A 60,523-nucleotide genomic window follows, 5' to 3' on the forward strand; every position below is an offset into this window, starting at 1 on the left:
AGACTCAAAACTCAATCCAAGAAGGAAAAGGACTCCAAATCCGTCCAGATTTGAGGTCTTTTATTGTGGGACACGTTTGGCATAGTAGACGTCCGAATTAAGAAAATCCTATTTCATTAGGATTTGTAGAAAATTGAGTTAGTTTTCCAAATCCACTTCATTCACCTTAATCGGATATTTGAGCTGAAAGTTATGGCCAAAATACTATGACATATGCTGAATTTAAAATTTAGTCCAATCCGATTTTGACTCCAATTAGAGAAATTCCGATTTAGTCCTCTCCTTGATTTGGTTGAACATAACCACATCATCTAGGTCTTCTCAAAGTGTGCTTTCTTTCACCATAAAGCTATTGTTTTATCTCAATGACCTGCAAAATACTAAAATAGCAAAACTAACCAAAAACATTAGAAAATAACAAAACTAAAGGTTTAGTAAATGCAGATTAAGGGGTCTACATATGCAATATTTGGCACTCATCACGTCCGGACCATTGGGAATGAGCGTCCGGATGGCTGAACTTCAACACGCAATTTCCATATCTGCTATGCGCGGGTCCGGACCATGAGAGGCAGTCGTCCGGACGCTTGAAGTCGAATCAGCAATTTCCATATTAGTTGCATGCGCGTCCAGACCAAGGCTGACTGACGTCCGGACGGTGATATTTGAATTGCGATTCTTGCCTTAAGAAGACGCACGTCCGGACGGTTGATCGATCTTTCCTTTATCGGAACTTGGAAAGAATCTGAGACTGGTCGAGTACCAAGAGGCGTCCGGACGTGCTGCTGAGATGTCCGGACGGATGTAAGCTGGATAGAAACTTCTCGACACAGTGGAGGGTCCGGACGGAAATGCATGTCGTCCACCCGGATGATGCTTGGTCTGACTGGCGTCCGAACGGTATGGCACGTCGTCCGGACGGATGGAACAGTGGTTAGATGGGCGTCCAGACGGGATGGCTCAATCGTCCGAACAACTGACAAGGAACCAAAATCTTCGATCTTTCAAGCAGTGCAAAGTCTTCTAAGAGTGCTCTGAATAGTGGAATCCCTGTTTACAGCATCTTTACACACACAAGTGATTTTGTCCAGAATGAGGCCAAAAATACTGACAGTTGACTTCCTTAGAGACCAACTCTATTACTTCTTGGGCTCAGATGCAACACGAGTTCCTTAAGAAGTACTTTACCATCAGGAAAACCAATCATATACGGAAATCCATAACTGGTTTTTCGCAAATAGAGGGAGAACCTTTTCATGAGACTTGGGAGAGGATGAAAGACCTTTTATGAAACTGTCCACATCATGCTGTTCCCAAGTGGCAGCTTGTACAGTGCTTCTATGATGGCTTGACTGAGCCTCATAGATAGATGGTAGATGCCTCATGTGGGGGTACTTTTATGTTGAAGAGTGAAGATGATGCATGGACACTTTTTGAAAATTTGTCAGAAAACTCTTTACACCATTCATCATCTGGTCGTAGGACAAATGCTGAGAGCCAAACTCTTTATGAGGTATCCCAACCTTTGGACTTGAATGCCAAAGTGGATGCCTTATCTAGAAAGTTAGATCAATTGTTAGCATCTGGTTTTGTTCCTGCGACTGCATCTCATATACACACACACCGCATGATGCATGTTCATTTTGTTCCGACCCATCACATCAGGCCAGAAATTGTCCTATTGTTGGACAGTATTCTGATCCTCCAGTTGAGCAGATGAACGCAGTTTACTCTAGACCAGTTAGTGATCATTTTAATAATTCTTATAACCCGGCCTTGAGAAACAATAGTAATATGTGGCAGCCGAATGTTCCATAATACAATGGACTGCAAAACCAAGCTTATCAGCAGTCCAACCATCAATTTTATCAGCCGCCACCTAATAGTCGTCCTCCCAACCCACAATAGCAATTAGCCCTTCCACCTCCTAGAAATTCTACATTTGAGGAAAAGGTGTTGACCAGTCTCAGTAAATTTGACTCTTAGACTCAAATTCTGAATTCCCATTCTCAGTCTATAGCAAAGTTAGAAGTCCAACTTGGACAACTAGCTAAGTCATTTAGCGAGAGAGAGATAGGGAAGTGTTCTAGTCCACATGTTACTAATCCTAGGAGTGGAGGGATAGTCATTAACCCAAAGGTGGGAGAGACGAAGACCGAACCAATAGGGCAATCAGAAAAGTTAAAACTTGCCAAGGGCAAGGGAGTGCAAATTGATGCACCACATTCAAACACTCCCTTCCTTGAGACCCATTATAAACCCGAAGTGCCATATCCCCTAAGTCTCAAGGATCCTAATGAGTACGAAATGATAAATTTTGCCCAACCACTGCCAGACACAAATCCATTCATTAGCAGTGAGTTTTGAAGGGTTTGGCTGAAGATGTTAAACTTAGCGCTCTTCGGAGGCACCCCAAGTAACTCTGTTCCGTTGTTTATATTTCATTCTGTTGTTATTTTTAATCTTTCACTTTCTTTTTAGTTTTCTTTTTTCAGGTTAGGTGTTCCTACCTCTAAGTTGGGGGGTATAGAAGTACACTTAATCTGAATTTTGTACAAAAATTTTCAAATTTCTTTGTGAATATCTATGTTGTTTTGTAGAAATTAGTTGATTTATAATTGTGATTTGCTTTTCATTGACAATTTTAAAATTTTGAACACATGATCACACAATTAGATTCTAAGTCTGCTTAATTACTTTTGGCTATGAGATTCACTTGTGAAATTTGAAAAATCATGACATACATTGGCATATTGTTTGTGGTGTATGTACTTAAGTAAATACCTTGCATGTGGTTTTTAGTGTCTCAGAAAACCAAGATTACTTATTAGATAGGTGACGCGAGCATATATAGCATAAAAAAAAAAAAAAAAAAAAAAAAAAAAAAAAAAAAAAACTTCATTGAGTAACCGGACCTCTTGCCTCATTAAGCAGTGAGTGTTCGCGTCAAAAGATGCAAGTAAAAAAAAATGGTTTGTTTGACTTCGTAGTTCTTTTTGACTTGAGTTATTAAGCCCTTAGGGATGTTTTACATCTAGTGCCCTAAAGCCATCTGGTTTGGGAGTCACTGGCCTAACACTTGGTATATAGGTCATTTAGAAGCTTAAAGGAGTTGAGCATTGCACAACCATAATAAATAATGTAAATAAATATTAAAGTATGCTTATGCCTTAGTTATTCCATCTAGCGAGAGATATAAAGAATTTTGAAACATTGGAGCATGTATGTAGGTTATATTCTTTGAAAGCTCCATAATTGTATGTTAATATCAAAGTGCATCATTTCTAACATGTGAGATCTTAGCCGGCCATTTGTAAGTGAGTAGACTATGATTTTTGAACTGTGTGAAGATGGAGTTTAGTAGTTTAAATTTGTTCATGAATTATGAACCATTGTTGTAATGATACTTCTTTTTATTAGGTAACATGTATATTTTGTAAAGATAATGGTTGTAGGTAGCATTTTTGCTAAACCTTCACGAGACTTCACTCGTCCACTAGGATAGCCTAGGGGTTTAAAAGGCTTGTTGCATGTGCTAAATGCAATCGCGTTTCCCACGAAAAAGGATATAGATTAGTTGTTTGTATTTTAATTCTTAGTTGTAATGCTAGGGACTAGAATTATGTAAGTTTGGGGGTGATGTGACCAAGATGTAGATGCCAAAGGTATGCTTCATTAGTAGAAGGAATCTTTCTTTTTAATGATAAAGCATTATGATCGAGTTAGTTCTAAAATAGAATTGTTAACAACAAATGAATTGGGAGTAATAATATACAAACCATCTATAATGATATCAGAACAGATAAATAAATTACCCTTCTTTATTATCACTCTATCCCTCAAAATAGAGGTATAACCACACTTACCCAAACGGGTTACAATAATCAAATTTTTGCGGACAGCTTGATAAATTAAAACTTTATATTCAAAATAAAGTTCAGCAATTCAATGGAGTGGACTGGAACCATCGTCCCATCTCCTAGCGTCAAGTGCATCTCTCCTTCAATGAATTGCAGACATGATTATTTGATCCTGAATCCACACACCATGAATTAGTGGGATTCCCAACTAAACATGTTTCAACTTTCAACTAACAAGGAAAATGTCTCACCTTGGCCTATGGTTGCAAGAAACTTAGTGCAATTCCTCTTCTAGTGCCCTGGCTTATCACAGTAGTAAAAATTACTACCCCGCTTGCCTTTTGTCCCATTTTCAACCTTTTTAAACCTTTTGACAAACACTTTGCCAACTTGTTTAACTTGCTTCCTTCTTCTTCTTACCTTTCGGTTTAGAAGATGAAGCTTGTGCCATGTTTATAGATACTTTAGTCTTCAAGATGCCTTCCGCTGTAATTAACTCATTCATCAATTCGGATAATGTGAAATCTTATTTCTTCATTGTCACATTCAATCTGAACTGATTATAGGAGTCAGGCAGGGAATGAAGTATTATGTCCACTTGCAATTCACTATCAATCTCAACACCTTGAACTTCCAATGAATTGAGAATAGCTATCATAGAAAGACAATGCTCCCTTACTGGAGTAATTTCAGTAATCTTTCTGTTCAACAAAGATCTCATTGTCACTGACTTAGCAGTACGATTTTGCTCTCCAAACATTTCCTTTAGAATTGTCATCATGCCAGAGGCATGATCTAAATCTTGAAGTTGATGTTGGAGTACATTGGACACAGAGGCCAAAACATAACATTTTGCCATTTCATCTGACCTTTTCCAGCGGTCAAATCGTTGTCTAACAGGCTCAGATGCATTATTAGCTGGTTCAGCAGGACTAGCATCGGTTAACACAAATTTGTGCCCATTAGCAGTAAGCACAATGTCCGAATTACATTTCTAATCCACATAATTTGGACTTGTCAAGTTATTTTGATTCAAGATAGTTAAGAAAGGACTAAACGAAGACATTATAGTTCTGAAAAATCCAATTGAGCATATATCTGGCATATAATTTAGCATCAAATATAATATGTAAAAACCCAATTGAAAAAACATAATATTTATAAATGCAACGACAACCTAATCATGTAATAAAGAAAACACCCTACGAAGGGAGCAAGGTTCACGACAGAGACGAGGTTTTTTTAATTACCTTGATTAGGCGAGATTCTTTCTCATTATTAAAATCGTACCTTTCGCGATTTTGTTTAAAATCGCACTTTTGACATACCGCTGGCCAAACAAACTCTTAATGTAAAAAGGGCTTTGTATTACTATGAACCGAAAAAATGCCAAATCTTTTTTGTCCCACAATACTGACATGATAGTCCCAATCAATTCTTAAAATATTTTAAAGTACATACATCCCCCTTAAACTACTACTCAATTGTCAATGTCCCACCCTCCCCCCCCCCCCCTCTTCCCCAAACTGTTGGGAATTAGATTGCAAAAATAATATTGCATAGTGGAAAATAAAATTCCCAAATGCAAGAACAAACTTTATGAAGAACATGCAAAAAAACAATACTATTTTAAAATAAACTACAAATCAGAAACATTTACTTGAACGTGCTTAATAATAAACTGCCACTCCTTTGCTATATGGGCAAGATAAGCTCTTTGCTCCTTGACGAAGAACATGTGACGAACCTTCAGATCTTCTCAACAATGACTAATGAAAACCAATAGTGTGGGCTCTCAATTTACTCTTCAAAATATGAAACTTATTCTTGAGAGTTAACTCAAGAATATTAGTTCTTAGTTTTAAAAAACTAGAGAACTGTAGCAAAATTGCTTACCTTTGAAGACGATTTATCTTAGCCTTCCACCACGTCATATGTGACGTATGAGTTAGGGATAAGTTCCTTGGCCAATGCGTCCTATACATACTACTGGGCTTGGGTTTTATCCCAAGGCCCAATCTCCCCTTGCATCTAACACATAGTATCTCTTTAGCCCATATTTTTAATTAAATAGAAACAACTAGCCCATTAAATAAAAAGCCTGATCTGGTTAAATTAAATCAGCTTGATGAGGGACCTCTAAAAGAAAAAATAAAAAACTAGTCAAAATAGTTCCGACTCTTCCAATCATTATTTAATTACAATTGATTCCACTAAACAATTGTAATTGCACTCTAGTTTCTATTTTTTATTAAAACAATTAATCCTTTAAATTTACTTAATTTTGACATTTGATTCCTCCATAAAATATTCTGTAGCAGAATTAAAGCCAAGATATTGCCATTAATTCGATCTCTACCTCTTTTTCCTTGAGTCCTCTGATTTTATATATCATTCTCGTACTCGTGAAAGTCTTATCACATGTACTTTGTATTTCAGTATCTCATACCCAAATGCTCCGGCCAAAGACTTAGAAAAATTCATACCATAAAATTAACCTCAAGGAGAAATTTCTTATCAATTTAATAAATGATTTAGATTCCTTCTTGAGAAAAGCTTTCTCACAATGTTAATTGCGATCACTCAACACACCGAGTATTTTGACCATCAATTGGATCTCACCCATAAATGCATCAAAGTAATCTACACTTCACATCTGAGTACACAATCATCTCAGGATTTAGAATCAATATCATAAGTAATATTGGGAGTATGAGTTTTTCCTTTTGACAATATTTTCATGGAAAAACAATTTCCAATGTCCGTTCAGTGCATAACATCTACACATCAACCTGAAGCCTCTAACTTCGCTTGATTAAGATAACTCACAAACATTCGATATGTAACAGTCTTTGCAAATGGAATGCCCAATTCCATTACCGACTGCGAACTATCCATAAGTTTAAGACTATAAGGTTTATAGACTAAAATCTTGTGTAATAGCTCTTTACTCACACCGTAAACCATATTCAATGTGATCTAAGGGTATTTCACATGCAAAATATACATTCAATAATATTAAGCATGTAAAATAATATATGTAATATATTCAAAAATAGATTAGTGAATAACAACTTTATTCATAATAAACTTATATGTCTATAGTACATTGGGATTTAGAGCATAAACCCCAACACAAACTATCAGTCAATTGTCAATGTCTCCTCAAACTACCAATTGTGTCAATGTTCTCCCTAAAACTATATATAAAAAATAAAAAAATAAAAAAAAAGGTCAATGTCCCCCCTAAGACCAACAATAAGACTAAAATAACAAAATAAATGAAAAAATAAAAAACTTTTTTTTAAAAAAAAAAACTATAAAGATAGAATTTTTTATTTTTTATTTTTTAAAAACGAATAAAAAAAATTGAAAATTATAAAAACAATTTTTACTTTTTTTTTTACAAAAAAAAAAACCAAACGAAAAAAATAAAGAAAATACATTTTTTTTTGTTTTTTATTTTTTTTTGTATAATTTTTTGTTATTTTGGATTGTTTTTAATAATTTTTTTTTTTGAAATTTTAATAATTTTTGAATGATATTTTTGTAATTAGAGAGGACATCAACATTTTTTGGTAGTTTCGGAGTGGACATTGACACAATTGGTAGTTCGAGGGGGACATTGATAGTGGTAGTTTGAGGAGGTTATGTGTACTTTTTTCCATATTTTTTTTCAACAAGGTTTAATCCAATGAGTGGTTGAGATTGCCACATCAGCATTGTGTGATACTTGTGAAATAAAAATCTAATTTCTAGCATTACTCTAAACGTTTTACATAAATCAATTGAGTTATGCAAGAATTTACATTTTTATTCAACAACTATCTCAAAATGCTAATGTGGCTGTCCACACCAATCCTTAGATCAGTGCTTGTTAAAAACAAAAAAATCCAAGGCTTAGTTTGTACTGGCGAGTAATGCTACAATATATCACCATTATGTCCCCCTTTTGTCCCTACAAAATTGATGTAGCTCTAAAATCACTATTGGATCAAAATCCAATAGTAGTCTATCATAAATTTTCAATGGTGATTTTAAGAGCCACATCAATTTTGGGGGGATACAAGGGTAATATGTAGCATTATTCTGTACTGGCACGTCAATATTGTGAGATAAAAACTTGGTATATAACATTACTCAAATAAATTTATGTAAAAAAAAAAAAAAAATCAAAATAAAGATATTGACCCACTAAAAGCTCCCTTTGTTAAAGTTTTTTTTTTTTTTTTTTCCTTAAAATCAAAATATTAACACACAATTCAAATACAGAATACTCTTAAAACACGACAATAGTTTCACCTTTATATGAGCTCAGAATATTTTTTTAAATAAAAAATAAAAAAAACACTCTTCAAAACACATTATCAAAAGAGTCATATTCCCGCTATTACTAATTTTCACATAACAATCAAGTAATTAATCTTTTGAAGTTCTTGGCACAACAATCATACCGAAACAAGTGCAGTATGTGTCTTTACTCTGGCCATAAGGGCTCGTGGAATGAATGAATGATCATATGCTGTTGGAGCATTCTAAAACATAAAGAGTTTACGCATAATTAAGCTTGTCGTGTCGGCATAGTCTACAATCTTATACGCTTGTTTTGGTCCCGTTAAAGCATCTTGCACTCTCTGTCAATTATATTCTTTAGATAAAAGGAGATTCGACAACACTTTTCTCTCTTGTAAAGGCAACAACATCAATCTATTTAGAAAAGGTGTATATATATATATATATAGCACGTTTCTACAGTACTGAAAAGAAATACCCCATACTTTTATGTACTCTTTATTTATATATGAATGAGGTCGTGTCTCTAACATGGGCGGCTTAAGCTTTAGGCGACTTAAGAGGTCATCTAAGACTCCAACTATATATATATATTAAAAAAAATTAATGCTCGAAAAAATATTTTAAGGCTTTAATATGGCAAAAAGTTAATAAAATAATACTCTTTAAGTAAGCCCCCACTTAATAATTGTACAATAAAGGTTATTTTCAAAACAAATATTAAGACTCTTAAATAGTAAAAATTTAATAAATAATTTTTAATTTAGGCCTTCAATCATGCAAAAGTAATTACAAATTGAAAGTTAAAAAAAAATTCATAAATTTTTGGAAAGTCCCAATTATTTATTCTTTTTAAAAGTTATATTTTTATATTCATGAAATTAGTCCAACATCCATAAATTCTCATTATTTGTATTGTCCATAATAGATAGAATTACAAATCAATTGTTATATAACTTATTTCTATTTTTCTTTTTATTTTTCTTTAAATCTTATTATTTTATGTTTTTGAATAAAATGATAAGCTATTCTATATCTAATAAGTTATTAAAAAAAAGTTTTAAAATATATTTTACAAATAAAAGAAAGTATTTTAATTGATATATTAATTAAAAAAAAATATAATATAAATATTAAAAATAAATTTAATTTAATTAATATTTAAAGATCAGAAAAACAGCCCCCACTTAAATTTGTCGCCTTATACATCAATATTTATTGAGCCCGCCCCCATTGGAGGTGATATGGTGATGACGGCTCGTCCTAATAGATCATGTTGAGGCATACTGAGAAGTGATGACATGCTGAGAAGTGGATCATGAAAGTGAGGACAGTGATGACAGCCGGAGAACAGCAGTGAAGTCTAAGAGTTCGTAGTGTCAAAGCCCAACGGTGGCCGATGAGCAGTGCTAGGGAGAAGCACTATTTCCGGAATTCGTCCGGAAATAGTGCTTGTCCATGGCACACTTGTATCTTCTGCCAAGTATTACCCGGTGGCCGATATACTGGGCTGTGGATGGGTGGTGATGGAGCCTGGTAGTGTTAGCTGTGGACGGCCTAAAACTGGACCATAATAAGCTGATGACTAGGCCAACTTGGGTCAACAACGACCTGGGCTGACATGGGATGATGAATGGGTGGTAGGATCAGCTCAAACAACCGGAAAACGATGAACCCGCGGGTAGCGCTTGTTGGTGAATGACACGCTTAATTGAAAGAGACTCGAAGAAGAGGTCTTCGGCGAGTGCGGTGTGTGAAGATAACGTTAGTGGCGATGAGCGGTGTGTGTAGGCACCTGCGGTGGCTGAGCCGAAGTAAATCTTCACAGTTCCATTAATCTACGATTAATTGGGAACCAATTTTGATGGTTGCTTTTGCCAGAAATAGATTTGGTGGCAGCGCATGAGGCACGTCAACGAACTTCTAGAAACGCGTGGAAAGTCGACCTCTTGAGGACATTAACAATGACACTGAAATATTAATTTAAAAGAAAGAGTAATGCTACACATCATCCTTTTGTCTTTTTTTTGTCCCCTCAAAATTGATGTGACTCTTAAAATCACCATTGAATTTTTGATATATGACTATTGAATTTTGATCCAATGGTGATTTTAAGAGCCACATCAATTTTGAGAGGACAAATGGATGATGTGTAGCATTACTCATCGATATTCAATACTCTTGCAAATCTCATTAAAAAATAAAAAAATAAAAAAATCCCTTTATCGTGCGTTTTTCAAGTGAGAAGTATATCACAAACATTACTACGTACTATTTCTAAATTCAAAGGCTTATAGGTTATAATATTCATGTATATAGTACAAAGCCATGGCAGTTATAACATGCATGAAAGCTACTTAGGAATTTTTGACTTAATTAAAGAAAGGATAAACTTTACTTACTTGGTCTTACAGTTGCCTTAATTAAAGAAAGGATACACTGATCGCCTCAGGAATTCTCGTGCCTTGACTGTGGCTTGTGACAGTAGAGGAGTACATGCACACAGAAAGGGAGCAAGGCAAGAATGGAGGAAAAGGTATAGGCCCGGTTTGAAACTACTTTTTCCTTCCATTCTCTTCTCTCAAAAAAAAAAAAAATTAATTTCAAAATATTCTTTTAACTTTTTTCACTTTTTATATCTCATAAACAATTTTTTATTATTATTTAAATAAAAAAATTCACTACAATACAATTTTTTTTCTTCACTTTTTCATATAAATTATTTTAACTTTATATCACATCAATTTTATTTTTCAATCGTTCGAAACAAAAACCCTAAGAAGAGGGGAAGGAGAAGTGGTTTTTGGAATGCACTTTAAAAAATGAAGGTCTATTTCATGAAAAAAAATCATCTTCATTTCATTTTATTTCAAATGAAAATTCTTTGAAACAGACTTGCCTTTTTCATAAAATACTATCTGAATCTTTTTTTCAATTCTTAAAATCTTTGATGTGGCTCTTAAAATCACCATTGGATCAAAATTTAATAGTCATATATCAAAAATTCAATGATGATTTTAAGAGTCACATCAATTTTGAGGGGACAAAAAGAAGACAAAAAGATGATGTGTAGTATTAATCTTACCTAATATATGAAGACTATACAGTGAATGAGGTGAAACAAAACACAACGTGCAATTATAAATGAAGTGGCACCCAGCTGTCTTCAACTGCCAGCTATCCATTTGAGAACAAATCATGTAGGGAAATGCTACAATTCCCACCACCATCCCACCCCAATCCCACCAACACTAAAGTGATTTTACTTTTTTATTTAATAAATCAATTTTCAACTTCTTACACTTAGGAGTGGTGGGATTGTGGTGAGAAGGAGTGGTGGGATTGGGGTGAGATAGTGGTGGGAATTGTAGCATTTCCCAATCATGTATATGACAGACGTCCTGCTTTGAACTCTCCGGAAGCCTCTAAACTAGATGATACACAGGTCATTGTCGTATCTACAAGAACCGTCGACAATGACCGTTGATTGATGGTAAAAACGTGAAAAATGTGAAAAAGTGAAAAAATGATGGAAATAGTGACGGAGTACTATCGTGTTCTGGCATGTTCTTCGCCAAACATCCCCATAAGTCCATAACCAAACATCCCCATAACTACTACTGAAAAAGTGGAGGTAAAACACAACCAAATAAAACAAAGGACGAGAAATATTTCTTGTCTTTTAATGTCCTTTATGAACATACGTCCATTAACGTGTTTTTTTAGTGCAAGCAAGAAGGGTTTGACGTGACAATGAGAACTCGGGAGTGGTAGGGGGCGCTGAGACTTTTCACAGCTTTTTCGTTTGGTGAAAAGACCCGTCATCACCTCTCTCTCTCTCTTTGCGTATACAGTGTAGATGATGGGACCCAACGAGTGACGAATGATGTGATGGGACCCAATGAATTGTGTGTCAGCTTTTGTTCTCTTTGTGTGGTTCAGACTGAGACCTTTCTTTCTTTCTTAACTACATTTATTCCACATGTTTCATCATCCTATCCGGGTGCCACACCTTCTTCTTTCATCATGAACTAACGAAGGTAAAACATTGAATGGGAAAAGCTTAACTGTGCATAATTGTCGTTTACCAAAAACTTCTCCATATTGAATAGATATTAATTTATCATTTTCTTAAAATTAAGTACTCTGTTAACATTAAAAACATTCTTAACACATATGGGATATTGAGAGATGTTATATACAGATTCTTTTATATCACTTTTTAAAATTAATCATTAAATTTATAAGATTGACATAAAAATTCTTGTGAATCCTATAAATTGAATAATGATTTAAAATAATAATGTAAAAAATATATATAAATAATGTGCAAAAATATTTTTATTTAGTATTATCGTGGGCAGGCAAATAAATATCTCTCTGGGGTTTCGAAAATAAGGATAAAATAATAATGACACTGAAATATTTAAAAGAATTAAAAAAAAGATAGAAATATTCTATAAAAAAGGCAAGTCTGTTTGAAAGAGCATTCCTAAGACTCTCTATCTTCAACATAGAGAATCACCTTTTCCTCCATTCTTGCCTTGCTCCCTTTCTGTGTGTGTATGTACTGATCTACTGTTGGAAGCCACAGTTAAGGTACGAGAATTCCTGAGGCGATCAGTGTAGTCTAAAAGGCAACTGTAAGACCAAGTAAGTAAAGTTTATCCTTTCTTTAATCAAGTTAGCTTTCATGTTATAGCTGCCATGGCTTTGTACTCTATGAATATTATCTATAAGCCTTAGAATTTAGAAATAGACGTAATGTTGTGATATACTACGTACTCACTAGTCATAGTGCGAAATTCCGCGTAAATATTTTGGTGTCACCGGTCACGGATAAAGCTCGAACTTTATCCGATCGTTTGGAGATAGTACTTTACACGGTATTACGAACATCTAGTCGGAGTAAAGAGCCCGGAATACTCCGGTAATAAAAAAAAAAAAGATTCCGCCCGAAACAACACGTAGTGGTGCTCCGAAGTAATTTCCTTTTGATTCTAATAAGGTCGAACAAGGTCAGAGCAACTGGTGATCACTCGAAGATGATACATTACGACACGGACGGAGTTGTTGTTGGTTTCTTATTCCTGAATATTATTTTTGTTCTCTTTCTGTTTCGGGACAAAACATACTCCTGTTCAATGCTTGTTTTTCTTTCTTTCATCTGAAGGAAACTAGTGGTTCAACAAGGTACACGAATGCTAGTTTGGAAACATATATAACCTATTTATAGAACCATGTTAATATTTGCATCAATATATAGCTAGCTTTTTATTTTTTATTAAAATACTTCAGTACCAAAACATGCATTAACACATTACGATATTTCTTTTATAACATGCCATAAATGTTGAATAAATATCTACCTATATTCCTAACTACTCCGCGCGCGCAAGAATGGAAGATATAACCTAACAGTGTGGTTGCATTGTTCTTGTGCAAGAACAAGTAAGCGGGCCGTTTCTTTATATTTAGAAGGTTTCAGCAAAATATATCGAATTGGAATTGGTGAACGGCAAGAGGGATCTGATCCAGACACGAATGTTACGAATGTATGCAGTTGAAAGCAAGCTCCAGCGAGATCGGTCGACAGAGAGTTTCCAGCCAGATCCGGCGAAAGAGAGCGTTTCGGGTGAGAAGAGAGAGACTTTCCGGCGGAGAGAGAATTTTTGTTTCAGAGGATTTTCTAAGCTTTTTTAGAGGACCCCATTTCTACCCTTTGTCGTTTATTTTTTTAACAAATAAAAGAATAACCCACGTGGGACCGGTGGTCCAGAAAGGAAAACTATAATGGTGTGTTTGGGAATAGAGAAGAATCTCTTCTCTATTTTTTTTTTAAAATAAATTATATTTTATTTAACATTTTTAAATTTTATTAAATTTTATTTCACAAAGTTAAATCTCGAAATTCGTACAGTAAATTAGAATTGATAATTCTAAAAATTCAATTCCCAAAAATTCAATTCACAACTAAACAAGAACAAAAGTAACAGCCATGTCGGAAAGAACAAAAAAGAATGCTTTCTAGGAAGACAAGTAAAAATAATATTTAAGTATTTTACGGTGTTTGATAGGGGTAAAAAGAATAATGATTCAATGCCACCTAAATATATAATTTTTCACCACCTTGCCAATGTGGCAAGGTGGTCCCCACTACTTTTTGAATTTTTTTTTTTTTTTTTAAAAATAAATTAAGGTGAGGGACCACCTTGCCACATAAACAAGGTGGTGAAAAGTTGTATATTTAGGTGGTAGTGAATCATTACTCGGGTAAAAATAATGGTCAACTGAGATCATTTTCAATTTGACCGTAAAAGTTTCTTTAATTTTTAAAAAACGATTTTCAATCGTAAATCATTTTTCGAAATTAAATTCTTCGTTCTTGAACACACGTTTGATATCTGATTGCCGGAATTTGGAATCATGTCGGCGCCAGAATCCGGCTACATCCGACAACCATCGCGGGATTCCGACGGACCAGAATTTGGCTGGAATCTGGGTGAATTCCGACTATGTTCAGAAATTGACCGCCATTGATCCGGCCGAATCTAGATGGATCTGACTAGATCCGGAGGAGTCTAGCCGGATTCAGCCAAACCTGATCGCTGGAATTCGGCAACGGCGACCGAACGTTGTTGGATTCTGACTGCAGTTGCCAAATTTTGATTTTCATATTTTGTAATTTTTTTCGTGTGAGTCAAACATCGTAAAATATTTTACGATAAAAATTATTTTATGTCAAAACAAGCATGGGATAAGAGTCATGCAGGCCGAATTTTGATTAGCTGGTCGAGCTTGTTATTTTCTTGTTCAAATTGGAGAACACTAGCTGACTTTCTCCTACGATTTAATTTTTTTTTTAATAGATAATTCAGTGAATAGTGATCACACAGTATTTTTTTTTTTTCAAAATCAACGGTGATGGTTGATGGGTCATTGTACAGAGAGTAATCGACCACTATTCACTCTGTGCAAAACAGTGATCGATCACTGTTTAGATTTTTTTAAATTTTTTTAATCCATCAAATCATGAAATAATATTTTTCTAATAGATTACTATTCATTGAAAAATGATATAGCATTGTTCACTGAATAGTGAACACGGTCCACACGAATTAAATTTTTATCCAAAGAAAAAGTATATATATATATAAAAGCATATAAAAACATTATAGAATATTCATAATATAAGAGTTCCTTTCACCGAGCTCAAAACATGTACAATTAGGTATATAACAATTCAATCTAAATGAAAAATAAATTTCTTCTTTTTTTTTTTTAGTAAAATGATATTTTGTTATAGTTTGTACACAAAAATAATAATTAATAAGTCATACTTTGGTTTGAAGAGGCGTTGAAATGGACGCTTAAACAATGTTAATTATTTTACTGTTATAAACAAATGTCCGTACTGGTAATTTGCTTATGAAATCGTACTTTTATATGAATGTTATCCAAACACTTAATTGACAAAAAGAAAACACTTTTAATCAATATTATCAAACGCTAAGTGCAATTTTAAAAATTGTTTTTTTATAAACTACATTTTGAAATCGCACTTATTAAAATCGCAATTTCAAACGGATACTTAGTGTATTAGGGTTTTTATTTTGAGTATTTTTTCTTTAATACTTGATGAGTACCAAATATTGTGTATTTGGACCCCTTAATTTACATTAGTTAAACCTTTAGCTTTGTTATTTTCTAATGCTTTGGTTAGTTTTAGTGTTTTTATATTTTGTAGGACAATAAGAGAGAAATGATACAATTCAAGCAAAATACAAGGAAATTCGGATGCAGCAGACCAGTACATTTAGACTGATCATAACAGGACCAAAAGATATCTGTTTTGGGAGTTTCTTAGGTCTAAATTGAAGTTCAAGATGTCAGCTTTCCAACGCAACAATTTTCAGCCAATTCGGAGATGCGTGGAAAAAGATATGGCTGTTTGAATTTCAGTCGTCGGATCATCCCGAAAATCCGGAACCATCTCTCTTATTATTTTTCTTTTGCTTCATCCCTTGTCTCCCCAAAGCTAGAGCCAATACTCGTTTTTCTCCACATTCTCAGCCACTTAATCACTTTTTTTTTCCACTCAACATCATTCCATAAAACACTCACCACTCATTCCATAAAACACTCACCACTCATTCCATAAAACACTCACCACCCATTCCATAAAACACTCACCACTCATCTCTCCACTCATACACCCACTCACCCATTCCACACAAACTTGGCTATAAAATGAGACCAAGGCTGAAAATGAAGAAGAAAGGAAGAAGAGGCATGAGCCTCTTTGTATATAACTTCTTGCTTATCTTCTTCTTGTAGCTTATTTCTTTCCTTTTGCAACTCTTTGATTTTTATGCTTTTAATGTTTTAAGTTGTAGTTATTTTATCATGTGTAGCTAATATTTTCGTTTGGGGTTGAGGATGAAACCTCACCATTGAAGAGAAACCGAGTTTTTGTGCTTGTTCATGCTATTTGAGTTTATGGATTTGATTTCTCATTGCTCTACTTCGGTTTTCTTGAAATGATGTTTTGATATCTCTTGTGGTTTCCGGATACAAGTGATGATGTGGAATAAGTTTCATTAAATCGGTTGCTTGGTTTTTCATCTATCAAAACATTGGACATTCATTGTGCGCCGTTTGACTAATACATTGTTTTATCGGTTAGAATGAAGATATCCATTGTGATTGAATGATACATTGGATGTTTGGATTTCAATTGGTACTCTTTGTGATTTGTGCTATGAACGGAATCATAGGATGATCTAAATGAATTTTGAAGCAATGTAGAGCATACCTAAGATTTATAAGTGACAACCTTGAATAAGTGTGATGAGCATGAGATTAGGTTGATATGATTTGGTGAGTGTGAATTCCAAAACCCTAAACCCCTTTATTTTCGTTATTTTCGTTTATACTTTCTTTTAACAAAAACCCTAAATTTGGAACTAGGTTAAAATAGGATTAGTTTGAATAGAGATTAATTTTTGCAACGCAATTCCCTGTGGGATCGACCTCGCACTTGCACATACACTATATTGCAAAAGATTCGTGCGCTTGCGAGTATTATAATTTGCACATCAAGTTTTTGGCGCCGTTGCCGGGGAATTGTTTTGTTTGTGGAAATTGATTTTTGTTTGAATTGATTTTATTTTTCTACTAGTTTAGGTAGATTTTTGTTTTCTTTTTCTTCTTCCAATTTTTGTTTCTTTTTATTTTTATTTGTTTTTGTTTTATTATCTAACCCAAAAAAAAAAAAAAAAAAAAAAAAAAGCAAGGTTTTCTGTTTTATTGTTATTTCAGGTTGTGCGGAATTTTGCGAAGTCGATCGATCGAACCAACACTGGAGGTGTTACCTGGAGTAGTTCAGTAGCAGAAATTCTTGCCAAAAAATTATTTTTTGGTCCAAATTTGTAAGTTTTAATTCTTGCCTTTCTGGTATCTTTGGTTGTTTTATGCATTCGTGTTAGTCTTCAATTTTATTTTATTTTTTATTTATTTTGTTTGTGCTATTTTTTTTTTTCTTTTAATCTTCAAAAAAAAAAGAAAAAAAAAAAAAAAGAAAAGTATATTTTGCTAGTGTGGTCTTACGGCGCTATCTAAGTGTCGAGGCAAGTTCTGGCTAGGAAAGTCTTGGGATTTAAGTGTGTCCGGTGTGACCCCCCTCACTTTCCTGGGAACGAACCTGGGTTCTTAGAGAATTCTGTCTGCCCCACTTGCAATTTCTTTAAAAAAAAAAAAAAAAGGGTTCATATTTTTGGTAGGAAGTGATTGTAAAACATGAATTATCACCCATATGAACCATGTTCACTTTGCTCTGATCCTCATCATTGTACCAATAATTGTCCCTCTTGGGGACAATTCTATAATTTTTCATATGAGCAAATGAACAGAAATTTCTCTAGCCCGGGGTTCAATTCAAATTCCAATTTTTACAACCCGGACTGGAGCAATCATCCTGATTTCTCGTGGCATGCTCAAGCCATGGGAAATCATGCTCCCCAATTTCAGGAACTGCACTATCCCGAATATTCGCAGTTCGATACCCAATCTTCCCATCCTTCATCCTTCAATCAACCGACACCACAGTCATCATTAGAAGACACTCTCAAGGCCTTCATGCAGTTTTCAAGCCAAACCATTAATGAAATGAAGAATGCCACATTGGTTAACACCCAATCTATTAATGAAGTGAAGCAGGCTATTAGTGACGTGAAGAATGCTACCATGGAAAACACTCAGGCGATTGCCAGGATAGAAGGACAGTTCGAATATCTGGTTGCTGAGTTTAACAGACTCGAGGAAGAAGAGCTTCAAATTCAGCAGATGGCTCAAGGGCACTACATGATTGATGAGGATGATGCTAGCCATTCTGATCATGAGCATGTCCCTGCCATCACTTTATTGGAGAATGAAGAAACTGTGGATAGCATCAGAGGGGAAGGAAGAGAGGAGCACCCGGAGCAAGCAGCGCCCCCGCCCAATCCAAATACATCCGAATACGGAATGAGTACTGAAGCTCATTCCTTCATCACCATCCCTCTTGAGACATTTCATGAGCCCCAAGCTTTAATTCTTACATGTCTCAAAGAGCCATCTTATGCCAAAACTGTCAAGGATCTATGCACACAACCGCGCAAATCTAGGAACCATCGTCCTACAAAGATCCTTCGAAGCAAGCAAGTTAGCTACATAAGATGGCGAAACATTTCTCTCGAGGGACATCAATTCTTTAAGAAGAAAGGGTGGAAGGGATTGGTTGGACATCCACATGATCGGGGAAGGCGCTGTAAATTTTCTTTTACCTTTTTGCACAATTGTTTTTTTTTTTATTATTTTTGTTAAATATTTTGTTTCTGTTTTACCTTATTTTGTTGTCTGTTTTTGTTTGTTAGTTTATTTTTAATTTTTTCAAAAAAATAAAAAAAAATAAAAAAAAAAATAAAAAAAATTTGGTTCATATCTTTGGTGGGATAACTTCTTGCTATAGGGTGTAAGTGAAGCATGGATTCTTATTTTGATAATTATTGTGATTCTTCTGTACAACATGTTTCACCTAGTGGTAGGACACTTGCTCCAACCAACTACCCTTACAGTTTCAACCCACTTGAACCATGGAAAGCTTGCTAAATGAAAACATGGAAGCCTCGAAGGAGAGGAAGGTGGGGAATGTGAAGAAAGCAAAGAAGGCGAGGCAAGCAATCCGGAAAGGATATGAGCGCGGTACTCATATCGTAGTGCTCTCTCTCTTCTGTCATAGATCGCCATCACCGGATTGAGGATAGATGTGAAGAGCGTCCAGGTTGACAAGACGGAAGAGAAGGTCTTGCATGATCAAGAATAATCTTGCTTCTGGATAGTATGATCAAGAATAGTCTTGCTTCGTTGTCTATGAATCTGGTTGTGATGCTGCATTTTTCCCAACTTTAAACTTTGAAATTGGTTATGAACTACATCTTCCCTTCCAAGAAGCGATGATGAGTTCAGATAAGAAGAGAGATTTGGCTCTCGAAGTGTGAAGGGTTGAGAGCTCATAGGTGTGCTTTGCCAGAGAGAAGACGAGTAAATTTATAGAGAAAATTTGAGAGGGGACGGTGCAAGTGGTGCCGACAGTGAATCGTAATATCTCCATCCCTTTCTCGGAACGCTCATCCAGCTCATTCTCGGGATGCCCCTCTACGACTGCTAGTTGCGGAAAGTGCGGCGATGAATCCGGAAAAGTCATTGGGTAAATTCGGAATTCGAGAAGGTGAAAAGGGTGAAAACTCAAAAAGAAGAGAACTCGTGATTCGAGGGCGGCTGTCTACTAGTGATAATGGAGGCTGCGCTCAAAAAGAAGAGAACTCGTGATTCGAGGGCGGCTGTCTACTAGTGATAATGGAGGCTGCACTCAAAAAGAAGAGAACTCGTGATTCGTGGGCGGCTGTCTACTAGTGATAGTGGAGGCTGTGCTCAGAATGACGTTGATTAAACCGCGTCTCGCCCAGTGATTAAGTTCTCTTTCCTTCCCTTCAAATATTTCGAATCACCGCTTCATTTCTATCTTTCTCTCCTTCAGATTCTTTGAGGAATATCATCGTTTCCTAAGTTTTCCAGAAAAATGGCTTCTTCCTCTTCCCAAAATAATCTTGATCTGAATGCTACGCCAGTAGTACAACCCGAGATTTGGCGTCCATTATTCTTAACGCAAAAAGGTCCTCTCATGACCAATGACTCTGTAATGCTGAATGATGCAGCAGCCGCATCCATGGCTCAGGGCATCATAACTCCTCGAGATAATAAGTTATTGGCGGATAGGACTGATGCTCAAGCCATCAATGACTCTTTGGCTTTCAGTATTCAGAGTGCTTCTTTAGTTACAAACATGGCTCGACGTCTGCAAGTTCGAGGGAATGAAGTTCAAGCGCTAAAAGCTCAAATTTTGGCTTTGCAGCGAATGTACATGGACTTTAGGCGTAGGAATCGGGTCCTACAGCAAGAAAATAAAAAGCTGAAGAAGGTGGTAGATTCATATGCGAAAGACTTGGAGAAGAGGTATGCTGAGTTGGAGCAAAATACCAATCGTCTCCAAGAGCAACACCAGGACCTCTTGCGTGTAGTCCAAAACCTCAGGGTTTTCCGCCCAGAAACTTAGTCAGGTATAAGCATACTCTGGGGATGTTGCAGGAAAGGTCCGATTCGCAAGTTTATGTTTTCTTAAAAGTACTTCGTTTTGTAAGACAATAATTATATTTTTATTTTCTTTATTTTTTATTTTTATTTATGTTTTCTTAGAAGTACTTCGTTTTGTAAGACAATAATTATATTTTTATTTTTTTATTTTTATTTTTATTTTCTTTATTTTTTATTTATTTATGGACTGTAATAATAATAAAAAAAAAAAAAATGGCGCTACGAAGATCCTGCGAAGCAAGCAAGTTGGCCACCTGAGAAGGCGCTGTAAATTTTCTTTTCCCTTTTACTTTTTTTTGTATAGTTGATTTCTTTCATTTTTATTTCTTTTCATTTTACTTTTATTTCTAACAGCAACTAACATTTTGATGCTTGTGTCTATGAGAAATGTTGCTGTTAGTTTTTGTTGACAGGTGTTTTGGTGTTTAAGTTTGGGGGACGCCTTGACCTTTCACACCTCGATGTTTCCTTACTTCTGGTAATGTATTTCTACACTACACATTGCGGACAATGTGTAATTCAAGTTTGGGGGTATGGAAAAGCACTTTGTCCATTTGTTTGTTTGTTTATTCCATTTGTTTGTTTGTTTATTTTTTCTGTTTGTTTAGTTATTTTTAGTTGTTCTAAAAAAAAAAAAAAAAAAAAAAAAATTATGTTGTCAAGTTTGAGTTAAGCCATAGCGGTGGTTTGCATTTCATCGGCTTGCTTAAGTTTTTGAACACATCATGTCTTTAGGAATCTGAGTCTTTTGACTTATTTTTGGGCTAGTAAGATTTCACTTGAGTTGAACTATCACGAGCACGTTAGCATGTAATTTGTGGGGTATGAATTTGTGCTAAATTGTGTATTTTGAGAGTTGTTGGATGACTTATTGATAAATAGCCTTGGCTTGCAAGATATATATATATATTTAAAAAAAGAAAAAAAAAAGATCATTTTGAGTTTTTCACTGAGTAACCGGGCCTCTTGCCTCACTAAGCATTGAGTGTTCGCGTCAAAAGGTGAGAATTTCAATTTGGTTAATTGTATGGCTAGTTTGGCTTCGTAGCCTTTTTGACTTGAGTAATTAAGCCCTTAGGGATGTTTCTACATCTAGTGCCCTAAGACCATTTGGTTTGGGAGCCACTGGCCCAACACTCGTTACATGGGTCAATTAGAAAGCTTAAGGGAGCCGAGCATTGCACAGCTAACATATTAAAAAAAAAAAAAAAAAACAAAAAACAAAAAACAAAAAAAAAAAAAAAAAAAAAACAAAACAAAATATATATATATATATATAAATAAAATAAAACAATTTGCATATCTTGCCTTGGTTGTTTCATTTGATAGGGATTCCAATGATTTTTGAAGTACTTATCTTGAGATTAAAATGAAACCTCATAATTGCATGTTGATTTCACTCTACACTTTTGAGGAAATGTGATGTCTTAACTGTCCATTTATGAGTGATTTGATGATTGGATCCCCTGTTGATGTTTATGATGGGGTTTGTCTTTTTAAGCATGCCAATGACGTATGAACCATGGTCTGGGTAAAACTTTTTCTCGTTGACAACGTAGTGTTTGAATGTTTGTGGGTATCATTTCTGGCAAACCCTCACGAGACTTCACTCGTCCACTAGGGAGTCCTAGGGGTTTAAAAGGCTTGTTGCATATGCTAAATGCAATCGTGTCTCCCACGAAAGAGGATTTATGTTTCATGCTTTGATTTTTTCATTTTGTTTTGCTAAGGGACTAGCAAAATGTAAGTTTGGGGGTATTTGATGAGTACCAAATATTGTGTATTTGGACCCCTTAATTTACATTAGTTAAACCTTTAGCTTTGTTATTTTCTAATGCTTTGGTTAGTTTTAGTGTTTTTATATTTTGTAGGACAATAAGAGAGAAATGATACAATTCAAGCAAAATACAAGGAAATTCGGATGCAGCAGACCAGTACATTTAGACTGATCATAACAGGACCAAAAGATATCTGTTTTGGGAGTTTCTTAGGTCTAAATTGAAGTTCAAGATGTCAGCTTTCCAACGCAACAATTTTCAGCCAATTCGGAGATGCGTGGAAAAAGATATGGCTGTTTGAATTTCAGTCGTCGGATCATCCCGAAAATCCGGAACCATCTCTCTTATTATTTTTCTTTTGCTTCATCCCTTGTCTCCCCAAAGCTAGAGCCAATACTCGTTTTTCTCCACATTCTCAGCCACTTAATCACTTTTTTTTTCCACTCAACATCATTCCATAAAACACTCACCACTCATTCCATAAAACACTCACCACTCATTCCATAAAACACTCACCACCCATTCCATAAAACACTCACCACTCATCTCTCCACTCATACACCCACTCACCCATTCCACACAAACTTGGCTATAAAATGAGACCAAGGCTGAAAATGAAGAAGAAAGGAAGAAGAGGCATGAGCCTCTTTGTATATAACTTCTTGCTTATCTTCTTCTTGTAGCTTATTTCTTTCCTTTTGCAACTCTTTGATTTTTATGCTTTTAATGTTTTAAGTTGTAGTTATTTTATCATGTGTAGCTAATATTTTCGTTTGGGGTTGAGGATGAAACCTCACCATTGAAGAGAAACCGAGTTTTTGTGCTTGTTCATGCTATTTGAGTTTATGGATTTGATTTCTCATTGCTCTACTTCGGTTTTCTTGAAATGATGTTTTGATATCTCTTGTGGTTTCCGGATACAAGTGATGATGTGGAATAAGTTTCATTAAATCGGTTGCTTGGTTTTTCATCTATCAAAACATTGGACATTCATTGTGCGCCGTTTGACTAATACATTGTTTTATCGGTTAGAATGAAGATATCCATTGTGATTGAATGATACATTGGATGTTTGGATTTCAATTGGTACTCTTTGTGATTTGTGCTATGAACGGAATCATAGGATGATCTAAATGAATTTTGAAGCAATGTAGAGCATACCTAAGATTTATAAGTGACAACCTTGAATAAGTGTGATGAGCATGAGATTAGGTTGATATGATTTGGTGAGTGTGAATTCCAAAACCCTAAACCCCTTTATTTTCGTTATTTTCGTTTATACTTTCTTTTAACAAAAACCCTAAATTTGGAACTAGGTTAAAATAGGATTAGTTTGAATAGAGATTAATTTTTGCAACGCAATTCCCTGTGGGATCGACCTCGCACTTGCACATACACTATATTGCAAAAGATTCGTGCGCTTGCGAGTATTATAATTTGCACATCAATACTCTTTGTACTTCCATCTTTTGATAATGAAATTTTATTCTAATCATCTCTACCTATATATGGATGTTGGATGTGGGCATGTAAATCTTGGTATTATGCGCGATTGACTTATTTTATTCACTTCTTTTTTTATTCCTTTGTGATCCGAAAATTAATTTGTTGCAAAAACATTAGCAACAGAGTTTGGGATTTTTTTTTTTTTTGCGGGATGACTACGGAAAAAAATGATGGTCATAATAGTTTTGGCCTTGGATGCATGAAAATGCATGCGTTGTTGTGACAACAAGGCTCAACAAAGATTGATTCTGGATGGTGATGCGCTATCAACATATATAATCAAAGGAAGAGATTGCAAAACTTGAAGAAAAAGCCCATGTTAGAATTTGTACTCTTTCTAAAGGAGTTTTGAGAGAAGCCGTCGATGAAAAACGACCGCTGATTGTTGGGGTAATTAAGCTTGAAAGTTTGTACATGAAGAAGTCCCTTGCTAAATGATTGTATCTAAAGCAACAAATATATTCCCTCAAGATGAAAGAATGTATGCCTCTTTGTGATCCTCTTGATAAATTTAACAAAACTATTATGGATATGAAAAATATTGATACTAAAGTTGATGATGAGGATAAAGCCCTGATTTTATTGTGTTCACTGTCGAATTTCTTTGATAAGTTCAGTAATTTAATGTTCTTCAGTTGAGGTATCATCTCCTTAGTAAATGTTAAGTATGTTTTAAATTCTATTGAGTTAAAGACAGAATTGAATGAAAAATGTAGTGATAATCAGCCTAAGGATTTATTTGTTAAGGGTCCTTCAAAAATTTCCTCTAATTCCAGAGTTCGATTCAATGAGAGGTACTCTAGAAAAGGTAAAAGAAAATGAAGACTGATCGCAATTTCCCCCCCCCCCCCCCCCCCCTTCCCATTTTTAATCATTAAGACCGGGTATTACCTATACAACATTGACTTCCAACGCCCTTTCCTACTCCACCCAAATAAATCACCATATGGAGAAATATCATTTATTATTCATATCAAGGCCGCACGCATCATGAAGTAACGTTTTGAGGTTACATCATAAGTTCGTACTTCGATATCTCATAATTCCTTTAGTTCGGATGATAGGGGCTCTTAGTAGATATCTATCTTCCTTTTAGTTGAACTTGGGCCTGGGATAATCACAGATAACATAATAGAAGATTGTCTTATGCTCATCCAAGGACGTATGTTGTACGATACCAACATTACCAGCCAAATACTGTGAGCATTGCTCATATTTCGGAAAGAATTAAATCCATCTAACGCTAAGCCAGGCCTGACATTGCATGGGTCAAAAGCAAAATTTTGAGTACCTCTCATCAAATATCTTCCAAGCTTCACCATCGGCCGGATGCCTTAGTACCCCATCATTTGTAGGCTTATTAACGTGACATTTTATGCGTGAAACGGTATTCTATGACATAAACAACCTTTGCAACCTTAGTATTAAAGGAAACCATTGCAATACATTTATCGGTTTTGTTTCTAATTTTTGTGATGAATCATCATCCACACTCATAGTTTGCTTCCACTTTCACGCATCGCATTTTGTACATTTTTCTAACTTTTTGTTGTCCTTCTAAAACAATATACATCCATTGTGACATGTCGGGATCTTCTTGTATCCCAACCCCAAGTCCCTTATAGCTCATGTACTTTTTTCGCCTCAAATGTGTCTTTGGGCAGCTTTGGATATGGTGGAACAATACCTTTAAGAAACCCATAAAAGCTTTAATAATTAAAATGCTTCTATATATGAGCACAGGCTAGTTTTAGTATATACTTCAATTCTAGAGCATAATGATTGGTATCTAGCTGGAGTTCACTAGGATTTGATACTTTTACTTTCTCGATTTTTTTTGGATGAATAATTTGATACTTTTTTTTACTTAGCCATTACCTTATGAGTAAGGTTAGAAGGAAGACTTGTCTTTTTTGTATCCTTTGAAATGTCATATGATGTTAAAATTATCATTGAATCAAAATCTAAAAATAATCATCTCAAATTCAGTGATATTTTAAAAGCCACATTGGCATAAGAAGGATAAGAGTCATCATTTTAATTAGACTTTATACATGCATGATTTATAAGAATGTCAGGGGCAGAACTAAAATTTTAGGCGTGGGGACAGAATTAAAAGGAAAATTTTTGAAGTGGTAAAATTTTGATTTTAAAAGAGTTACAAAGATATATTTTTTTTTAAAAAAAATTAATAAATAAAAAATTGAGAAACGCGTTGAGGCTTTGGGGGATCAGGCGGGTTGAAGCCCAAGCCTCAACGTAATTCTAATTTTCCTGAAGTATTAACATTAATTAGCTCTTACTTATACATTGTCTGAGTTATACAATGTAATCCAATCTATTTTCCGTCAACATTTTCTTGAAAAAGAACCGCATTAGATAAAAATGGTGCCGTGACTTGCTTTTGATGGATTAGGATTCATAGTAATTAGTTGTCTAAAAGTTAGTAATTTGGGTCCTTAATGGACAGAATCTATATAAAACCCACATTTCCGAATAATTGATCGGGTAGCCCAAAATTTATTTGAGCAGGTCGCAATTTAGGCAGCTAATATGGAAGAGTTCATATGAGATCCCCACCTGCTAGATCAAATAAACGATAGGGCAAACAAAAATTTATTTTAGCATGTAGGTCCCTAGCAATTTGAGCAAGTAATTGCTGTGAATCTCAATCCGCAGTCAAATGAGCAATAACTTTAATTCAACTCAAAGACCATAATCTAAATATATATTTTGGTATAATATATATATATTTTTTTACAGGATTAGTAGGATGGACGAGAGATTACTTGGATCAGCCCCAAAAGATATTAGTAGTCTGTCAAGGAGGATATGGGTGGAAATGAAAAAAAACATCCAAGGTAGCATTTCCTGCAATGGTAGCAAGGGTTACTCAATTTGGAATGTTTGTGGTGACACAGGCATTTATAGGACATATTGGTGAAGTGGAGCTTGCGGCTTATGCACTCATACAAATCATTACTGTCCGATTTGTTAATGGGATAATTGTAAGAATCTTTATCTTACTAATATAATTTATTATTTATTTATTTATTTTATGATATTTGGAAAGCTTATAAGTTTAATAAATTACTTTTTCTTTTCTAGTATCAGTGTAGTCTTTAATTGATAACCTTTTGAAAAGATCGACTACTGCACATATATTGATTTTTTTTAACAGTATTTAATTAGCCTTATCCTTTTTTTTCTTTTTCTTTTTTTTTTCTTTTTTAATAATTATTATACAATTTGTTGTCATAAATCAGCATATGATCGAAGTTAGGTCGGTTACCAAAAAACTTTAACACCCTTTAATCACATACTAACACGTGTCAATATATAAATAAAAGAATAGTGGGATCCTTTATTCTTAACTCATATACATATAGAATAAGTCATGGTAGGTTATATATTATAAATTGTATATCGTTCCATACTGGTTACTGGTGGGTGGTGTATTTGCATTATTCACCTATATATACATATATATAGGCTCTTTCTATACAGTATTATATGTGATTCAATATACAGTGATATTCTTTACATGTTGTGAGAGCCTAAGTCCTTAATTCAAACATCATCTCCATCATTATCTTCATATTTTAATTAAATATTTTAAGTACTGGACCTCATTTGTTGAAGGAGAGTTTATACTCACACATGAGAAAGAGTATTAAAATATAAATTAAATGATTAAACTTATATATTCATAAGTTTAAATTTTTGAAATAAATGATGATTTAACCAGACTCGGAGAAACATTCTTAAAAATATTGAACATGCATTTATGGAAATCATTTGGAGAAATGTGTAACACTTATTCTTTTTCAATTTAATTTTGATGTTGTAGCTGGGCATGTCAAGTGCCACTGAGACTCTATGTGGGCAAGCATTCGGAGCAAAGCAATACCGCATGATGGGAATCTACTTGCAAAGGTCATGGATCATCAACATTGCTATTGCAACAATCTTGCTCCCCGTCTTCATCTTCTCAACACCCATCTTCAAGCTACTCGGCGAGGAAGATGACGTCGCAGAAATTGCTGGATATATCTCTTTTTGGTTCATTCCTGTTGTCTACTATTTTCCCTTTGCCTTCAGCATCCAAAAGTACTTACAAACGCAGCTCAAGAACCCAATTGTCGGTTGGCTGTCTGCTCTCTCTTTTGCGCTCCATGTTCTCTTGTCATGGATTTTCGTGAGCAAATTGAGCTTGGGGATTTCTGGAGCAATGGGTGCGATGATCATATCGTATTGGTTGGTGTTAATTGGAATGTTCGTGTATGTCTTTGGAGGTTGGTGCCCCAACACATGGTGCGGTTTCTCAGTAGCTGCTTTTCATGATTTATTACCAGTATTGAAGCTCTCAATTTCCTCGGGTGTGATGCTTTGGTAAGTCTTTTTTCTTCACGTATGCGATGAGCTTAAAAATGGGCCCGTTTGATAAAAATCACTTTAAATCATTTTTTTGACATTTTGTTCTAAAAAGCTTAAAGATAATAGGATGGTACACACTTATTAGCATGAGAACACATTTTCAAAGTCTTCAGTAGTTTAAGATTCACCGTATCCTCTCTTTTTCATGTTTCTTTCTTTTTTTTCTTTTTTTTTTTCTTTTTTTTTTTTCAACAGCTTAGAGTTATGGTACAATGCTGTTTTAGTCTTACTGGCAGGATACCTGAAAAACGCCACAGTTGCAATATCTGCCTTTTCCATCTGGTAAGGGCACATCATCATTTCGCCTTTATGGTTTGGATTTTGATCCACCAGTAATTAATCTCCTAAATTGAATTGACGTTGTAGCCTCAATATCATAGCTTGGGATTTTATGGTTTCCGTTGGCTTCCTAACTGCTGCCAGGTATATATTATATGGCTCTTATTACCCATTTTCCTGGTTTAATTATTAGTTAAATTTGCTTAAATTGATGGATTATGATCATTAATTTCCTTTGCCTAGCGTCCGGGTTTCGAATGAATTAGGGGAAGGAGATGCCGAAGCTGCAAAGTTTGGTGTTAAAGTTGTCACCAGCATATCAGTATGTCTTGGAGTGGTCTTCTGGATTCTGTGCCTTGTTTTTGGTGGTAAAATCGGCTACTTGTTCACAAGTGACGAGGAAGTTGCAGAAGCTGTTTCAGACCTCTCTTTCCTCCTTAGCTTGTCAGTCTTGCTCAACAGTGTCCAGCCAGTTCTGTCAGGCATGCATGTTTTTGATTTCATAATATGATCATGACATGGAAGCTTCTTTGGTTGAAGATTTCTATCTATTTTTCTTATTCTGTAACTTGTGTTTTGCAGGCGTGGCTGTAGGTGCTGGTCGCCAAAGCATGGTTGCATATATCAACATAGGTTGCTATTTTCTGATTGGTGTGCCAGTAGGAGTACTTCTTGGATACGTGGCCGATCTAGGAATCAAGGTAAGGCGTTTTTTATTTTTTTTAAACCGGGTGTCAGACTGCGCCCCAACTAGATTTTTGGGATGCTGTGCATGCAATGCACTCGGTCCCTCTATATGGTCAGATAAAGTTTTAGCTTTTGTGTTTGCACTTAACGAGATCAAACTTTAGACGTGATGCATCATATATGAGACACTAAAACTGAGTAATTTACCACTTGAACTAACCCTTGAAATTAGTTTTCATAAAGTGTAACATTCTAATGGGAATTGTTGGTTAATCACGGCTGGTTTATGTAAAATAATTAACCAACAGTTCTCATTTGAGTCTTCCACTTTTTATGAAAAATAAGCTAGTTTCATATATAAGATGGGATTTTATCAATGCGAATTGAGATATCACTAAATAATTCTTGGGCTACTAGTGTACTATAAATGAGAACCGACGTCCCATGAGTAAATAGATTTCTGTGAAAGTCTTTAGAATATTAATTAAACAGCAAAATTTACTAGTGTCATTTGGTTTAAGTTTTTGAGACAACTGTGTGCATATTACATAATATTAGAACTAAAGGTCTTGACATCAATTCACCTCTTATTTTAATTAAATATTTCATGTGTTGGGTCTTACTTATTAAGAAGATGTTTGAACCCACACGTAAGAGATTAAATTTTTCCTTTCCTTATCAGGTTAAATTTTGGGACAAATAGTGGCTTAACAAAGTACTTACAATGTAATTTGGTCATTTCAATGGTATGGCAATATTGTCCGTGATATTTCACTATCCAGGAGGAGGAAGATATGCCTTAGTTCTTCTAATTATTCCTCTTAATAAACTTGTTAGGGACTATGGATTGGAATGATCATTGGTGTCATGATGCAATCACTCGTGCTTGGCTATATTACCTTTAAGACTGATTGGAATGAACAGGTAAATTACAATGATTACAAATTTCATATACGTACCATCAATGTCAATGGTTTTGTATAATAGAAATGTCATTTAGGACGATAATACATTTAATGACAGTTTTTATTGATCTTTTTATCTAGGTGAAGAAAGCATCGGAACGCCTGAATAGGTGGCTCTTGAATCCTCCCCATGAATCTAATGGAAATTTTGCTAAGGGAAGATTTATGGATGAACAATAGTATTTTTCGTTCTCTCAATTTTGTGTTTGATGGAAACCACGGCCTTAAGTGATAATTCTTAATTAGGTGCAGGGTAATTCGAGATAAGATTGAACCCATTAAAGTCATCTGTTCGGTCGAAAGAGCTAAGGAGTTGTTAAAATCTTGATGTTTTCATCCCAGCTATCCGTACTATGAACAAGTTTTTGTAACTGCATTAGCAAATCAATCTACGTTTTTGGAGCCTTCTTGTTGTAAGGTCTGGAAGAAAATTAACTAGTAATTGATTCTCCAACAGATTATCTTATTCTCATTCGAACGAAATGGAAATACAGGAAAAATTTGTACAAGGAAATAGCATACAACAAAAAACTTAACACTTATCATACAAGGAAATAGTCAGTTAGCCACTAATCATATCACATCAGTTTTGGCTGGTGTAAAACGGATCATTAAGTTGAAAGGAAAATATTACAAACCAAATATAAAATCATCGTCTTAAGTCATGAAAGCAAATACAAAATAACTAAATCCATCATAAGTCCCGCCTACTCAACATAAGGTACAATACCACGCGTATACAAACCCATTTCTTCTTGCTCGTGAGTGTGTATGTACTCTACCATCTCAGTGTTATCCACGAAGAAGATTCTGATGAGTTCATACCGAATCATTTTGAAACCGTTACCAACTATAAAACAACACATATTTTACCGATAGAAAGATATAAGCATAATTTTATGAATTAATGAGTACGAGAGTAAAGTGTTATCACAAGTTGAACTCATTAGTTTAAAATAAGTTTTGCAAACCAAAAGTAGAGATAAAGTGACATTCTCACTTCAATGATAGAATAACATCATGATGAAGTATAGATGTAGCTAGTGCATCAGGATTACGTGAAATGTGACGATGCAGTTCAATACATACTTCGTTTTTGAACCCAATCATCACAATAACATGGACATACCTAATAGTATCTCATAACATGAGTATATCACACCATAGATCATAACATCGTAGCAGAAACATCTATACAATAACATTACATAACATACACAAAGCTGACGTAAGAATCTACATTTTTAAAACATAAACATTATAAATGTTACATACAAAAGAATTGTTATACAAAAGTTTCCCAGCGATACAATGCCATATACATCGAAAGTGTTTATGTGCACAACCAAATGATGTACAATTACAAACGACAGACTAAAGCTTAGCCTAACCAAAACATACTCGACATCCTTTGCTATATGGGGAAGATTAAGCTCCTTGCTAATTGACGAAAAACATGTGACAAACTTTTAGATCTTCTCAACAATGACTGATGAAAACCAAAAGTGTGGGCTCTCAATTTACTCTTCAAAATATGAAACTTATATATTCTCGAGAGTTAACTCAAGAATATTAGTTCTTAGTTTTAAAAAACTAGAAAACTGTAGCAAAATTGCTTACCTTTGAAGACAATTTATCTTAGCCTTCCACCACTTCATATGTGACGCATGAGTTAGGGATAAGCTCCTTGGCCAATGCGTCCTATACAAACTACTGGGCTTGGGTTTTATTCCAAGGCCTAATCTCCTATTGCATCTAACGCATAGTTTCTCTTTAAACCATATTTTTAATTAAATAGAAACGAATAACCTATTAAATAAAAAGCCTGATCTGGTTAAATTAAATCAGCTTGATGAGGGACCTCTAAAGGAAAAAATAAAAAACTACCCAAAATAGTTCCGACTCTTCCAATCATTATACAATTGATTCTACTAAACAATTGTAATTACACTCTAGTATCTATTTTTTATTAAAACAATTAATCTTTTAAATTTACTTAATTTTGACTTTTGATTCCTCCATGCCATTAATTTTCTACCTCTTTTTTCTTGAGTCCTCTGATTTTATATATCATTCTCGTATTCATGAAAGTCTTATCACATTTACTTTATATTTCATACCAAAATGCTCCAGCCAGAAACTTAGAATAATTCATACCACAAAATCAACCTCAAGGAAAAATTTCTTATCATTTTAATAAAGGACTTAGATTCCTTCTTGAGAAAAGCTTTCTCACAATGTTAATTGCGATCACCCAACGCACTGAGTATTTTGACCATCAATTGGATATCACCCATAAATGCATCAAAGTGATCTACACTTCACATCTGAGTATACAATCCTCTCAGGATTTAGAATCAATGTCATAAGTAATATTGGGAGTATGAGTTTTTCCTTTTGACAATATTTTCATGGAAAAACAACTTCCAATGTCCGTTCAGTGCATAACACCTACATATCAACCCGAAGCCTCCAAATGGAATGCCCAATTCCATTACCGACTACGAACTATCCATAAGTTTTAGACTACAAGATTTATGGACTAAGATCTTGTGTGATAACTCTTTACTCTCACCGTAGACCATATTCAATGTAATCTAACGATATTTCACTTGCAAAATATATATTCAATAATATTAAACATGTAAAATAATATATGTGATATACTCAAAAATAGATTAGTGAATAACAACTTTATTCATAATAAACTTATATGTCTATAGTACATTGGGAGTTTGGGCATAAACCCCAATACAAACTATCAGTCTATTGTCAATGTCCTCCAAACTACCAATTGTGTCAATGTTCCCCCCTCAAATTACAAAAAAAAAAAAAAAAAAAAGAAATTGTCAGTGTCCCAACAAGACCAACAAAAAGATTAAAACTACAAAATAAATAAAAAAAATAAAAAACTTTTATTTTTTTTTGAAAAAATAAATTTAAAAACGAAAATTAAAAAAAAAAAAAAAAAAAAAAAAAAAAAAAAAAAAACTAAAAAGATAGAGGGCTTGTTTGACAAACCATTATCAACTCTCCATCTTTTTCTTTTCACTTATCTCAAAAAAATCAAATAAAAAACATTCTAATTTTTTTACACTTTTTATATCACATCAATCATATTTTATTACTATTTAAATGAAAACCCATTACAAAACAAAATTTTTTCACTTTTTTATAAAATATTCTCAAATTTTATATTACATCAATCACTTTTTACTATAAAACACACAAATATTTCACAACACAATTGTTTATCAAACAAGACCAGAATTTTTTTTTTTTTTTTTTTAAAAACGAATGAAAAAAAAATTATTGAAAATTATAAAAACAATTTTTTTTTTTTTGAAAAAAAAAAACAAACAAACCAAACAAAAAGTGAAAATAGAGTTTTTAATTTTTTATTTTATTTTTGTATATTTTTTTGTTATTTTGGATTGTTTTTAATAATTTTTTTTTTTAGTTTTTGAAATTTTAATAATTTTTTTGAAGGATATTTTTGTCATTAGAGGGAAGATCAACACTTTTTGGTAATTTATGTATGGACATTGACACAATTGATAGTTCGATGGGGACATTGATGGTGATAGTTTGAGGGAGGTTATATATACTTTTCCCAATTTTTTTTTTCAACAAGGTTTAATTCAATAAGTGGTTGAGATTGCCATATAAGCATTGTGTGATATTTGTGGAATAAAAGTCTAATTTGTAGCTTTACTCAAAACGTTTTACATAAATCAATTGAGTTATGCAAGAATTTACATTTTTATTCAACAACGACTAGCTCAAAATGCTGATGTGGTTGTCCACACCAATCCTTAGATTAGTACTTGTTATATATATATAAGGCTTAGTTTGTACTGGCGAGTAATGCTACATATCACCATTGTGTCTCCCTTTTCTCCCCCCAAAATTGATGTGGCTCTTAAAATTACTATTGGATCAAAATCCAATAGTGGTCTATCACAAATACAATGGTGATTTTAAAAGTCACATCAATTTTGGGAGGATACAAAGGTGATATGTAGCATTACTCTATACTCGAGCTGACAGGTCAACATTGTGGGATAAAAACGTGGTATATAACATTACTCAAATAAATTTATGTAAAAAAAAAAAAAAGAAGTCAAAATAAAGATATAGACCCACGTCTACAAAAAAAAGACGAATGAACTAAATTTTTAGAGACGGTTTTTTTAAAACCGTCCGTAAAAAATTTAATATGGACGGTTTGGTTTAAACCGTCCATAAAATTTCAGACGGTTTGTACAAAACCATTTGTAAGTGTAAATTTTTAGACGTTTTTATTCAAATAGTCTATAGTTTTATAGACGGTTTAAATCAATCCGTCTAAAAATTTATATTCTTAGATGGTTTTGTACAAACAGTCTGAAATTTTTATAGGCGGGTTGAAAAAAATCGTCTAGGAAAATAAATTTCTAGACAGTTGTCTCAAACCGTCTGTAAATGTTGTAGACGGTTTGCTGCCAAACCGTCTGTAATATACTTGAGATATTTACTGAAAACACGCTGCCTATTAATTTGTTATTTCTTCGTTCATATTTTTTTCTTTCTCTTTCTCTCTCTCCTGTCTTTCCTTCTTCTTCGTTCTTTTCTCTTTTTTTCGACAGAAACATCGAGAGAGAGAGAGAGGGAGATCATAGAGAGACCGAGAGAGAGATAGATTCGCCGGGAGAGAAAGAGACCGACTGAAAAATGTAGTTTCTTTAAGGTAGATTTTATCCCTCTTAATTTAGCCTTTGGTTCTTAATTTTTTGTTTTCATTTGGGTTGTTTGAAGCTAAAATGTGATTTCTGGATTTGACAGAGAGAGATTCGGCCGGTGTACGTGGATTTCCGGCCGGATCTCTCTTCCTCTCTCTTTCTCTGTCGTTGGCCGGTGTGCGTGGGTGCCGGATCTCTCTTCCTCTTTCTCTTTCTCTGTCGCCGGCCGGAGTGCGTGGGTTGGAGTGGGTTGACAAATTTCCGGCCAGATCTAATTTCTTCTCTCTTTCTCTGTCGCAGGTCGGTGTATATTGTTGTAGATCTGCTTTGGTTGATGTTGTTCTTAGTATTCTTTGTTTATTGTTGTAGATCTGCTTTGTTACTGTTGTTCTGAATGATGTGGGTTCTGAATATTTGTTCTGAGTAATTGTTTATTGTCGTTCGGAGAGTGAAAAAGATTTGGGTATTTCTGATTTTTGTTCATTTTGTTTTAGTTAATTGGTTTGAATTGTTTGCAATTTGTTGTCTGTGCAGAGTGAGGCTGAGAAAGAATGTGGCTCATCAAAGGGGCAGGAAACCGATCGGTTTGCGTACTGAGAGAAAGAGAGAGAGATTGTGGAACTGAAAATGGGGTTTGCGAACCGAGAGAAAGAGAGAGATTTTTAATTCTGGACTAAAATGAATATAAAACCATTATATCATTAATGAAAATAATACCAAAAAAAAAAATTAATAATTATTAATTTTGGACGGTTTGAGCAAATTCATCTAGAATTCTGGACGAAAAGTCCTGGACCGTCCACAAAAAATCATCTGGACTTTATTTCAGACGGTTTTTTTCTTCTTAAAATTAAAATATTAACAAATAATTCAAATATAGAATACTCTTAAGACACGACAACAGTTTCGCCTTCATATCAACTCCGAACATTTTCTAAAATAAAAAATAAAAAACACTCTTCAAAACATTACCAAAAGAGAGTCATATTTCCGCTATTACTAATTTTCACATAAAGATCAAGTGATTAATGTTTTGAAGTTCTTGGCACAACAATCATGCTGAAACAAGTGCAGTATGTGTGTTTAGCTGACACATTTACTTGTCATTTTTCCTTTTGCAAATTCTCGCAGACTCCATAAAGGCCGGTGGAATCATATGCTGTTGGAGCATTCTAAAACATAAAGGGTTTACGCATAAGCTTGTCGTGTCGGCATAGTCTACAATCTTATGCGCTTGTTTTGGTCCCGTTAAAGCATCTTGCAGTACTCTCTGTCAATTCTTTAGATAAAAGGAGATTCGACAACACTTTTCTCTCTTGTAAAGGCAACAACATCAATCTATTTAGAAAAGGTGTATATATATATATTGTTGTAAAATTAATGAAAATAACAAGACAAGATAAAGAGATTATAAATATGAAACTAGTTCTTCAGGAACTATGTATGATTCTTCTCTATAATTGTGTGTTTTACAAAGTATCCAATACTCCCTTTTATAGACATAGAATCATAGTGGGAGGTTAAGAAATAGGAAAGGATAGGACATGAATTAAAAGGCTACATCAATGTATTACATGAATGTTATGGAATTCTAAAAGATGACATGAATGTGTAGAATTCCAATAGATGAAACTAAATGGTCATCCACCAAATGCATGAATGCATTCATAACACTCCCCCTTGGATGACCATACACTAAGAATATGCCTCGTTAAAACCTTGCCAAGGAAAACCCAGTGGGAAAAAACCTGTGGCGAAGGAAAAAGAGTACACTATTCTTGTGTGTCATCGTATGCTTTAGGATTGCCTCATTAAAACCTTGCAAAGGAAAACCCAGTGGGAAAAACCTTAGCGAAGGAAAAAGAGTACAATCAGCATAATCATTTTACTCCCCCTCATCAGGATGAAGAGCTTCAATTGTTTATGATGAAAGATCCTTGAGTCGGTGCATTCCAATGTTATTCACCAACTTCTTAAATGTTGCATTTGGTAATGTTTTGGTAAATAAATCTGCTAAATTGTCACTTGATCGTATCTGCTTCACATCAATATCACCACTCTTCTGGAGCTCATGTGTATAAAAGAATTTTGGTGAAATATGTTTTGTTCTATCACCTTTAATGTATCCTCATCTGATCTGTGTGATACAAGCAGCATTATCTTCATATAATATTGTCGGGCTATCTTTGATTGTGGATAAACCACACTTTTCTCGAATGTGTTGAATTACTGATCTTAGCCATATGCATTCCCGACTTGCTTCATGAATTGCTATAATTTCTGAGTGATTTGAAGAAGTAGCAACAAGTGTTTGCTTGACAGATCTCCATGAAATAGCAGTACTTCCACATGTAAATAGATATCCTGTTTGAGATCTACCTTTATGCGGATCAGAAAGAAAACCCGCATCTGCATATCCAACTAACTGTGAATTTGAACCTTTTGGATAAAATAATCCCATGTCAGTTGTTCCACGAAGATAGCGTAGAACATGTTTAACCCCATTCCAATGCCTTCGAGTTGGTGCAGAACTGTATCTTGCTAGTAAATTAACTGAAAATGCTATATCAGGTTGTGTGCAATTTGCAAGATACATGAGTGCGCCAATTGCACTAAGATATGGTACTTCAGGACCAAGAATTTCTTCGTCATCTTCTCGAGGACAAAAAGGGTCCTTTTTCACATCAAGTGAACGAACAACCATTGGAGTGCTCAAAGGATGAGATTTCTCCATGTAAAAGTGCTTCAGGACTTTTTCTGTGTATGTTGATTGATAAACAAGAATTCCATTTTGAAAATGTTCAATCTGTAAGCCAAGACAAAATTTTGTCTTCCCAAGATCTTTCATCTCAAACTCATTTTTTAGATAAGTGGCAGTTTTTGTAAGCTCTTCTGAAGTCCCAACAAGATTTAAATCATCTACATAAATTGCAATGATAGCAAATCCAGATTCTGATTTCTTAATGAAAACGCATGGACAAATTGGATTATTCTCAAATCCTTCTTTCAATAGATATTCACTAAGACGATTGTACCACATGCGTCCGGATTGCTTTAACCCGTATAAAGATCTTTGTAGCTTGATAGAATAAATACTTCGGGATTTTGAATTATATGCTTCAGGCATTTTGTATCCTTCAGGAATTTTCATGTATATATCATTATCAAGTGATCCATATAAATATGCTGTAACCACATCCATTAAACGCATATCCAAACTTTCTATAACTACCAAGCTAATCAAAAATCTAAATGTAATTGCATCCACTACAGGGGAATATGTTTCTTCATAATCAATACCTGGTTTCTGCAGGAAACCTTGTGCAACAAGTCTTGCTTTATATCTCACAATTTCATTTTTCTCATTACGTTTTCGTACAAATACCCACTTGTATCCAACAGGCGACACACCTTCTGGTGTTTGGACTACAGGTCCAAATACTTCACGTTTTGCTAGTGAGTTCAATTCTGCCTGAATTGCTTCCTTCCACATTGGCCAATCATTTCTACGTCGACATTCTTCGACGGATTGTGGTTCAATATCATCATTATTTCTGGTAATGTCAAATGCAACTTTAAATGAAAATATGTTGTCGACAACAATTTTATTTCTATCAAATATTTCTCCTGTACTTATATAATTTATTGAGATCTCATTATTTTCAGGTACCTGTTCCTCTTCAGGGGATAACTCTTCAGGAGATTCCTCTTCAAGAGGTTCCTCTTCAGGGGATTTCTTTCCAGGAGAATTTTGTACAGAAAGTTTGGATGGATCAATTTCCGTTGCCTGTTTTGTGGGTAAGGCCTCTTCAGGAGCGCCGATTTCATTTCCTTGTGCTTTTCTCTTCCGGGGAATCTTATCCTTTGCACCAATAGGTCTTCCACGCTTCAGGCGTGCCTTAGACTCATTTGCTGCTGTATTAGTTAATTGTCCTACAGGGACTTCTATCTTTGCTGGAGTATTAGCAGCTGGAATGTGAGACTTAATTATTTTCTTGTTGTCAGTAAATGCATCCGGCAATTGATTTGCAATACTCTGTAAATGAATGATCCTCTGAACTTCTAGTTCACATTGATTTGGACGAGGATCAAAATGTGATAACGTCGAATTATTCCAAGTGATTTCTTGTCGTGCTTCTGGGAACGACTTTTCTTTCCCTAATGATGGGAATATATTTTCATCAAAATGACAGTCTTCAAAACGTGCTTTAAAAATATCACCAGTTAAAGGCTCAAGGTATCTAATAATAGATGGAGAGTCAAAACCAATATAAATCCCAAGTCTACGTTGAGGTCCCATTTTAGTGCGCTGAGGTGGAGCAATTGGAACATATACAGCAAAACCAAAAATGCGAAAATGAAAAATATTTGGTGGTTGACCAAATGCAAGTTGTAAAGGAGAATATTTTTGGTAAGATGTTGGTCTGATCCGAACTAATGATGCAGCATGTAATATTGCATGTCCCCAAGCAGAAATAGGTAGTTTTGATTTCATAAGCAAAGGTCGAGCAATTAACTGAAGTCGTTTAATAAACGATTCAGCTAAACCATTTTGAGTGTGTATGAGCAACAAGATGCTCAACATTAATACCGATTGACATGCAATAATCATAAAATGCTTGAGATGTAAATTCACCTGCATTATCCATCCGAATAGATTGAATTGGATAATCAGGGAATGGTGCCCGTAATCTAATTATTTGGGCAAGAAGTCTAGCAAATGCAACATTACGAGTAGAAAGTAGGCAAACATGTGACCATCTAGTTGATGCATCTATTAAAACCATAAAATATCTAAATGGCCCACATGGAGGGTGAATTGACCCACATATATCCCCTTGAATTCTTTGTAAAAATGATGGAGATTCAAGAATTACCTTAGAAGGGGATGGTTTTATTACAAGTTTACTTTGAGAACATGCAGCACAAGGATAATCACTTTGTAAAAGAATCTTCTGGTTCTTTAAGGGATGCCCATGAGAGTTCTCAATTATTCGACGCATCATAATTGTTCCCGGATGTCCAAGACGATCATGCCAAAGCATAAACATTTTTGGATTAGAGCACTTCTGGTGCATCACAACATGTGATTCAATTGTTCTTATTGTTGTATAATACAACCCGGAAGAGAAAGCAGGCAGTTTTTCCAATATGAGCTTCTGGCCCGAAATTATTGAAGTAATATAAAGATATTCGTCACTGCCTTCATTAGTGGTTTCAACATGATAACCATTTAAACGAATATCTTTAAAACTGATTAAATTTCTTCTAGATTTAGAAGAATACAAAGCATCATCAATACAAAATTTTATTCCTTTTGGCAATATAATATTTGCTCTTCCAGAGCCTTCAATTAGGTTTGATGAACCTGATATTGTATTGACACTAGCTTTGTTTAATATTAAGTATTGGAAATATTTCTTATCTCTAAGAATTGTGTGTTGTACAACTGTCTGCTAGACACAAATCTTCACCAATCATTTTGGAATTAATCATTCCATCAGTATGACCCATACCTCCATACATAATAAAATAAATATTAAATTTCATTAATCAAAATAAAATAACAAAATAAAATTAAAATTGACAACATAATGAAAACATATATATATATTACTACAAGATTACTGTGATTAACAAAATTCATTTTAATCCACTTTTCTTTCTCTTTTATGGATGCTTGATATAGGTTGATCAGATGTTTAGGCGTACAGCAGGTACGCGACAAATGTCTTTTCATATTACACCTGTAACATTTATCGATCTTCATAGTTCTTTGTAGGTTTATTCTGTAAACCTTTGTTTTTATATTTTTTCGCCTCAGTGTGGTTCCACTTCTGGTGGAAATGAACATTTCTTTTGTAAGAATTATGAGTACGTTCCCATTGACCTCTATAATATATATATATTCTACCATGTCCACGTCCACGTCCACGATAATGGTTTCCTTTATTATCACAAAATGAGGTTCCATTTGCTTCAGGAAATGGTGTAGAACTCGTTGGACGAGATTGGTGATTTTTCATTAATAGCTCGTTGTTTTGCTTAGCCACTAGAAGACAAGATATTAGTTCAGAATATCTTGTAAAATTACACTCTCGATATTGCTGCTGCAGGAGCACATTCGAGGCATGAAATATGGTATATATCATCATAAGTGCACAGTTTTAACTGTGAACTGATTTTAAAGAGTGCAACTTCAGGTGCATCCAACAATAATGAGCTTTTTGGGAGCATAACTGTCTTCTGGTACTTGTATCTCTCCCTCAAATTATTCCACAAGGTCAATGAATCTTTTATTATAAGGTACTCATTTTTATTTAATTCATCATGTAGATGATGGCGAAGAAAAATTATTGCTTTAGCGCGATCCTGCAGGGATGCTTGATTTTCATTCATTGCTTTATCACGATCCTGCTGGGATGTTTGATTTTCATTCTTAATAGTATTTCCAAAATTCATAACATCAATATTCATAGCATTATAAAATGATAACATTTTAGTTCATATTAATCGCACATGGATCATAAGATTCATATGTTTTAATATGATTCTTAAAACAATAAAAATTTCTAAGCATATGTTAGAATGTTAATTAACAAAATAGATAATAAGATTACTAAATCTTAAAGAGGCTTACAATGATTGAAGAATATCCCACGGATAGCTTTTGATGTTAAAGATCAAAAGAACACAACAACTGGCTAGAGCTTCGTGCTGATAACGTGTTGTAAAATTAATGAAAATAACAAGACAAGATAAAGAGATTGTAAATATGAAACTAGTACTTCAGGAACTATGTATGATTCTTCTCTATAATTGTGTGTTTTACAAAGTATCCAATACTCCCTTTTATAGACATAGAATCATAGTGGGAGGTTAAGGAATAGGAAAGGATATGACATGAATTAAAAGGCTACATCAATGTATTACATGAATGTTATAGAATTCTAAAAGATGACATGAATATGTAGAATTCCAATAGATGAAACTAAATGGTCATCCACCAAATGCATAAATGCATTCATAACATATATATATATATATAACACGTTTCTAGAGTGAAAAGAAATACCCCATACTTTAATTACTCTTTATTTATGAATGAGGTTGTGTCTCCAACATGGCGACTCGAGCTTTAGGCGACTTAGGGGGTCGTCTAAGACCTCAACTAATAATTATACAATATATATATTAAAAAAAATTATTGCTCGGAAAAACATTTTAAGGCTTTAATATGTCAAAAAGTTAATAACATATTCTCTAAGTAAGGCTCTTACTTAATAATTGTACAATAAAAGTTATTTTCAAAACAACTTTTAAGACTAATATAGTAAAAATTTAGTAAATAGTTTCTAATTTAGGCCCTCAATCATGGAAAAGTACTTACAAATTGAAAGTCTAAAAAAAATTTATAAATCCTTGAAAATTCCCACTTATTTATTCATTTTAAAAGCTATATTTTTACATTCATGAAATTAGTCTAATATCTATAAATTCTCATTGTTTGTATTTTGCATAATAGATAGAATAACACAATCAGTGAGTCTTTAATGTCCAATAACTTTTTTCCACATTATATTATATTACAAATCAATTGTTATTATGTTATATAACTTATTTTCATTTTTCTCTTTATTGTTCTTTAAATCTTATTATTTCATATCTTTGAATAAAGTGATAAGTCATTCTATATTTAATAAGCTATTAAAAAAAAAATTTAAAATACATTTTACAAATATAAAAAAGTGCTCTATTTGACATATTAAATAAAATAAATATATAAAATATAATATAAATATTAAAAATAAATGTAATTTAATTAATATTTAAATATAAAAAAATTGCCTCACTTAAACTTGTTACCTTATGCCTCAAAATTTATTGAGCCGGGCCTAATTAGAGGTGATATGGTGATGATGGTTCGTCCTGATGGAGGGATGTCATACACGGTGGAGGACAGTGGTCACAAATGGCAGTTAGTTAGCAATGGGTCAGCCGATGGTGAGCCAAGCGGTGGTCAGTGGTGACATGCTGAGAAGTGACTCATGAAAGTGAGGACAGTGATGACAGCCGGAGAACAGCAGTGAAGTCTAAGAGTTCGTAGTGTCAAAGCCCGACGGTGGCCGATATGCTGGGCTATGGATGGGTGGTGATGGAGCCTGGTAGTGTCAGCCGTGGACGGCCTAAAACTAGACCACAATAAGCTGATGACTAGGCCAACTTGGGTCAACGACGACCTGGGCTGGCATGGGATGATGAATGGGTCGTAGGATCAACTCAAACAACCGGAAAACGATGAATCCGCGGTTAGCGCATGTTGGTGAATGACACACTTTATTGAAAGAGACACGTGTAAGATATTATTCCCTTATGTGGCCTTTATATCACATATTACGGTGTTCATTGTATTTATTATAAATATAATATACGGTATTATGGTTATGGTAATTTATATTAATTTAGATTACCGTAATGGAATCGTTTAATTGATTTAAAATCAATTAATAATATTGTTTCCTTGATGGAAGAAACAATACGGTATTTACCATATTTGAGGGTCTCTGACCTAACCTATAAATTAATAGCCTGTGTACACCATCAGTACGGCAATACAGTCATAGGCATAGGTTAGAAGATTCCTCAGATAATCTTTTCTTATTCTTCAGATGGATCGTGGAAACGCTTGAGCAAATATGGCTAGAGGTAAGCCTAAACCTATTTTGTTTTTTTCGCTGCACATGTTAGCCTAAAGAATAATATGTTGATTAATATTTCTAACATGTGGTATCAGAGCCACCTCTATGCTATTTTGCTTAGCATTTAATTTTGCTATACATTATCAATGTTGAATTCAGTGTTTTATTTCGTGACTATAACTAGATCTGTTATTCACATACGGTTGATAACTCACTGTCGTGATATGAGTATTTTTTCCATTATAATATACAGTTTTTTGCTTTTGATTAGTACACATTGTTATGCAATATTGATATTGTTAATTATTGTTTATACAATATTCCAATATTGTGGTTTTTGTACTGTGATATTCACATACATATTGTGGAAAAATTGTATAACTAAAGAGCATGAAAATTTTGAATTTACAATTTTGCCCTTGTATGCTCAAGAAACCCATCAGAGAGAAAGAAACCGTAAAAACCTTTTGTGAAAATCATGGGGTTTACAGTGAAAATCACGGGTTTACCGTGAAACTTTCTGCATAGCCGCCGGCCGCCGGCCGCCAGCCGCATCATTGCCGCATATGGAGGAGATGCTCCTGCAGCCTCAATCCGGTCACTACCACAGGCGGCCCTTGCGGGCCGCCCGTGGCAGCAACGGCGGCTCTTACGAGCCGCCTCGGTTCTGGGCAACCAGCGACCCCTATGGGTCGCCGTGGCCTGCTGAGCTGCGGCCTCCCGTGGCTGCCGCATGAGGATACACGGCAGGACGGAGGTAGGGTGGTGGCGCGGGTAGGCTGCTGCAATTCGGGTCAACATGCCCGTCTGGGTGAATGGCGACCCATGCGGTTGCTGTGATCTGCTGAGCGGCGGCCTCTCGTGGCCGCCGCATGAGGAAGTACGGGTGATATAAGGGCGGCGGCTGGAGCAACTAAGGAAGAAAGAAGAGTGCCCGGCACATGAGAAAGGGCGGCGGCGGCAGCTAGGGATGAGTTTTCCGGGTCACCGGGTCGAGCTGGGATACGGGTAGGGTTTCATACCCATGCAGTCTTCCGGGCCATTAAGTGGGCTGACCCGAATGGGCCAGCCCAATGAGGAATGATCCAGTTATTATTTAAAAAAAAATAAAAGGGGGGGGTCCATTTAAGTGGGTTTGACCCAGCCCTATAAAGAGATCCACCAGCCCAATGCAACAACTCATCAAGTTCTTTTAAAAGGAGAACTTATGCCGTCTTATAGTGTTTAGAACTTGGGTTTACCAAGTGTAAAGGTCCTTGGCCACCTACTAAATCATTGGGCCATGTATTTTATTATGTCCTCATGTTGCAATTTTATTTCTCTTATGATTTGCATTGATCTGTATTAAAATTATTGTTTCTTTGATACATAAATTGAGGAATATTTTTAATTGTTAAATTTATATTGTTTAAATATAAATTGCTTGATGCCTAGACCTAAGAATAATTAACAATACCATATACGCTGGTGTGTTTACAGTAATATCCAAGAATGCAATGTCTAGAAAAGTTCTGGCTAGGAAAGTCTTGGGATTTAAGTGTGTCCATGTATTGGTTTGTTATATTCCTGGGGCTATTAAGGGGGCATCTATAAAGTTGTTAGATGTTATTGAAGTCGCAATTATCATAATGATTTTGGGGAGCCACAACATCCCAAATTTTAATGATAATTACATCAGGATTACACGCATGAACCTCATAAAGATTTATTAGATGTTCATGAATTACAACGTGATTATTATAATTTTGGGAGAGCCAAGAATCCTAATTTTATAATAATTGCATAAGGATCGTACACATGAAGTTCATACAGAAAAATTAACATCGTTGTAATTAATTCATAAATTTAATTACCTATCCCCAAATGGAAGTTTTTATTTTTGTGACTTAATTAGAATGAGATAACAAATTTAGTATTAAAAGTAAAATTTCTCTCGGTTGCCCAAAGGTACGAAGAATTTTATTTATTAATATTTAAATTTATTAGTCTTATTAATAAAGAGTAAATTTCATGCGTGATGCAACCTTTGCCCAAAGGTAGGTTGAAATTTACTATTTAAATTGGCATTGACTAATTTAAAATAAAGTTGATATCGTCTTGTAGTTAATTCATAAATTTAATTACTTATCCCCAAAGGAAAGTTTTTATTTTTTTGACTTAATTAGAATAAGATAACAAATTTAGTATTAAAAGTAAAATTTCTTTCGGTTGCCCAAAGGTACGAAGAATTTTATTTTTTAATATTTAAATTTGCTTTAGTCTTATTAATAAAGAGTAAATTTCATGCGTGATGCAACATTTGCCCACAGGTAGGTTGAAATTTATTATTTACTATTTAAATTGGCATTGGCCAATTTAAAATAAAGTTATTTCATAGCATTAAAGTATTTTTTTAGTTTTAATATTCTTGGTGATTGTAGCTATTCCTGTTAATCTACCTTTTGGTAGTTTTATATTCCAATACATTATGGTAATATTTTTCTGACTGGAAAAGGATTGATATGCATTTTCATTTGAGTGTTTCTAATTCCATTATGGGAATGAAGGATATTGTAGTTTAGCTTAAGTCCCTAAAGATTGAGATTTTTGAGTCATTATTGGTCATTTTATTTTTTGAATTCTCTCTTCTAAGTGCAGAATTTTATCTTGTAACACATGTAAGGATAAATGGTTAGTAAATAAACTTCTAACCATGTGTGTTCAAGGATATGAGAGAATTCATAAAGTGTTCACATGATTACTCATGTCAAGGGAAGGACCAATAAATGCAATCATGTCCAACACTTAAAGCATGAGAATAAGGTGCCAATAAAGTATTATGGCAATCAAGATACCTATTTCTCATGCAATAAGGAAAATTAAGGGCATATAAAGAATGATTGCATGAAGTATAAGAAATGACTTAAAATAAAGATAATCTCATATATCTAATATGTCGTGAATCTCTTTTAGTAACTCATTTACATATGTTGTGGATTGATTATGGTTCAACAATCCAAATTGTCAACACAAATGCAGATCTTTTTAAAATGAATAACACGTGTTTATAATTGGAGGTTGTTGGGATCTATAGGTTAATTTTAAAATTCGGTTATATTTTTTACCTCAAAAATGATTTATATTCCATAATCTTTTAGAAATTTATTTTCTAGTTTGGTTTGTTAAAAATTTTAATTTTATTTTAAACTTGAAATTTTTCTTATTTTAGGTGGAATATTGGTTGGGGTTTAATTAAAGTCTATTTAAAATTGACCTACATCCCAATTTTGAAACAAAATTATTTGTTTATTTCTGCATACTGATGATGACGTAAAGTAGAGTCTTTGAGAATTTAAAAATGTTCTTGTTATGGTTTTGGAGATTAAAATATATCTCCATACAGAAAATAAAAGTTGGTAATTTACTGACTTTGGTGCTTGTGTGGACTGCATAAGGGAAAGCATACCAACAAGACCATTAGAGGTGGCAAAGAGAGCCTTTTGAGATTCTTGAGATCATGTACATTGAAAGGTGTTGACCTTTTCATACTCATTGCCTAAATGGTCAGAGATATTTTTATCTCTTTTAGTGATGACCATATAAAGTTTATGTATCTCTATCTCTATCTTCTAAATATTAAAGCTGGGGTATTGAATGCTTTCAATACCTATAAGGAAGAAGAAGGGAAACAATATGAAGATCATAAGATCTAATACAGGCATAGAGTATTAAGGTAGGTACACACAAAAGGGGAAATAATTAGTAATACTAATTTGCAATTACCCTTATAGAGTAAAGCTTTGAAGACCGTTGTGTATATGTTAAAAATGATTCCATCTAAGGTTGTCCTTAAGACACCTTTTAAAGTATGAAATAGATGGAAGCTTAATTTAAATTATTTGCACATATGGGGTTGTCTTGCTAAAGAGAGGATTTATAATCCTCACCTTAGAAAATTAGATTCAAGGACAAAACAGCGGATCTTTTATAAGCTATCTAGTAAACTTTAAAGGGTTTTAATGTTTTATTATTCTTCATATAATCCTAGAGTTGTTGATTGTAAAATTTCTAGAGGATGCGGAACCTAGTGGGAGGATTTATAAAGGAGAGAGGATTTATAATCCTCACCTTAGAAAATTAGATTCAAGGACAAAACAGCGGATCTTTTATAAGCTATCTAGTAAACTTTAAAGGGTTTTAATGTTTTATTATCCTTCATATAATCCTAGAGTTGTTGATTGTAAAATTTCTAGAGGATGCAGAACCTAGTGGGAGTGCTCATTCACATAAATTGGAATTTGAGGAAGCACTAGAGTTGGCCAAATCTCCTCCTCATAGAGCACTACAAAAAATGGGACATTTAATGGCGTGTCTGCAGTAAATTATTTTTTGACACCTCACTAATTAGTGGCGTGTTGAATTAAAACACCTCACTAAAATTATTAGTGGCGTGTTTGATTTAGCACGCCAGTAAAATTGTGGCGTGTCGGTCAGACACGCCAGTAAATTACTGGCGTGTCGGTCAGACACGCCGCAAAATTGTGGCGTGTCGGACTGACACGCCGCAATTTTGTGGCGTGTCTGACCGACACGCCAGTACATTTCCTAGAACCGCGCGGGACTGCGCGGTTCTTCCCCTCTCCTTTTGTTTCTTCCCTCTCTCACTGTACTCTCTCTCTCTCTCTCCTGTGTCCCTCTCTCACTCTACTCTCTCTCTCTCTGTGTCTCCGTCTCTCTATCGCCGGACGCCGGCCACTTCAGCTTCGACCGGTATGTATCTCCTTCTCTCTCTCTATAGCTCTCTCTTTTGCTCTCTCTCTCTTTAGCTCTCTCTCAAGCTCTCTCTCTCATTTGTAGCTCTCCGGCCAGCTCAGACGCCGGCCACCAGCAGTCCCTGCCGCCCCCGACCTCCGACGCCGGCCACTAGCAACCCAGCCGCCCCCGACCTCCGAAGCCGTGTAAGGTAAATGATATCATTTTCCTTTTTTTTTTTTAATTTTTTTTAAAAAAATAAAAATAGTGTAATTTTTACTGAAATTTGGGCAGCCTAATAGAGGGGGATCCTCATTCTGTGAACATTGGGTCTTGCACAACACTTGAGTGCCATGGCCACTTTATAATTCATATTATCAAAATATTTCATAATTTGCTGAAGGCTATGCTAAATGATTTATAATCAATGGAATGGTTGGTTTGGTCATAATGTTGCAACATCCGTTCTGTTTTGATTGTTTTATCATCCTTTGTAATTTGTGTGAGAAAGCATTGGAATTTTCTCCTCTTTTTATTTTGTTTATTTTAAGTTTCCTAAAATCAGTTTCAATTGAGTTCACGTGCATTTTAATTACCAATGCATTCTATTCTTTATTTCTTCTATTGTTTCTTTTAATTAATAAATCATTGCATTTGGTTTTGTTTATTGCAATATGATATTATGTCCTAGCAGAATTTAACATTGTAAATATCTCTGACTGAATGCAATGCGATGTTTTCTGAACTTTGGTAAGCATATGAACTCAAATGCATATTAATCTCAATGCTGGAATTAGGTCGGTTTTATGCCTTTGAAAAAGCTCACAGACTAGATCCCACATCGAGTGGACGAGGTGTAAGAAACAAAAATAGGATTTTGTTTCTTGAGATCAAGGCCAGGTTAATTTTCTTGATGCGGTCTAATTATTTAATTAGTGTCTCTTATGTTAAAAAAAAAAATTACTTTTATTTAATTAAGTAAGCTCCGCATTCTTTTTTGCGATAGGTTATTAAATTCTCGGTGCATTGATTTGTGTTTGTCAAAGTAATTTACGTGTTAGGTTTCAGAAGAGAATAAAGTATATTTTCAATATTATGGCAAAATTGGCAAATGTTTTTGTTATTATTATTATTATTATTATTTTAGTTTTGTATTATATGGTTCAAACTCTAGTGGATTAAATTTAATTAGTTGGGTATGACATGCAAACACGAATTGCAACCATGAAATAAGTACAACTCTTATAGAGAAACTTCTTTTTTTATTTACACCTAGGACACCATAGTTGGAAGTAAAATAGGTCTATTTTGTTGTTTATTACACCATTATTGGTTTAATTTAAACAAGAGAACCATAATTCAAAATAGGAAATAGCTAGTAAGATTGTAAAGCCGCATGCATATGCCTACTGCCTACCAACTCAATAAAGAATCAAACCTTTAGAATAACACCCATGCGCATGGTGTCCATACAACTTATTTTTATTTTATTAAATATTTTAATAACTTCTATAAATATTTTAAAATATTAAATAGCTTTTTTGTTGAAATTTTTATTTTTATCAAAATTTATATGTAAAATTTTAGAAAAGTTAATTATAATCTTCAAAATTACCATTTGAAAATTTATATGTTGTTTACTTTATTTTGTTACTATTTTGTATTGTACGTAGAGAAGAAGATGGACAAGACTTGGATGACAAAGTCTAGGGGTACGAGGGAATATAGAGATGGGTGTAGATTGTTTGTTAACTTCGCAGTTAGTAATTGTAGAATCCCCAGTGGAAATATACACTGCCCTTGTAAGTCGTGTCGAAATAACCAGTGTCACCAGCCCGATGTCGTACTTGCCCACTTGACAGGGGGTAAGGGAATAATGACTACATACACTACATGGTTTTGGCACGGTGAGAAGCATGTTCGGGGTCCTGTTGCAGGTTCTTACTTGAATCGCTCAGCTGCAGATGTGGCTAGTGGAAGCACAGAACAGGGTGGCGACATGCACTCAATGTTGCGTGATGCATTCGGCATGCACGAAGTTAGAGAAGAAAATTGTGAGCCTGAGGTCGTGGCTCAGGGAGGTGAAGAAATTAGGTGGAATGGAGAATCAGCTGAAGGAAACGCTCAGAAGTACTACGACATGCTCAAAAAGTCGGAGAAACCACTTCATGGGGGTACTAAACATAGCAAGCTGAGTGCTACTGTACATTTGTACAACTTGAAATGCGTTGGTGGACTTAGCAACAAGATTTTCTCAGATTTCCTTGAGTTCATCATCCAGTTGCTGCCTGCATGTGATGACACTTTGCCAGCTAATACATATGAGGCGAAAAAATTTCTTAGTGACATAGGGCTTGGTTATGAGAAGATTCCTGCATGTCGTAATGATTGTATGTTATTCTGGAAGAACAATCAAGAATTAGAATCATGCATCGTTTGTGGAGAATCTAAATGGAAGGATGAAATTCATTTGGACGAGGATGGTCAACCCATATCGTCGAGAAAGAAATGTCCGGTGAAAGTATTGCGGTGGTTTCCACTCATCCCCCGGCTACAACGGCTTTTTATGTCGGAACATACAGCGCCCCACATGAGATGGCATGTAGAAGGCCGCACTAAAGATGGCGTGCTGAGGCATCCGGCTGACGGTGAAGCATGGAAATCATTCGATCTCTTACATCCAGAATTTTCGGCCAATAGGAGGAACATCGGACTTGGTCTAACCTCAGATGGATTTAATCCATTTGGGAACATGAGCACTTCCCATAGCACTTGGCCAGTACTGCTTGTTCCATACAACTTGCCTCCTTGGATGTGCATGAAACAAACATCATTCATATTATCTCTGATTATCCCGGGCCCAAGTTCACCTGGAATGGATATAGATGTTTACCTTCAGCCATTGATTGAGGAGTTACAAGAACTCTGGAATGTAGGGGTACGCACATTTGATGTCTCGAAGAAAAATAATTTTGTGATGCGAGCGCAGTTGATGTGGACAATAAATGACTTCCCGGCGTACGCAGATTTGTCCGGATGGCCTAACAAGGGTGAGTTTGCATGTCCTTGCTGTATGCATTCAATACGGTCTAAACGGTTAAAACAAGGTAAAAAACATTGTTATTTGGGACATAGACGATACTTGCCCATGGATCATCCGTGGAGGCGAAACAAAAAAACATTTGACGGAACCCAAGAATTAGAATGTGCCCCCCATGTGCAAAGTGGAGAAGAAATTCTGGGACAATTAGAGGGTATGGTATTTGGGGATGAGAGCGCGGGCATGGCAAACAAGGATAAAAAGAAAAAAAGGAATAAGCGGAAGAAGGGAGAAACATCGACTGAAAATGTAATTTGGAAGAAGAAAAGTATTTTTTTTAGGTTGCCGTACTGGAAAGATAATTTATTGCGGCACAACCTTGATGTTATGCACATAGAGAAAAATGTGATGGACAATATACTTGGCACAATTCTTGACATCCCAGGTAAGACAAAGGATGACCTCGCAGCCCGCACAGACTTGATGGAAATGGGTTTGAGACATAAACTTCATCCGTTCACGGCCGATAATGGTAGAACCTATATGCCCGCAGCATGCCACACGATGTCCAGAGATGATAAAACTCATTTTTTGAAAGTGATTCGAAATGTGAGGGTGCCCGACGGATATGCTTCTAACGTTTCTCGTTGTGTAAAACTTAAAGAATGTACAATATCGGGCTTAAAGAGTCATGACAGCCATATATTGATGCAACAACTTCTCCCTATTGCATTACGCGGATCACTGCCAAATAACGTAGTTAGACCTCTTGTTGAGATGTCTGCATTCTTCAAGGGGATATGCTCTACAAACTTAACACAAGAGGATATGGACCGACTAGAGGGTGACGTCTGTGTCACTTTGTGCAAGCTGGAACAGATATTCCCCCCCGGTTTTTTTACTAGCATGGTTCATGTGGTCGTGCATCTTGTCCGTGAATGTCGACTTGGGGGGCCTGTACAGTATAGGTGGATGTATCCAGCAGAGAGGTAATATTTGTGCATGCTTAATAATTATTTTAATTTTTACGATATTAGAATACAATTGCTAACTAGCACTACTTGAATGGTGTTCCTATGTAGGAGCCTTGGGGGGTTTAAATCTAGTGTACGCAATAAAGCAGCTCCTGAGGGCTGCATTACGGAAGGCTATATAGCGACCGAGTTGATGACGTTTTGCTCGAGGTATCTAGATAACGTACCAACATTTCACAACAAAATCCAAAGAAATCCTGATGGTTCAAAGGGGGCGGGAACACGAGTCATACTCGACCGTATCACATTGACACAGATTCATCGATATATTACGAAGAACTCTGACGAGTTCCTTCAGCTTCGAGCGTAAGTTGTGTTACATCAATATGTATGTTTAATTATGTTATAGCCTTGGGATGAATAATAATGCGACTAATTTCCAATTGTAGGATGCACATGGATACGCTTAGGCGATCACATAATAGGGGGCGAACTACGGATGATCAATTAGAAGCTCAACATCATGAACAGTTCTGCGATTGGTACCGTGAATATGTACGAATTATCATCATGTTTAATTATTAAATGTTGAACTTATACATCATATAAACTAACCAAACTAACTTTGTGCGTTTTACATTGTACGTAATATACTCGTAGTCGATCGATTGGACGATCGAGGTAGGAAGGAAATAGGTGACAAATTGGTGATGCATTGTAGAGGGCCGAAAGAGACAGCTATAAGATATAATAGATATGTTGTAAATGGCAAACTGTTTCGCACTCGAGCACATGATGCGGGAAAGAAGACTCAGAATAGCGGTGTGTGTGTGTGCCGACCGTTGATGGCGAAATGTACTACGGGAAGTTAACAGAAATAATTGAGGTCGAGTACTACGATAGGACCAAGTACGTTTTGTTCAATTGTGATTGGGCGGACACCACGAGGGACATAGGGTACAATGTGAATGAGTATGGGCTAGTGCTTGTCAATTTCAAAAAACTTGTACACACGGGAAAGTTGATCACCGATGAGCCGTACGTGCTAACCACACAAGTTGACCAAGTTTTTTACGTTGAAGATGAACGGGACCCAGGTTGGGCTTGCGCTGTAAGAACTAAACCTAGGAACGTATACGATGTTGGTGATGAAAGGCATGATGATGCATGTGCTAACTACCACGAGTGCGAGCCGCTCCTATTGACCAGTAATAATGATCATGATCTACGAGATGACTTCGATCACATCCGACCTGACTTAGATCCGGTCCTAGTGTATGTGTAAAAAAAAAAAATCTATTTGATATTTTAAAATATTTATTTCTACATTGATTGATTGTTAAATATGTGACTCATTTAAATACTGTGGTGCATATAGTTGATATATATTTGTATAAATACGTGATTTATTTTGCAGAGTACAATGAGTTATAGAATCCCAAATGTTATGAAGCGGAATAAGGGCCAAGGATCGAGATCTAGCGAGCCTACGCACACAGAGAGTGACCCTACGCATACAGAGGCAGGGTATAGACCAGTATTCGCAGATAATCACTCAGGATACCAATACAACATCGAAGATAATACATTTAGTCATCTACCTCAAATGCAGCAGACAGTGAGCCAATTAGAGGCGTGTTCCCCTGGTCACGTGGCGCGGCTGTTCGACTACAGCATGTCGGGTTCTCATGATACTGAGACACATCTTTCAGACTATAATGAGACACAAGCTCCGGAGGGCCTACATGATGCACAGTCCGCGGAGGGCCTACATGATGCACAGTCCGCGGAGGGCCTACATGATGCACAGCCTGAGGATGAGCTTGCTACACAAGTGCTGAACGTGAATCAGGTCCGGACGATAAGTAAGTACATATTTTTATAAATTTAAAGGATATATACGTATTTATTGTTTTGCATTTTATATTCGTTTCGAAATAATTAACATCAATATCTATTAATGTTATAGGTACTAATCCGGATGGCAGCACTTGTTTTGAAGTTATGACCATTATGGACCCGCACAAGGCATGGGAGATCCCCGCGGGAAAGAGGGTCGTGATGGATTATAATCCAGGTTGGCAACCCGTAGGATTTAGCGCCAATAAATTTAGACGGCAAACCGGGAAGCTAATAAGGAGCGGAAACTATGTGCATTTATCTGACGATTGGGTGCATGTACCGGCTCGTACAAAGGAGGATATATGGGAAGCCCTGATGGTAAGTAGACTTTTACGTACCGTCAAACTTTTTTTAAAATTTTTTTTTATTTATCATCTTCCAACTTGTGTAGGTGGACTTTTACATCCCACCAAATTATGATTTACAAAAAGTAAAACGAGATGCGTTTCGGGATATGGGTGTAAAGCTCAAGAATTGGAGACACAGCACAAAAGTTAATTTAGGCATTCAACGGGGAGATACTCCTGAGACGGTACGAGCAAGAGTAGGGGCAAGAAGACTCTCCAACTACCGCCCTGAGGACGTGGATGCATTGTTGAATAAATGGTGTGACGAAGAGTATCAGGTTAGTCATGAATTATATTACTATTTGGTGTAGTTTCATTAATTTCATTTAGTTGTGTTAGTGTTTACATAATAAGAATGTTAATTGTGTATGAGTATGCTGACCATATGAAGCAATTACGAGCATTGCAAAATACTCTTCATTGCACGGGGACCAAAAGCTATGCGAGGTTGTCACACGAAGAAGTATGTGCACCAATTTATTCCATACATATAAATGTAAACATTTTATATATGTAAACATGTGTTATAATGATTTATTCTTTTGGCAGAATGTCAAGGATGGCACTCCTCCTACGCGAGCACAAGCGTACATAAAAACTCACAAGAAGAAGGATGGAAGCTATCCAAATGATATAGTAAAAGAGAGATGTGTATGTTATTCATCTTTCATATATTGTTTTACTTATATGTGTAATTATTTATTTACGATGCACATTAGTTTGACGCACCAACATTTAATACTACATGCAGGAAAGGATGGCGATGCTAATGCCAACCGACTCTGCCGCATCGTCAAGCGTAACACAAGGAACGGTACGTTGGAGACATGACGATGCGTATGCCCAGGCGCTTGGCAACAAGCTGGAGTACGCCGGCAGAGTTAGGCAGGTTGGACCAAATATTTGGCCTATGCGAGGGTCCATACGCTCTTACCATACACCATCACAGCCGCATTCACAAAATCAAGGGCACGCCGTCTTTTCGCAAGAAATGTTTGTTTCTGAGATGGAGAAAGCACTCGAGGTTGAGAGGGCACGACACAGTTCTGAGATGGAGAGAGCACTCGAGGCTGAGCGGGCAAGACAAGCTTCTGAGATCGAGAGAGTACTTGAGGGTGAGCGGGCACGACACAAGTTACAAATGGATGAGGTGTTGACAGCACAATCTCAGATTATGTCCCGTTTTAGCCAAATGGAGTCATTGTGGCGCCAATCAGTATCCGTGCCTGGAGTCTCTCATGATAATATAGTGCCAGACAAAAATTCTGCACATCATATGAATGTGTCATCTGTTGATAGCAGATCAGGTAATAATTAATGAGTTTTTTTTTTCCTTGGTATGATTACGTCTGTTTAAATTCACACTTTGTTAACTGCTTAGGACTTTATATAATTTGATCATATTGTTTGCTAACATACTATATTTGTTTTATCATTCACAGATCCTACGGAAAATGCTATGCAGTTACCCGATCATGAAAATCTTGCTGACGATTGATATTGGGTAACATTTAGGTTTATTTTGGTTGGCAAATATGTACTTGCCTTTTTTTGCTCCAGTTTTGTTATCAATCTATGACAAAGATTGATTATATATTTTGTTTATTGAAACCTTTGGAATGACTCTTTGGGATTAATTTAGGACAAAGATTGATAATATTGTATATTTTGTTTGTTGTAAGTTTTAGTTTGAGTATTATGAATCTATGTTATGTATATATGTTTAGTGAAATTTTTGGAATAATTTTTTTTTTAGTTGTGATTGTTGATATGAGTTCAAATTGTTGCAATTGTGTTGATTATGGATTGATGGAATTGTTGTAAGCCAATACCAAATTTCGGATTACAGGATTTTTGGATTGCAGGATTTTAGGTTTCTTAAAAAAAAAAATACCACAATTAGTGGCGTGTCCGTGGCGTGTCCCTCTGACACGCCACTAATTTGTGGCGTGTCATTGGCTAACACGCCACAAAGTCAGAAATACTGACTGACTCATTTGTGGCCTTCTAAAAACGCCACTAACCCTATGTCACTAATGTTTAGTGGCCTTTCAGGGTGCGTGAAAGGCCACTAAACATTAGTCACAATCTACTTAAATTTTTGTAGTGGAGGATGATTGATTTTATTTAGGAAAAATCAGATTGATTATCCTGAGCCACAATCACTTCTAGAACAACCAACTCATACAGAACAGGTTCAAAATCTATTCTCCCATTGCAAAATGCAGAGGAAGGGGTGTACAAGCGGTTATAACCGGCGGTTATTGGCTAAAACCGCAACCGCTAACCGCCTAGCGGTTATTTTCATTTTACCAACCGCAACCGCTAACCGCCTTGGCGGAGGCGGTTATTTTTATAACCGCCGGTTAGCGGTTATAACCGGCGGTTTGAAACCGCTTTCGAATTCCGGTTTTGGGCCGGGTTTAGACCGGTTTTGGGTCGGGTTAAAATCAATTTTGGGCTATTTTTACACCTGTTTTGGGCCAGGTTTACACCTGTTTTGGGCCATTTTTTGTACAGATTTTTCAAGAAAAAAATTTAATACTTTTTGGGCCTTTTGTCCTTTGTTACAAAATTACTAATCCAAACATATTCTAAATCCAAAACCAAACAAATCCAAATAATCAAATACTCAAAGACATTACAAATCCAAAATAACCAAATTCAAAAGCAAAAAATTACAAATCCAAATAACCACATAGGCACATACTCTAAATTCTAAAATCAAACAAATCCAAATAAACAAAACAAATACTCCAAGACATTACAAATCCAAAATAACCACATAGGCACATACTCCAAATTCTAAAACCAAACAAATCCAAATAAACAAATAGTCCAAGACATTACAAATCCAAAATTCAAAAATTACAAATCCACATAGTCACCGTCCAAGGATGCTTCGTTCCTTGATTGAGCGCAATCTACAAAAGAAGAAGCTTTAGTTAATTGAAAAGTAACTAAGTAAGTTTCAAAAATAATAATTGTACAAATGAAAAGTTACAACTAATTTACAAACATTTACCTTCTTCATCAAAGCTTTCCACAAATTCCTCCAACTCCCGAATGTCAATTGGAGTATTCCTTATCCAATTTTGTGTGCAAACCAACGCCTCAACGTTAAGTGGAGACAATGAGAAACTAAAGAGATTACTGTAATGTGTATATTTGAATATAAAAACTACAAATTCAATTTCAAATATACACATTTATCAATCAATTGAAACAAGAGATTTCTTTTTGGTTCTCAATCATAAATAACAGATAATACCATAAATCTAAACAACCATCCAGAACTTTAATCCATTCGCAATCGTTTACAAAATTCATTATTTACATATAACACCAGCAGTGGCAGATGTGAAATTAATTGTGTATTATTATTATCTCTACTATTACTGCATAATTAAGTCCATCTTTCCCATGTAAATGTAATGGGAGGTGAAAGTAGTTGGTTGGAAGGGCAAATAAGCTCAAGCCCACACGCTACCTCCCATTCCAACATTAAATCCCAGCAACTCTAACAGTCAAAAGTAAAACAACCATTAATTTTTCTCTTCTTCTAATTTTTATGAACCACCCTTGATCACTAGAGATCGAATCAAACATGTTAAATGTGAAAGATGGACTTACATCTGCTTAGATTCGATTTCTTAGGTTTACAAATTTTAGTTCACTTACATATTTGTGTGGACTACTCAAACAAATACTAAAATCCACCAAAATTAATTCACAGGTAGATAATGGCCTGTGATTGTTTGTGCAAGAGACAGGCTATCAAATACTGAAACAGTGATGGGCTGGCTATAAGAAACAGAAACAGAAAAAACTAAATAGACAAAAATAGATGCTCGTAACCCAATTGAAAGAAACAGAAAAAACTAAATAGACAAAAATGATAATAATAAAGAGATGAACATCTAGTATAATATGCTCAATGGAAAAGAGAAACTCCCAAGCTGATAGACAACAGAGTTAAACAACTAATTATAGCACTGACATTGAAAAATTCAGGCATTCTGATGTCACATTTTGACCATTCAAGATTTAGACTACATAATTTCCTCTATCTTGTCAGATTCCAGTAGAGTTGCTATATACAGTTTTTTTTTTTAATCATTAAATTAAATCTACAAATATATTTATTCACAACAAAAGGAAAAAGGACTATCTAGTATCTACCAAAACTGAGAGAAACTTACAGTGTAGTGGCGGCGGAGACGACCGGAAGCGGAGACGAGCGGCGGCTGAGACGAGCGGCGGCTGAGACGAGAGGGCAGAGACGAGAGAGACGAGAGGGCAGAGACAAGAGAGACGAGAGGGCAGAGGGCAGAGACGAGAGAGACGAGAGGGCAGAGACGAGAGAGATGAGAGGGCAGACTGCAGAGAAGCAGAGACGGCGTCGGCGAGAGGAAAATGAAATGGAAAGTTGGAAACCTAAACCTAAACCTCAGAAAATATGGTTTATATATATTACCAAAACGGCGTCGTTTTGGGCATTCAGCAATGCCCAAAACGACGCCTCTCAGGTCAGTTTTTTTTTTTTTTTTTAATATATATATATATATAAGCGGTTAGCGGTTATTTATAACCGCTTTTAAAACCCTATAACCGCTTTTAAAAGCGGTTAGCGGTTTTAAAGCGGTTATAACCGCCCCGTTTGAACACCCCTAGGAAGTAGAATTAAGAAAATCCTATAGAATAAGGAGATCAATAATTCTTAGTGATCATGTTGTATATCTCCCAGAGTCTGATGTTGACATTGGACATAAAGATGATCCAAAATTGTTTGCACATGCTATTAGTGGAGAAAACTCCACATAGTGATCCAATGCCATGAAGTAAGAGATAAATCTATGGCTCAAAAGTCAAGCTAGACTCGTAGCCAATGGTTTTACTCATAAAGAAGGCATTGATTATCATGAAACATTCTCTCCAGTGTCTAAGAATGGTTCACCAAGATAATCATAGCATTGTAGTTCATTTTTGACCTAGAACTACATCAAATGGATGTGAGAACAACTTTCGAGAATAGGGATCTCAAGTAAGAGGTTTACATGAAACAATTAAAAGGGTTTTATAAATAACAGTCAGAAAGCTTGCGAATTAAAGAATTCTATTTATGGGTTGTGATAGATCTCTCATCGGTGATATACTTTTTACAAGGTTATTGTTTTATTGTTTATTGAAAACCTTGTTAATTAGTATATATACCTTAAGGTCAGTGGGATTACAGTAATCTTTCTGGTCCTATATGTAGATATTATTTTTGCAAGTGATGATTTAGGTTTGCTACATAAAGTTCATCTCACAAAACTTTGAAATGAAGGATTTGGGTGAAACCTCTTATGTCTTTTGACATAAAGATTCATAGAGACATAAAGAATATTAACATTGTCTCGGAAGGCCTACATTGAAAAAGTTTTAGGAAGATTTAGAATGAAGGATTATGTACCTTCAGTAGCAATTAAGAGGGACCAATTAAATACAGATTAATGTTCCAAAATGTATTGGAATAGGCAGATGAAAGGTTTTTTAAAAGCGTCTGCATTATGCATAACCATATGACTGACAATAAGAATATTGGGTCAATAAAGTGCTGCAAATAAAGTCT

General features: G+C 35.1%; 2 protein-coding genes, 1 non-coding gene and 1 pseudogene across 3 annotated transcripts; 2 read left to right on the plus strand and 2 right to left on the minus strand.

The window, feature by feature from the left end:
• Positions 1 to 1,205: 1,205 nt before the first annotated feature.
• LOC133880784 (small nucleolar RNA R71) lies at positions 1,206 to 1,311 on the minus strand. Its single transcript, XR_009902403.1, has one exon. It is a non-coding gene; the product is annotated as a small nucleolar RNA R71 (small nucleolar RNA).
• A 3,075-nt stretch (positions 1,312 to 4,386) lies between these two features.
• Positions 4,387 to 6,737, minus strand: LOC133879114 (uncharacterized). Its single transcript, XM_062317657.1, has 3 exons — positions 6,653 to 6,737; positions 5,521 to 5,615; positions 4,387 to 4,854 (listed from the first exon to the last, which is right to left on the minus strand). Exons 1-3 carry the CDS (start codon positions 6,735 to 6,737, stop codon positions 4,387 to 4,389), a joined length of 648 nt encoding a protein of 215 aa, XP_062173641.1.
• Positions 6,738 to 26,900: 20,163 nt separating this feature from the next.
• Positions 26,901 to 30,883, plus strand: LOC133880594 (protein DETOXIFICATION 24-like; annotated as a pseudogene).
• A 24,897-nt stretch (positions 30,884 to 55,780) lies between these two features.
• Positions 55,781 to 56,440, plus strand: LOC133879523 (uncharacterized). The gene is made up of 2 exons (XM_062318098.1): positions 55,781 to 56,216; positions 56,352 to 56,440. The coding sequence occupies exons 1-2, from the start codon at positions 55,820 to 55,822 to the stop codon at positions 56,405 to 56,407; spliced, it is 453 nt and encodes a 150-aa protein (XP_062174082.1). The 5' UTR covers positions 55,781 to 55,819; the 3' UTR covers positions 56,408 to 56,440.
• The last annotated feature ends 4,083 nt before the right edge of the window (positions 56,441 to 60,523 follow it).

This window comes from Alnus glutinosa, chromosome 10 (genome assembly GCF_958979055.1).
Source record: "Alnus glutinosa chromosome 10, dhAlnGlut1.1, whole genome shotgun sequence".
Taxonomy (NCBI): Eukaryota; Viridiplantae; Streptophyta; class Magnoliopsida; order Fagales; family Betulaceae; genus Alnus; species Alnus glutinosa.

Coding starts and splice junctions, on each gene's coding strand:
- LOC133879114 (XM_062317657.1), bottom strand. CDS start 6,737: ATGGAATTGGGCATTCCATTTGCAAAGACTGTTACATATCGAATGTTT. Junction 5,616..6,652: donor AGCGAAGTTAGAGGCTTCAG/GTTGATGTGTAG, acceptor ATTGTTGAGAAG/ATCTGAAGGTTCGTCACATG. Junction 4,855..5,520: donor TTATTATTAAGCACGTTCAA/GTAAATGTTTCT, acceptor TATGTGGATTAG/AAATGTAATTCGGACATTGT.
- LOC133879523 (XM_062318098.1), top strand. CDS start 55,820: ATGCGAGGGTCCATACGCTCTTACCATACACCATCACAGCCGCATTCA. Junction 56,217..56,351: donor ATCTGTTGATAGCAGATCAG/GTAATAATTAAT, acceptor TATCATTCACAG/ATCCTACGGAAAATGCTATG.